This window comes from Schistocerca nitens, chromosome 2 (genome assembly GCF_023898315.1).
Source record: "Schistocerca nitens isolate TAMUIC-IGC-003100 chromosome 2, iqSchNite1.1, whole genome shotgun sequence".
In the NCBI taxonomy this organism is placed as follows: domain Eukaryota; kingdom Metazoa; phylum Arthropoda; class Insecta; order Orthoptera; family Acrididae; genus Schistocerca; species Schistocerca nitens.
This window is the reverse complement of record NC_064615.1, coordinates 1,030,033,961-1,030,106,049: the sequence shown is the minus strand read 5'-3', so window position 1 is coordinate 1,030,106,049 and position 72,089 is coordinate 1,030,033,961.

Here is a 72,089-nt window from a genome sequence, read left to right as displayed (position 1 = left end):
CTTCTAAACCACTGCTCCGGTGGCATAGGCTGTCATCGGATCAAAATCGACGTCGTATTTTCAGGAGTACATAACAAAACGCCTGTGGACTTTGGCTTGTGACCTGTTGTTCCGGTGTTGTAAATGTAAATGGAACTGTCAATAGTCATGTCATTCACTAAAATATTGCTGCTTCCTGCGCCATTTTCCTGATATCTGGACAGGAAGAACACCAGAAAACAGTAGCACTGTTCGGATGCTGCCGCGCACCGGTGGTGTTCGGGTATCCCGCACTGGTTCTGCAGCGGCCGGCATCGTTTATTCATTAGCGGCGCTGTCCGCGCGCTTACTTACCGCCGACAAACTGCCGCCATAACAGTAAATACCCGCTTCTCCCCAGGGACCGTTTCTTTTGTTCTCGTAACAAGTTCTCCGGAGTGTGCAATGGTTTCCCACTGTTTCCCTCCTACCACCCTCATTACAAGTATTTCCGCAGCTTTCTGTTGGTTCACAGCTACGTATCCCAGTGGGCTTGTAAAGTAGAAAACTAATCCTAGACTTCAGAAAAAATATGTACTAAGAAAGCTGTCATATCAGTGATATGTTCTCTTAGCTAATTAATGCCGGGAATCTGATGTTAAAGCAAAACAGATAGAAATGTCAATGACACCACATCTGTCATTCTGTTTCTTCAAAGCACTCAGAGGTATGAAAAGATACATTGCAGGACAGTTTGTTTATGATTGCCTTGTAGTGTACAGATGTTCACTGACAACCGTCATTTTCCGTGAAGAACAAAATATGGCTAGAAAACAGTAGAAGATACGAGGTTATGCAGAAAGACGTCTTAAGCTATCCAGGAGCCTGTACTTTTGTTCGTAACACTTCCAGCCAAATCACTGAATGTGGTACGTGGGAAACTTGTGTGAAGTACGTACTTACGTCATTTTACGTAGAAAAGTAAGCCACCACAACTGTACTGAAGAGAAACCCACACAAACGAGGAGAAAAGAAACGTCAAAAACAATAAAATTGTTTCCCAACGCAGATGAACACAGTTATGCAGTTGTTTCTACCTCTGAGCCACAAAAGGCAAAAATCTTAAACGCACTCGTGTTTAGAAGAAAGGTATTTACATCCACAAAAGTATTCGTGTGTTAGGGAATCGAGTGAAGTGTGAGAAAATACGAATCTTTAGGGTCCATACGTAACTGTTACGTGTCAAGAAAAGTGGCTATTATAATACGAGGGTTGGAACTTAAATAGTGGCAACTATTTATTCATAACCAATATAAAGGAATTACATGTTTGAACCCGTTACTGTCCTTCAAAGTGGTCACCAGGGTTGTGTAGAAACTGTTGTCAGCGATGTGGAAGGCGTAGTATAGCGTTAGCAGAGCCTGTTCTGTTGATGGTGCGAATGGTGCGGTCTACTGCCTGTCGAATCTCTGGAACAGTTCTGAAGCGAATGCCACTAAGTGATTCCTTCATCTTCGGGATGAAATCTAAGTCACCATAACCTGCGACCAGTTTTGCGAAAAAAGCGGCGACACTTTTGGCGCAACCCACACAACACTTTGCCGACAATGCACGGGCGCATACAGCGCAAGCTGTGGCTGCTCTGTTCGGTCAATGGGACTGGGAAGTACTGTACCATCTACCATACTCCCCAGACTTAAGTCCTTGTGACTTTCATTTGATTCTGAAGATGAAGGAACCACTTCGTAGCATTCGCTTCAGAACTGTTCCAGAGATTCGACAGGCAGTAGACCGCTCCATTCGGACCATCAACACAACAGGCTCTGCTAACAGTATACTACGCCTTCCGCATTGCTGGTAACGGGTTCAACACAACGATGGTGGCTACTTTTAAGGACAGTAACAGGTGCAAACGCGTAACTCTTTTGTATCGCTCGTGAATAAATAGTTGCCACTGTTTAAGTTCCAATCCTCGTACTAGGTTAGTGCATAAGTTCGTACCTTTTTTGTTTCATGTGTTGGTATTCCGGTTGTTACGGGTTTATTTACCGATTGTCATTTTTTATTTCTTGTTCACTGTTGCTGTTTGAGCTTACATATTGTCATTTTGTCATTTGGAGACAGTGTGTGGAGCTTTGGGCGCTAGAAACTGGAGTGCGAAGTGGCGAACGGAACATTTCTGACATAGTCTTCCGTTTGTGTTCAATAGAGGGGTCACAGCAGCGGAGGCAGCCAGAAATATGTTCGTATATATCGAGAACGCGACTGGACAGAGCACGGCAAAAACATTATTTGCTCGTTTTATCGAGGATCGTTTTGGCATTAGTGGCCCTCCACTCTCAGGAAGACCTTCGGGGTTTGATGAAGATCGTATAAATTCATTAATCCACTAATCAGCTGGTGACCATATGTGTATTTCTGCCCTTGAATAACATTACCGTCTCCACCTTGTATTGTTATTGGTGACTATAAATGGTGTCTTTATGTTAACATAAGGAAATTATGTTAATGGCTGAGCCCAAACAAAGCAGCAACTCCCTCTAAAGACCATCCACGCATCCACGAAAAATAATGTTATGCATCTGGCGGAACAGCGATGATGTGGGATACTATGAATTGCTTCCTCGAAAAGTCACCATCACTACTGACATTTACTGTTATCAACTGAGACGTCTTGTAGACACAGTCGAAGAACAACGACCAGGAAGACTGCTAGAAGTGCTGCTACGCCACGATAACACCCGCCCGCATTCTGCTAAACTGACAAAAAACACTATACAGGAGCACGGCAAAAAGAAAAAATTGGTTTGCTCGTTTTAACGAGGATCGTTGGGAAGTGAATCCGCATCCAACTTATTGACCTGATCTTGCGCACTCATATTTTCACCTTTCCGCTCTCTATCGGCAACCTTAAGAAACTTTAAATTCTGAAATGTAACTATCAATCTCGCCAAATGAAAATTTAGCAAACCGTGATTTCGCGTCATGACGCCGTACTCGCGCCTCTGCTTTCTTTCTCATTACGTCTCATCAGCGTCTTTCGTGACCTCAGTTCCAGTACTAATTCACGGAGGAAAATCAATTACGTCTTCCACCAAACTCTTACACTTATGGTGTAATAGGATCTCCTTCGGAGTGAATCCCGTAGATTCATGCGTCGAAGGATTGACAATCTCTTCAAACTCGTTTATATATTCCATCCACGTCCTGTGATTATGGTGAAAATATTTTCGGCAAAGTCGTCACAGCTCACGCATGTGTCGTTCAGATGGATTTCTGGCTGGGCAATAGGCCGAAATGTGTATCAATTCAACCCCATTGCTTTCCATACCTTCATTCCATAATTTGGAAGTAAACTGTGCACCATTATCGGACAAAATCGCTTTTGGTTTGCCGATATACACAAAGTAATCATTTGCAAGTTTGTGTTATAAACCACTTTAGCTGTTACCTTTCTTGTCGGATATAGCTTAATGAACTATGAAAAGGCTTCCAGCACTACGAATGTGTAGGCGAAATTACCCGATGTCTTTGGAAGGGACCATTTAGGTCCGTTCACACTAACTCTAACATCTCGTCAGTTCTTATGCTCTGCATAAGACCACGGTGGGTGAAGTTGGTCACATTCACCCTCTCACACTTATCGCAAATCCTTACCCTATCTCTTACTCTCTTTAACATGTTGTTAAAATTCACAACTACAGCCATTTACCCTGTACATTTTTTGGTCAGCAATGACCATAGTCTGACAATAGTCTACTACTTCGGTGGGCCAAACCCGCACAGCGTCGCTATCCCCATCTTCGCGTACATACTGGACACTGTTGTACATCTGTAATAAAACTGGAAATTTGTGGTAAGGGCTTATGGGACCAAACTGCTGAGGGCATCGGTCCCTAATGTTGCAAACTATTTAATCTAACTTAAACTAACTTACGCTAAGGTCGACACACACACACCCAAGCCCGAGTGAGGACTCGAACCTCCGACCGGGAGAGCCACGCGGAGTGTGACAGGACGTTGTAGACCGCGCGGCTCATCCTGTAATACTTGCCCAACTTTTCTCTGTCTTTATTCTTTTCGTCATACTTACTCTTCACTATTTCCAAGTATTCGTCCTTGCTATGATGACTTCATACTTTTTTACAAATGCTCTCTATCTTCTTTCGTCCTTCTATCACTTGGAAACTACAATTTCAGTACAATTTCGGGTTAGTTTCTGCGTAACAAGTCCTCATCCACTTCAAGGTCACTCCAGAAAAATACGTCCGATAGCCGTTCATGTGTGTGTTTTTCTTTTTTGTTTTGTAATTTTCTGTTCTTGGTCATTCATAATTTCTGTCTACCTATTCTGCGGTGGTTGAAGCCGTTTTGACCCCAACACCGTACCGTTTTTATCAATTTCTTCGATTAACGAACCTTGTATTACCAATAATTCGCTAACTGTCAAATAAGGTCAATTTTCTTTTAACTTGATTGGAGAAACGTGCTCCGATTCTGCTTTTAGTTCTTCACCCCAGCTCACGCAACCGATACCAGACTGTAGGACGTCAGGCTTAAGGTTGTATATGTTGTAATCTAATTAGTTTTCTATTAGTCACACCCGGTCATCATCGGAAACTCGTCTTGCACCTTTTCAGCAATTTCGCCTTCGTTTTCTTTAGAACCAGCGTCGTTGGGGTTCGCTACTTCAATTATTACAACATTTGGACAAGCCTGTCTCTTCATAAATTCTAATTTCATGTGATTGAGAAGCGTCAAATATTGTTCACTCTCCCCATTAGCTCACCTCCCACACAATCCTCTGTAATGTCCTATATCCTCTTCTTTAAGTCCGCCGGCGAGTCACATTATAGAATCCTGCGGTACCGTTGTTACTTTAACAGCGGCCGCGTCTGCCTTAATGACCGATACTCTATTTTCATCGTTATTACGGATAGTGATCGCTTTTTCGACTGCCGTTTCAAATCCAGTTATTGTTACCGCGGATGCGTCACTCGCTCTGTCTCATTGCACATTCTCCCATCGTCGATTTATGCAGTCGGATCTTTTATAGCGACATTGCCTGGGCTTTATCCATGGCCGCAAACGTCTTCCCACGCCCGGTGGGCCCCAAACCGGTGCGGCTAATGGTTTCCCTGATTATGTACGACAGGCCCGTTTCTATTCGTCTGTTGCAGATCCAGATTTTGCTGCTGCCTATTCTCATTAGCTGACGACAATGCTGAGCAGCTGCTGGTTGAGAACCACATTTCGACAGCCACGGATAATTCTGGGACTGGCAACAGAATCGCAGCTTCCTCCGCCTGCCCACTCCGACCGTGTTCTCAGTACTCGAGGGTTAACAAAGTAGATGAGCCTAGTCTGACGGGTGCGATCACAGCTGTACACTTGCTGTGAAAGCGCCCAACAAACACTTCCGCACTCTTTCATGACTCAAGCTGCTCTGCCTCCTCTCTGCTCGCAACGCGACGGAGACTCGCTATCCGCAAAGAAAGACATCAGCGCAGTTAATGTCATTTCGTCGTTGCTATCAATACAATGAAACAAATTTCCCTTCGTTACCACCCAGCAATTTACAATATTTACATTATAATTACAATCAGTTACGTAAGTTCACAAACAAATACAATATAATATCATTTACACATAAAATATAGTTTCCGTAATCAAGCTACCGGATGCAGAATTACAATTAGAGCACAAGTTATCAACGGATATTAAAAAGAGAAAAATTCTGGATGGTCCAAAAGATATTTTATCTGCACTTTGGTCTTACAACTTCCTTTTCGGATGAAAATGTGCTCCGAACATGAGATTTTTCGTCTCAAAACCACATGATTTCTTCAGTCGCTGAATCGAAAAGTCAGCCCAGCGCTGGCGACTGTCGCAAACAGTTCAGGATAATATATTATTAATGTCTAAGTACCTGTTGGGTACGTGTTTCTGTTGCGTTTATTAAACATACGAAAGAACGCTACTAACTTACGCATCAACCCAATAACAACATACAGCGGCAGCAATATATGCTTCTCATGCGTGAGATACTGGTGTTATATTCTATTGTTTCTAGCGGAGTAAGGTGCAATTACAGACATATTGGAAAGTTTCCAAAATGAAATTTTCATTCTGCAGCGGATTGTGCACTGATATGAAACTACCTGGCAGGTTGAAACTGTGCGCCGGACCAGGACTCGAACTCGGAACCTTTGCCTTTCACGGACAAGTGCTCTAACAGGAGATCTTCTGTGAAGTTTGGATGGTAGGAGACGAGGTACTGGCGGAAGCAGAGCTCTGAGGAGAGGTGGTGACTCGTGGCTGCGTAGCTCAGTTGGTAATGTATTTGTCCGCCAAAGGCAATGGTTCCGATTTCAAGTCTCGGTACGGCACACAGTTTTAATCTGCCGGGAAGTTTCATATTCGAAAGTGTTTTTTCATGATTAATGTGTAGCTTATGTCACAGAATCAGTGAGATTCACCTCCGTTTATTTTATTTCACAATTATTTCTGACAATTTACTGATGCTTGGAGTGATGAATAAATAACAATTTTTTAATGAAGTAGAAATATAATTAAAAACAAAAACTGATCTGATAGCTAGCGGCCGGCCGCGGTGGTCGTGCGGTTCTAGGCGCTCCAGTCCGGAGCCGCGCTGCTGCTACGGTCGCAGGTTCGAATCCTGCCTCGGGCATGGATGTGTGTGATGTCCTTAGGTTAGTTAGGTTTAAGTAGTTCTAAGTTCTAGGGGACTGATGACCACAGCAGTTGAGTCCCATAGTGCTCAGAGCCATTTTTGATAGCTAGCGTTCTCGTAGCTAGCGGCTCTATTATCGTTTCATCCGTGAGACAATAGCAACTTTAACATAAGTGAGTGACGCAGTTTATGTTACACTGTGAAGAGAGGGAGGAGAGAGAAGAGACAGTGACTTTTAATTTTTGCTTTGGTCATTATCGCTGAAAGAAAAAAAAAAAAAAAAAAGAAACTGGTCTCAGTTCCTTAGGTGCGACAGAGGTTTTCGGGAAATTTCTTTCGTTTATCTGACGAAGTTAAAACCCCCTTCCAAATGTTGCCATTCCCGAACCTCTCTGTCCCATTCTCAGTTCGCTGGTATATGTCCGAGATGAAGAAAAAGTGGTCAGGCATTGCCCTCTTTGGGGTGCACGAAACCTATTCATCACACACTTGTCAAAATCAAGTTTTTTCCAGTTTTTGCTCTGTACGTTAACCAAGTAATTGTTAAACCGAATGGTTAATGTGCGTACTACTGTAGTTAACTAATGAGTGAACTGGTATATCGAATAAATCACGTAGTAAGAACACAAGTCGGTATCTAGAACTTCACAACAACAAAAAATCCTTTCTCTGACGAAAAGTAACTGCCGTATTTATACACATATATTTATTTTTGTCACAGTCGCAGAATACCAGCCATTACCTGTTTCGGCCATACTAGGCCATCTTCAGAATTCTTATATCATAGGTCGGCTTAGGAGAAAAAATGTTCACAAAGCATATCTGTCCGCATCACATGCGTCAAAAGAGCGAGCTACCTTGTGTTTAGTTAATACTCGCACTACAGGTGAGGACACACTTCGTGCGAAGATTTCATATTGATGGTGATGAAGGTGATTATTCTTATTATTATTATTTTAGGACCCTAAACTACACCGCCGCCCTAACTTTCCGTTACCACTGCGGAGCATTGGCTTCAAACGTCTCCCCAGTTCGATTAAACTATGGATGTTTTCACTTGAGGGAATTACATTTGAATTTGAGATAGTTTGTACAGAATCGACTGCTAAGAGCATAACGTCGGCACAGTAATTTTTGGCAGGTGCAATTTGTCTGATATATGTATTACGGTATAGGACAGAAAATTATGTACTGCCTACTATGCAAGAACCTATGAAAGTATGGAAAAAAACACCTTTTCATTCTCTTCTGTGTACTACTCTCATTGCACAAATAAACGTAAGGTATATAACATGATACGAATGACTCTTGAATGGATACTTATCTTTACGTGGTTTTATTTGTTCGAAGTGATTAAATGCTGGGAAACAATATGACTGCATCACATGGTATTTTATAATTTGAAGATGTGCATTGTGTCGACGGCATTTTTGTCACTTGAGAAGGAAACTTGCCTAAACTGTGTAGAAGTATTCATCAGATTGTTCTCCTTACCTTTCTATTTTTAAAGATCGTGGAAATTCAAATTGGTGCCATACTAGCAGCTCTTCTTCGAAATAACAGTGAACTGCCTAAAACCTATACGAGTTCGTTCGTTTTACTAGAAGGTAATGATGTAAATTTTCAAATTTTTGCGTAATACTCCACAGCGTAAATTATCTACTGACATGCCATTAACTGCTGTAACTTAGGCGCATTATGAACTTTTCCCGTATTAATATTTTGGTTCATTAACTGTCAACTAAGCAAACATGGCTATAAATTTAGGGCCCAAGTCCCCAATTTCCCGCGGGATTTATGATGTGGAAACGTTATACGTCATTCCTAGCAAATTGCATATGGTTCTAGTGTGTCATTAATCTTTCGACGAAAAAAAACCCAAGAGGAGAATTTTTAATAAGCTTTATAGAATGAGGAGAATAACCCTTCGCGGTAATGAGATTCACAGCAAGGTCGTATCGTAAAATTTAGCGCAGCGCGGTGGATGGGGGTCGAAAGCAAACAACAGCTCCTCCACGCTACACAACATTTACAAAACTTATTCTAGCTCGTAACTCCGAATAACTGCCGAGGCTATGAGGCTACGCACGTTTAACATCCACCCTGCGGTAGTAAATGACGATCGAGAACAGGTAAAGATAAAATTGGTACCATTTTAGTAAATAGCCTGTCGACTTCAGAGCTCTCACTACACTGCTGCGTTTAAGTACACACGGTCTCATGCCAAACCATGTTCACAGTCCTCTATTTAACAGTGGAAATACCTAATGCCTGTTTATAAGTTACGTTGTCCCTAAAATCTGCTCACCAATTCCTACAGTGTACACGTGGTTTCATAGTTGTAAAATGTAATTAGTTTGCCGTAGAACTGTGCACAGTCACACAGATTTAAATATCTTCTGTTACGCAATTTAATACATCCTTAAATACTTGGGAAACCATTCCGAATGTTGTCACCGCATACTTTTGATACATTAATATCTCGTCAAGATATTTTCTCCTCTTGGAACGACATGTTTCATTGGATGAGAATGAAAAACTTCCCTCATTGTAGGGGATGTTTTCAATAGGTTTGAATTTCATTGTTGCAAGAGGGGGGATTGTCCAGGATACAGCACAGTATCAACTGGAGTCTTTGAATTAACATATATGCATACATGTTTATCTACGTGTGAATGAACTTACATGTGTTAAGTGGACAAGTATGATACCTGAATATGTTTCCATAGGTCTTGGCCACTGATATCATTAACATCAGTCTTATGTGCAACGGAAAACACACTAACAAGAAAACGAGACAGTGCATGGAACAATATAATATACACTGATGAGCCAAAACATTATGACCACTACTCACCGCGAGATTTTATGCTGTCTGGTGACGCCGAGAGCACGTGACGCAGTAAGGGAAGTGTATGAGCGGAGCAGAGATGAATGGGGAACCATTCTAGCAACGATAAGTGGCGCAAATGCGAAAATTTTCAATTTAAGCGTCTTCGACAAAAGGCCAGTTGTTGTAGCCCAGTGTCTGGGAGCGAGCATCTCGGAAACGGCGAAGAGGGTCGATTGTTCGCGTGCTACTGTAGTGAGCGTCTATGGAAAGTGTTGTAACGGCGACCGGAACGGTCGCGGGGTTGTAGTGACGGAAACGCGGCGGGACCCACGGAGCGGCACGCGAACAACAACACAACGGGTGAGGACGGACACGACCAACGAAGGACCTTACGACAAAAAACAAGAACAGCCAACAGAGTCACGAACCAAACAAGACAACCACGTCCACTCGTAAAGCAACACGAAAGTCAATACGCTCTCTAATGCGAGGCGATATTCCTGAGACGCACGCGAGGTTAGACTGGCAGGCTGAGCGACAAGCAGGCGCTTAAGTACTCGATCTGGGACGCCGCTATTGGCCGCTGCAACCACGTGTTCCACTGTGGCGCCCTCACTCTAAATGCGGGACAGGAGGCGCGCGCCGCCACAGCTTACGGCGCGATGGTACACTCTATGGGTCTTCGACGTCCATTACGTCTGGCGGGGATTCAAATTCCGTGGCTCGCGGTACCAGAGAAGGTGGTGAATAATGCTGAAATCAAGACCAGGCAACAAGAAGTTGGACGTGCATACCCCATCACAGAACTTAAGGATCTGAGGCTTGTCCGCTCTGTAAAGCAGGACAGGTGGCGATCTGTGGCAGATCTAACGACAGAGTACAGTGCAGGCGCAGGCACAAGTCTTTTGGAGCACACCGTTCAGCCCACAGTGTCGAACATGGTGTTCCGTACTGAGGAACCTTGCATGTTCCCATGTTGGCCCAGCAGGATCGTCAATTATGACTACAGTTGGCACGGTATCACCGCGATTGGATCACGGATCAATGGAATGGTGTCGCCCGGTCGGATGAATCCCAATTACTGCTAAACAGGTCGATGGTCGTGTCCAGATACGCCGTCATCCAGACGAAGGTCTGCTCGGAACAGAAAGTGCGACATGGACACAGGCTGGTGGGAGCAGTATTATGTCATTGGCGGCCATTCATCTGTTCATTCAAGTGTGTTCATTACATCTGAAACATAAACAAGCTGACAGGAAACTTGAAATATGGAGTTGCACTAGAATATTGTTCCCACCCCAGGTACTTGGGTGTCACTCTCGACTGTACACTGACCTAGAAGGATCACTGTCTGAAGTTGAAGCAGAAAGTATCTACATCATAAATCATAAGCATAGATCAAATACAGCGACTTCACATCCACTCTTTGGGCATCAACCTGCCAAACCAAGATTGAAGTCCAGGAAGAGTTTTCTAACAACTTCACAGCCCTTAGAAGGATCAGCTGCGGCTACCCTATTAACTAAGTGGAAGGAAAGATGCCGACACTTGTCAAACTGGTTGACACCACAAGAATCCCTGCCGCCTCGACACATGGAGAAATGGGTCATCTGAAAGTCCTTGAACAGACTACGGACCGAAGTCGCAAGATCGCTGGACAATCTCCTTAAATGGAACTTCCAACTGCCAACTGCCAACACAACACTGTGCGAGTGCAATGAACTGCAGACAACCCGGCATCTCTTCAAATGTAGCTCATGACCAACCAGCTGTAGCATGAAGGACTTAACGTCTGCAGCATCCAATGCTATCAAAGTTGCCCAATTCTGGGTGAATATTGTATAGTTTTATTTGTATGTATTGTATATGTGTTCATCTTAGTGTTCCTCTGACACGAATAAAGAAAGACCTGGCCTTGCATAGGACCTGCGGTGGTAGTCGGAAGCACCATGACTGCTGTGAACTACGTGGACATTATTAGGGACCACCTGCAAACCCTTATGATTGTGTCTTTCCCAATAGCAATGGCATCTTGCGACAAGACAATTGGTTCAAATGGCTCTGAGCACTATGGGACTTAACATCTGAGGTCATCAGTTCCCTAGAACTTAGAACTACTTAAACCTAACTAGCCTAAGGACATCAACACATCCATGCCCGAGGCAGGATTCGAACCTGCGACCGTAGCGGTCGTGCGGTTTCAGACTGAAGCGCCTAGAACCGCTCGGCCACACCGGCCGGCGCGACAAGACAACTGTCTCTGCCATAAGGCCAGAATCGTGCTGCAATGGTTTGATGAGCCTGGTAGTGAACTCTCGTTGATATCTTGGCTGTCAAATTTGGTTTATCTGAATCCGATGAAACCCAACTGGAACGCTGTCGACCGCCAACTCCGCTCCCACAAATCAACCGTCCGTAAATTAAGGGAAGCTTGTGACTTGTGCTTAAGCATATGAGCGCAAGAGCCTTTTGAATTCTGTCAACTACTGGTAGTATCTATGGCTCGGAGAATCGCTGTTGAATTGCTTTCAAGAGGTGGACCAAAATGCTTTTAAGTATGTGATCGTAATGTTTTCGCTTATCAGTGTACATCTCAGTAGTTAAGTTCATTTGCATTTCCACCATTCGTCTCGTACCGGTAACAGATTAGCTTGAGGAAAGGAGTTTGGATTCACGTGGATTATAAATGGAAGGTTGTGAGTCATCAGTCACAAAGATTGCACACTTATTGTCTCTAACAGCAGATGTAGTTTGTTTTATATGCGCAGTGGGTAAGGAGGCTGGTATGAAACAGTGGCAACGAAAACATTTCATTGAAATCTATGAAAGCTGTTATGCAGTCAGAGATATATCTTTTACGTACCAACCCTGTATCAGGCAGCTGGCCACAGAATTTCGTAACTGCGAGACCTTGTTCACTTTTTGTTCATTGCGGGAGATTCAACAAGCGTGAAACGAAACGGCAGCGTTTCGTCACGTTAGCAGGTTAGGGGGCCGAAGGCAGGACATTAGCGCTTTGCGCGAACTGGGTAGCTAACATCGAATGCCGGACGTTTGGCACGCCAGACATTTGCCACGCCGGACATTTGCCACACCTGCCCCTTCGCCAGATAGCGATCCCTCAGGTAAGGGACGCCCTTCCTCGTACTTCTTCTGTCCGCTTTCAAACCGCCGTCTCCGCATCTTGTTCGATACAACCAGTACGTAAGGGACCTTCTTGAATACCTTGGCCAAATACAGAGCTTGTTTTCCTAACTCGAAATATTTATAACTTTTGGGAAATGAAAGCAATACCGACGATTATATCAGTATGAAATTAGTTCTGCCAGGTATAAATATAGATTCCTCTGTCTGTACGGTAGCTTCCTTTCACAGTTACTATTTGCGATAGAAACAGTCCATCGCTATGGGAGCAACAAGAAAGGAACGATGCAAAGAGAATGCGAATGTACGCTAATCGTTTCTTTTTGATCACTGCATTTTTGCCTACTTTAATTACTACAACTGCATGCAGAAACGACAATAAGGAAAGAAGAAATGGGTATGTGAATATTTGAAAAGAAGAACGACATACTCCATATTAACTTACTCTCTAAAATGCGATATCCCTCGCGGCGAAACATTAGTTAATGATGTGTAGCGGGACAATGTTCAAAACATGACTGAAAATACGTTCACTAAATAGAAATAAGAACATCTATGACTGACATGTCATCTAAAGTCGATGTACAATTTTAAAATGTTAGAAATAAGGAAATGAAGTAATACAGAACGCTATGCTTGGAACTTACGTTGTTGTTCTACATTGTTTAGCTCTGGTATTTACGGGGTCACAGTGAAAGCATCCTATGTTTTGGAGGGAGAAGCCACACTTGTAATGATCTGCATTACAGCATGAACAAGAAGCACAACTTAAGAAAAATAATGTAATGTGTTTTCCAGCTCACAAGCGACATTGAAGCAGATAGTTCCTGTGACTTAGTATGGGCAGAGGTTATATTTGCCAACCGGAATAAATTAATAACTGGCTCTTTTTACCGAACCCCGGTCTCAGATGAAACAGTTGCTGAACAGTTCAAAGAAAACTTGAGTCTCATCACAAATAGGTGTCCTACTCATACAATTTTAGTTGGCAGTGACTTCAATCTACCTTCAGTATGTTGACAAAAATTCATTTTCAGACCCTATTGTAGATAGAAAACAACACCCGTAATTGTTCTAAATGCTTTTTTTAAAATTATTATGAACGATTAGTTCACGAGGCCATTCAAATTGTAAATGGATACGAAAACACACTTGACCTCTTAGGCCGGCCGAAGTGGCCGTGCGGTTAAAGGCGCTGCAGTCTGGAACCTCAAGGCCGCTACGGTCGCAGGTTCGAATCCTGCCTAGGGCATGGATGTTTGTGATGTCCTTAGGTTAGTTAGGTTTAACTAGTTCTAAGTTCTAGGGGACTAATGACCTCAGCAGTTGAGTCCCATAGCGCTCAGAGCCATTTGAACCATTTTTTTGACCTCTTAGCCACAAATAATCCTGAGCATCACGACGGATGGTTCAAATGGTTCAAATGGCTCTCAGCACTATGGGACTTAACATCTGAGGTCATTAGTCCCCTAGACTTAGAGCTACTTAAACCTAACTAACCTAAGGACATCACACACATCCATGCCCGAGGCAGGATTCGAACCTGCGACCGTAGCAGCAGCGCGGTTCCGGGCTGAAGCGCCTAGAACCGCATGGCCACATTGGCCGGCTCACGACGGATACAGGGATTAATGAACACACAGTCGTAGCGAGGCTCAATTGCGTAGCAAAGAAATTCACCAAAACTAAACGCGAAGTATATCTATTTATAAAACAACTAAAAATTCGGTTAACGTCTTTCTAAGAGACAGTCTCCGATCCTTCCAAACTATGTAAGTGAAGACCATATGTGGCTTAAGTTCAAAGAAATAGTATCAACAGCACTCGAGAGATTCATACCAAACAAATTAATAAGAGACGGTGCTGATCCCCCATGGTGCACAAAACACGACAGAAAGCTGCCGCAGGAGCACCGAAAAAGGCACGTATAATTTAGATGAACGCAAAATCTCCAAGATTGGCGAAGTTTTACTGAGGCTCGAAATTTGCTGCGGATTTCAATGCGAGATGCATTTAATAGTTACTCCAACGAAACTCTCTCTAGAAATATGGCGGAAAATCTAAAGAGATTCTGGTTCTATGTTAAGTAAACCAGCGGAAAGGCTCAGTAAGCGATGAGGAGGAGGAGGAGGAGGTGTGGGGGGGGGGGGGGGGAGAGGAGACAAGGTACCCAACCCTTCGGAGCAGGTAAAATCGTGGCAATTGTCCGGCGTGGCAAATGTTCGCACACCGCTAGCATCAGCAGGCGCTTAATAAGGCAATACGACTGAGAAGTACTACGTCACCTTGTTAAAAAAAATGGTTCAAATGCCTCTGAGCACTATGGAACTTAACATCTATGGTCATCAGTCCCCAAGAACTTAGAACTACTTAAACCTAACTAACCTAAGGACATCACACAACACCCAGTCATCACGAGGCAGAGAAAATCCCTGACCCCGCCGGGAATCGAACCCGGGAACGCGGGCACGTCACCTTGTTAAGTGAAGTAGAAGCCGCGTCGTCAACGCAAGCAGGCATATTGAATATTGTTACGGACCAGTCTCTTGGTTCAAAATGGTTCAAATGGCTCTGAGCACTATGGGACTCAACTGCTGTGGTCATAAGTCCCCTAGAACTTAGAACTACTTAAACCTAACTAACCTAAGGACAGCACACAACACCCAGCCATCACGAGGCAGAGAAAATCCCTGACCCCGCCGGGAATCGAACCCGGGAGCCCGGGCGTGGGAAGCGAGAACACTACCGCACGACCACGAGATGCGGGCTCTTGGTACAACAAATGTGTTAAGCAAATAGGGCGCGATACGAATCGCTGATATGTGTACCCTGCATGACAACCACTACTATTCCTATCACCTGTAATCCGATGGAGGCAACTTTGAACAGTTGTTGTGATGTGGATGCGAGGCAGCTCTGTATGGCGTTCCGGTACGATTTGTTATCGTTGCACGCACATCGTCCATTTCCGAACATACGTTTCCGGAACTTTTTTGCTTCCGTTTCCTATGAGGAAACCACCGTTAAAGTTTGTCGTTTGTATTAATGCTCACTCTGTATTATGTGACATGTTTGCAGGAAAACTGTTACACATAGAGAGACAACAACTGACACATTGAAATGGGTACATATTAAGGTATCAATGATCACATAGTATGCACTTAAACGCCTAACATCCTGTACGAACTGTCCACCACAAATGCACGATGTGACCAGTTGAACGTCACCATCCAACGATGGAGACTCGTGACGTGAGTCGGCAGGCCCTTTCAGGTAGAGCGTTCACGCTTTTAGGCTAAGAGAAAATTGAGACACGTATAGCATGTGTCACGTGACACGGTTTTATTGCGCGACGCCCATGATTCAAATCTGTCGTGCGGACCTGCGCATATTGAGACACGTTTGGCGAATGTGCCCTTCTGTCGGGGTGACACGCACATGCAAGACGCCGGTCACTGACCTACTGCTTGTCAGACAGACAACGTGTCATTCGCGAATGAATTAGTTACTGTTGTTAGACTTAAGTTCTGAATCAGATTCGGATATAACCGCTGAGGACGAAGTGTTGCTTTATTGATCATTGAATAAAAAATTAATATCAGATAAATACTGTATATTTTGTGTGCATCTTCATGTTTTCACGACGTACAGACTGTTCCATAAAATTTCGGGCGTGCAGCCTCATAAATTCAGTTTCTTCCTCTAATATTTCGGCCGAATACCGTCCAGCTATCTTCAGAGTGAGCCGAGGTGACTAACGCTCCAGAACTTGCTCCGTCCTTTTAACTCGAGGACCGAACCATTGCGTATGCGGCCAAAGGCACACAAGGCGCCAGAGAAGTTGATAGGGGGCAAAGAGGTGTAACATATGCATATCACCGTGTGCATCGACTACGCAGCCGTAGATTTAATTTCCATGCGTATGTCACACCTCTTTGCCGCTTGTCGACGTCTCTGGCGCCTTGTGTATCTTCGGCCGCATACGCAGTGGTTCGGTCCTCGAGTTAAAGGGACGGAGCAAGAGCTGGAGCGTTAGTCACCTAGGCTAACTCTGAAGATGGCTGGACGGTATTCAGCCCAAATATTAGAGGAAGAAACTGATTTTATGCGGCTGCACGCCAGAATTTTATGGAACTGTATATTTTGTCTCAAAGGAAAAGATGTGAATAATTTCAAACTACGATAAAGATGAGTGATGCTGATATTACAGATTACTTCAGAATGGCTGGAAAGCAGTTTTCTGAAGTACATGGAGCCATACAGCAGGCTAAGGATGAAATTCATAGGAGCCGATTGCAACTGTCGGTATTTTGAGATAGTTTATGAATATTGAGGTTCATTTCCTTTATTTAAGCAATTTCAAAATGTTGCACCCATGTATCTAGGTACTTCTCGAACCCCATCGCGAAACATATCATACAGGCCATTGCGTTCCCTCAGTGCCTCTATTAAGCTTTTTTTTGCCATCGTGAAAAGTAAACTATTAGTCCTCTGCACAGCACCATGGTCTGTGTACTTACAGTAGCTGAAAATAATGCACACCACAGGAATGTGTGTGCCTTGTGAGGGGAGGAATTGACGTTGTTCGAAAAACATTGTCATGAATGTAGGTCTGGTTTTGTCAGCAATACATTTCAACAAATTGAAATATATTAAGTCACCACACTTTTTCTTTCGGAATAACACCGACCACTCCATCATTTGTGTAGCCTCCTGCGGAATTAGTTTTCTAACGCTGATACTGTGTACGCAACCACTGAAATGCTTTCTTCTTCGCGACGAATCAATTAAACCATTATCATTCGTGCGAGTTTCTCGACTGTTTCTAACTTGCAGTGGAAATATCATGTCCGCAGGCAAGTGATATAATGTTACATCCACATAAAATAATTAAAGTTAAACTTACACGCTTCAGATCTTTAACGCTTTTTATCGGGAGCACGAAAGGGTCACACCTTTGGAAATTACCCCTTTTAGAATTTTTGTGATAGACCGTACTGATACGCCAGCGTAATAGGCAGCACGTTGATAATCTAGTTTTATTCCCTTCGTTACTTCTTGATCACATGGTTTTATAACACTCCTTACTCCCTTACTCACTACCCTCACGATGAATCGTCTGACCCTTGCTGCGATCTGAAAACATTGTGGAGGCAGAAGATGTAGACAACAGCTCGTCAGTCATTGAACTGTGCTTTGTTCTTGACAAAAGAAAAAAAAAAAAAAAACAGAAAGCTATATCGATGTAAATAGCTGAAAAATATAAAGCAGTAACGGGAAACGATCTAGTGCTTAAATGGCGGAAAACGAAACAATACTCAGTGACGAAGTTCAACAATAGTGCAATATTCTTCGGACAGCGAGCACCACGACTGCCCACATGTTCACTACCGAAGGGAGCATTTGGAAGGACAGCTTTCCCGCTCCCCGCCTCACTTCTCTCATAGTGGTTTTGTGGCGCGAGAAACAGTGCCACAGCCGCAACGCCACGCGACCTGGCGCAGTCGCATGTTGTGTCCCCATCGCGTCGCGTCCCAATTAGCGCTGTCCCATCACAACCCGTAAAGTTACAAACATACGCACTATCCTGCGACGCGCCTCGCCGCAAGCGCTATACACATCTCAATTTGCACCAAGTGAGGGTATAGGTCAGCGGGCGGAGCTTGGGCACCATAGCTGAATACGCTGTCAAAGGCGAACGTCAGTGGTCTGAGAGGAGTCTGAGTACCGGCATGACGATTGCTCTGAGCGATGTCTCAGGTACCAACGTCACTCTGTAAAAAGTGAGGGGCGGTCGGCTGTGCCAAGTGCCAAGGAGACCGCAAAGCTGCATTATAGAACAGCCCGTGTCGTGGCTCACTATGTTGTCCCCAGGTAGTGTGGTTGCACATACTCTTGTGGAATTGTACACGTATTTTCTTTCACATAATTTACTATGTTCCAACAAAATAAAAAATGGCGTGTGACGAGGGCCTCCCGTCGGGTAGACCATTCGCCTGGTGCAAGTCTTTCGATTTGACGCCACTTCGGCGACTTGCGCGTCGATGGGGATGAAATGATGATGATTAGGACAACACAACACCCAGTCCCTGAGCGGAGAAACTCTCCGACCCAGCCGGGAATCGAACCCAGGCCCTTTGGATTGACAGTCTGTCGCGCTGACCACTCAGCTACCGGGCCAACAAAATAATCACAAGACACAGAATCAATTGTACTACATAACGGCTGCGATTATTTTTGGTCTTAACATACACGAAAACCATCATTGAACTATGTGTCAAAACAAAATAAACATACAAAATTTTAACAAAAGACACCATTACCTATCCTAAAGAAGATTCCGTCTGGTAGTTGAGGCAGATAGGGAATGTAACAGCCACAGAAGAATTTACCATCTTATTCTCTCATTAACCCTAACATTACCATTCTATTTCTTCCATCTACATGCGATCGCTATTCTCCAGTCTGACTATTCATTTTCTAGATAATACCAAAACAAATGATCTAGCAACACTGTCGTTCCCTCAAACCACGACACATCTATGTAAGAATACCCCTCTTGACCATATGATACCCGTAAAAGGAACTCTTTAATACGGGTGGTATCCCAAAAATTAATACATGTGTTCACTGTTCAACGGCACAATCAAAAACTGGAGAAAAAGGAAACTACTAAGCAGCCTACACAAAGTCTCAGGTCCATGCTGCTCTCTGGCTCCAAAGAGGTTCGCCTAACTAACTCCTCATTCATTTTTTTTTCTTTTGTCATTGAAAGTAAACAACAAACATGTGAAATATCAGTCGTACTGACGCTCCCTTCTGGAACTGTACAGTGGTCTGCATCAGTAGCGCTACTGTGATGCTGACTGCTCCCCGAAGTACTCAGATAATCGATAAAAATGTTATGCAACGTTTTTTAATTGATGCTGTTAATAAAAAGAGGGTGGCCATAGTACTAAGTCTTGTTGTGTACTGACATTTCCGTAATTCGGTATAAAAAAATTAAATGTCGTGTGATTAGGGCCTCCCGTCGAGTAGACCGTTCGCCGGGTGCAAGTCTTGCCATGTGACGCCACTTCGGCGACTTGCGCGTCGATGGGGGCGAATTTTGATGATTAGGAGAACACAACACCCAGTCGCTGAGCAGAGAAAATCTCCGACCCAGCCGGGAATGGGACTCGGGCCCTAAAGACTGACATTCTGTCGCGATGACCACTCAGCCACCGGGGGCGGACAATTCGGTATTGATATACTGCATGAACAGAGTTTACTAAATGTAAAATCAAAAAATGGCTCTGATTACCATGGGACTTAACTTCTAAGGTCATCAGTCCCCTAGAACTTAGAACTACTTAAACCTAACTAACCTAACGACATCACCCACATCCATGCCCGAGCCAGGATTCGAACCTGCGACCGCAGCGGTCGCGCGGTTCCAGACTACTGTAAAATGAAAGACTTGTTCCAGATTACCCCAATCATATAATAAAGGTAATCCTCAGTATAGACAGATTAATAATGGACACTGCACAGGAATTAGCTGAGCACGTGGCAGAGAACACCCAACTGAAATATGGCAGCCGGCCGTAGTGGCCGTGCGGTTCTAGGCGCTACAGTCTGGAACCGAGAGACCGCTACGGTCGCAGGTTCGAATCCTGCCTCTGGCATGGATGTGTGTGATGTCCTTAGGTTAGTTACGTCTAATTAGTTCTAAGTTCTAGGCGACTGATGACCTCAGAAGATAATGAAACGTCCCCTTAGAATAATTTATACAGGACTGTGCTTAAACTGACACACAATATTTTGTTAGCGCAACGCAATCTGGCTTTCAATAATCCCTACAAAAGAATGGGCCCTGACTAACATTAAACTATACCTTTCACAAATCACTTACCTCACAAAAATCTTCGCTACTAAGCTACTGCAATACAGCGAGCGCCACTACTGCCAGCTAAATAAAAGATTCAAAGTACTGAAGGCACTAACTACTGATAGGCATAGTTAGCAAATGAAAGATTTTGATAGAGAACAAACAATGTATTTACCTCAATAGTCATAATATATATATAGCAGTTCATGACAAATTTCAAAACTCCGCCATCTCTCTCCCCACATCCACCACTGCTGGCGGCTCACCTCCAACTGCGCAACGCTACGCGCTGTTCCAGCACCCCCTATAAAAGAAAGCCTGTCTACGTAGTGCGTGACGTCACAAGATGGCTACACACATAGTCCCTTCTTCAACAGTTTCACGGAACAGTGCTTGTGAATAGTCGTTCGGTGAGTTTCGCGTCAGTTTACTATTATAGTGAATGGTGTTCCTGCGTTAGTGTACGTGATTTGGTTGTTTAGTTTCTGTGCACTAAACTGGTGATCTGTTTTTCTTGCCTGTGAAAATTTCGTTGCCTGCAAAATGCCGTATCGTTGTTGTGTACTATTGCTTATTACCAGTGCCTCTCTATAGGGGGTGTTATAATTCGAACACTATTTGCCCAATTTTCGTGTTTCTTTTTTTAATTCACAGGTATATCATCCAATCAGGTTTTAAAATGGATTTTGCTACGTAAGGAATAAACAGCGGCAATAACAGTGTCCGTAAAATGTTAGCTGCCAGTGTGCTACTTTGCAAAGTGCCGTCCACATTATTAGACCTGCGTCAAAGTGATGCAATATTTAACTTAAGAAACAGATTAAAAACCCTAAAAGAAAGTCCGCGAGAGCATACGAGAATCTTTCGCGGGTGGCTTTCAATCAAAATTTTTGTCATTAAAAATCATCTTACACAGGAACTGCAAAACGGAAGAATGGTGAATGGTGGTCAGCCATAAAAGATAAATGTATACCGTTGCTGACGTTTAGATTGGCCTTTTCGAGATTTACAATTTATACTACAGCACTTACAGTTTAGGAATGGTATTGGAAAAGAGCACACTGGTGGCAAACACTTGCACTTTGTGTAGCTGACGATCTTTGAACGGCTAACCAGATTGCCATCAAACAAGTCGTGACAATCCCCATTAAAGCAACTTTAAAATAAACTACAATGAAATGGGTCCATTCATTTGGGAGTTTTGATGCCTCAGATGATGAAAGTTATTACAGCCACTTCTTACGTCGGGGCTAAAAGGTATGCAGAAATAAGTTACAGACAAAAGAACTGAGTCATTTGAGAAAGGAAATCTTGTAATTCATGAGAGAGGTATATCAGATTTCTTTACGAATTTTCCTCGTGCGCTTCCCGTAACAGTCTATTGCTGTGGCCAAACGGACTGCGAGCACCGGCAGCAGACTACGTGCGTGACGTCACTGAGCGGGCGCGCAGGCTTTCCTCTATAGGGGGTGCTGGCTGTTCACATTCAGCTGCCGCTGCCCAACACTACAATGGCAGACAACAATGCAAACTAGCCGCAGACTGCACACGGCACAGCCAGTGATTTTCGTATAGTGCGCTACGTAACGTTGCCAATAAGAAAACATAAACAGCCTACTTACAATAAGTCGCATAGTGCTCAGAGCCATTTGAACCATTTTTTTGAAACATGGCAATAAGTTTCATTAAACAGTGGTAGGTCTGGTAATGTTATCTGACAAGGAATGAGGTCAGTGGTAATCAGTTTCCGAAGATACTGATTTAGCACACATGGCTGGAGGTGAATAATAGTGATCGCGCGATCACACCAGAAACAGAAATGACATTAAACGTGCAATACGCCTTTCTGCCTGGTGATGGATGACCCTGCGTGCATTTGCTGACGTACGGCAAAATCTGTAACCTCACTCCGGCCTAGCAAGCCAAACAGATCCTCTAACTCTTCTTCGCTCTTACTAGTCCGCAGCTCGTTGTCTAGGGGCTAGCGTTGCTCCCTCGGTATCACGGGGTCCCGTGTTCGACTTCCGATCGGGTTGGGGATTTTCTGTGGCGGGAACTGGGAGTTTGTGTTGTCCTCATAATTTCATCATCATCATTCGTGATTGCGGCTAGATTGGAGGGTATAAAAACTGGGACATTGTACGGGCGCTGACGACCTCGTAGCTGAGCGCCCCACAAAGCAAACATCACTCTTACTAAGGACAGGAGTGTCATTGGCGAATCGTATCACCGACATCCTTTCATCTTAAATTTTAATCCCACACTCAAATATTTCTTTTATTTCCGTCAATGCCTCTCCAATACAAACAATGAAAGAAATGATCATACAATGTAAACTTTCACGGCCGGTATTGTCTTTACTTAAAACTTCCGGGCTGATAGGCCGTGGTCGAAGTATAAAACTGTCTCCTACGTTTCGTCTCCGACTGCGGGAGACATCTTCGGAGGTAAAGCGGCGAACTGCGAAGAGGACTCGAGGAGGCGCTGATTATATAGGCAGTACAGAGGGCGCCACTGTCGATCACGTGGCGTCGGCTATGAGATTGTCTCTGGTAATGCCAACATTCTCGATTGAAAGTAATCGATCGTCGCGCTTGCGGTGCAACGCTGACATCCAAATTTTATCCAGTTTAACACCTTCGTCTTTCCTGTTAAAATTATTACGATGTTTATCAATCTCGATAGCCTCTCTATACAAGCGTGCATAATAATACGAGGTTTTTCATATGACGCTCGTCTCGTTGAATTTTATTTCATGACACCTTCCTGGTAAACATGTTCCGCTACGGCCGATTTATCCGTGTGACCTAGGCGGCAATTCCTCTTATGTTCGACAAGACGGGTGTTCACACTTCTCTTTGTAGTACCGATGTAAACCTGTCCACAACTACAAGGAATTTTATATACCCCCGGTGTAGCCAAAGGGCGCCGTGCATCTTTTGCTGACCTTAAAAATTCTTTTATTTTCCTAGTAGGTCTGAAAATAGTTTCCACCCCATACTTGCCTAAAACTTTCCCAATGCGATCTGTGACCTTGCTAATGAACGGAAGAAAAACTTTGCCCATGGACGACTGTTGTTCGTCGTTACTCCTGATTCTCTGCCTAGAGCGAAGTGCTCGATCTATATCCTTGCTAGAAAAGCCATTCTTCACGAAAACTGACCGTAGGTGTTCAATCCCATCTTTTAAATAAACAGGTTCACAAAGTTTGTGCGCCCTGTCTACCAAAGTTTTCATTACACCTTTTTTTTGTCTAGGGTGGTGGTTTGAATCTTTGTGTAGATAACGATCAGTATGTGTGGGCTTTCTATACACCTTATGGCCCAACGTTCTGTCCGGTCGTTTAATCACAGACACATCCAGGAAGTTCAATTGCCCATTCCTTTCTGTCTCCATAGTGAACTGGATTTTCGGATTAATGCTGTTTAAATGTGTCAGGAAGGCATCCAAAAAGGTGTAATGAAAACTTTGGTAGACAGGGCGCACAAACTTTGTGAACCTGTTTATTTAAAAGATGAGATTGAACACCTACGGTCAGTTTTCGTGAAGAATGGCTTTTCTAGCAAGGATATAGATCGAGCACTTCGCTCTAGGCAGAGAATCAGGAGTAACGACGAACAACAGTCGTCCATGGGCAAAGTTTTTCTTCCGTTCATTAGCAAGGTCACAGATCGCATTGGGAAAGTTTTAGGCAAGTATGGGGTGGAAACTATTTTCAGACCTACTAGGAAAATAAAAGAATTTTTAAGGTCAGCAAAAGATGCACGGCGCCCTTTGGCTACACCGGGGGTATATAAAATTCCTTGTAGTTGTGGACAGGTTTACATCGGTACTACAAAGAGAAGTGTGAACACCCGTCTTGTCGAACATAAGAGGAATTGCCGCCTAGGTCACACGGATAAATCGGCCGTAGCGGAACATGTTTACCAGGAAGGTGATCATGAAATAAAATTCAACGAGACGAGCGTCATATGAAAAACCTCGTATTATTATGCACGCTTGTATAGAGAGGCTATCGAGATTGATAAACATCGTAATAATTTTAACAGGAAAGACGAAGGTGTTAAACTGGATAAAATTTGGATGTCAGCGTTGCACCGCAAGCGTGACGATCGATTACTTTCAATCGAGAATGTTGGCATTACCAGAGACAATCTCATAGCCGACGCCACGTGATCGACAGTGGCGCCCTCTGTACTGCCTATATAATCAGCGCCTCCTCGAGTCCTCTTCGCAGTTCGCCGCTTTACCTCCGAAGATGTCTCCCGCAGTCGGAGACGAAACGTTAGGAGACAGTTTTATACTTCGACCACGGCCTATCAGCCCGGAAGTTTTAAGTAAAGAATGAAAGAAATGGCCGAAACACTACATTCCTGTCTTACACCTTTCTAATCCGAGCACTTCGTTCTTCGTCTTCCTCTATTAATTGTTCCCTCTTGGTTCTTGCACATATTGTATGTTACCCGCCTTTCCCTGTAGCTTAAAGGTAGTTTTCTCGAAATTTCGAACATCTTACACCATTTCACACTGTCGAACGCTTTGCCTCTTCACCAAATCCTATGAACGAGTCTTTATTTTTCTTCAGTCTTGCTTCCATTATCAACCGCAACGAGAGTACTGCCTGTCTGGTACAACTGATCGTCATATAACAGATTCTCAGTTTTCCTTCCCAGTCGCCTGATATAATTCATCACAAAAACTTGGCTCCATGAGCGGTTAAGTTGATTCTGCGATAATTCCCGCACTTGTCAGCTATCTTCGTTGCAGTGTTGATCGACGTGAACAGTCGTTTTGTTGCGACTCTCCCAGTGATTTGGGAAATTCCTCTGGAATGTTATCTATTCCTTCTACCTTATTTGATTATGAGCCACCCAAAGTCCTTTTAAATTCTGACTCTAATGCTGGATCCCCAATCTCTTCCCTCGAGACTCCTGTTTCTTCTTGTATCACATTAACAGACGTGTCCTCCCCCTCATACAGATGTTGAATGTACTCTTTCCACCTATCCGCCACTCTTTGCTAGCCTTTAACAGAGGGATTGCCGTCACGCTCTTAATGTTAGATTCCTTCCTTTTAAGTTCACCGGGGATTGTTTTGACTTTCTCACACTGAAGATGAATCGGTGAATATAGTGAATATGCTGTTATTTCCGTTTGGCTACCGTGCGCGATAGTGCTGTTCTAGTATTCTAGAAGGAAGTCGGCTAGAATATGGCGTGGCCGTCGTCCGGCTGGCTATAGCTGCTCTCCCCGTGGAACTCTGTTACCGCCTCGTTACACATCCGCCAGTGGGCAGCCCATTACTGGGCCATTAGTCAAAGGCCGGCCACACACGGTCCAGAATTGTCGGCAGGCCTTTTTCACGTGTCCACCTTCCATCCGGCGGCGGGAGCGCGTGAAATTAGTTTACCGTGGCTGAGAGCGGACGCGCGTGTGCGATGATTTAATAGCGCACATCGTGATTGAGCGAAAGGGATTAGTGGCGGTACCGCGGACCAGACGTGCGAGAGGGCCACTAAAAGCATTCCGCGGTGCTCTGCCGGACCCTGTTCCGCGTCAAGAGCGGTCGACGGCTCTGCGGCTCGCAGCCTGGGGTTACTCACGTGATGCCAAAGAGCGGAGAGCTGTCTGGTTTCACGACTGCCCCTGCCGCAAAGGAGCGTAATGCAATGGTCACAGGATATTTAGCGCTGTTCACACAACTGGTGAAACTACGTAAGTACTGTCGAAAGTTTACCTATTCATTTGTAAGTTCCACTGTTCTGTAGACAACGGCGGACAGGCTGTTGACTCCTACAACTTCTTAGATGTTGTTGCTCACTGATTGATGCCTCCCACCACGAATTCCTCTCCAGAGACAAACTCTTCAACTGAGAGTAGCTCCGGCACTCAACACCCTACTTTACGAGGGTCGTTCAATAAGTAATGAAACTTTTTTCTGAAAGCAGGTTGGAGCTATTTCGGATTAAAGTACGTCTTTCTGTCTACAAAACCCTATTTTCAACATAATCTCCCTTCAATAAGACGCCATTACACCACATTATTTGGAGGTCCTGCATGCTCGCATGGCACTACTCAGCTGCTCTATGTCGGACCCATCGTCTTGCTGAATCAATAAATTCCCCATCATCGACGTAGTTCTTCCGGCGGAGTACATCCTTCTTTAGACCAAAAGGTCGAAGTCGAAAGGTACGATATCTGAGCTGTGGAATGGATAAGGAAACAACAGTCCGGTAAAGTTTTTTGAGCTCCTTTCGGGTGTACAGACTTGCCAGAGACCATGCTTTGACGGGAAGAATGAGAGGTTCGTTGCATTTTTGTGGCGACGAACGCGCTGAAGTCATTTCTTGAATTTCCCGAAGGTAGCACAGTACACTTCAGAGTCTATCGTAACAGCATGAGGGAGGACATCAATCAGAATAACCCCTTCAGAGTCACAGAAGAACGTCATCATGACTTTATCGGCTTATGGTGCGGCTTCGAATTTTTATTCGGTGGAGAGGTGGTGAATCGCCACTCCATCGATTACCGTTTACCGGTTCGAAGTGATGAACCCATGTCTCATCCCCCATTCGACGAAAAATTTTCACGATCAGCCTCGTAAAGCACAAGCAGTTCTGCACAGATGGCCTCTTGTTGTCTTTATGGTCTTCTCTTGAACGGTGAAGAACCCATTGGGCTCGTACCTTTGAGTACCCAACTGGATGGACAAGTGTGTCAGCACTACCAACAGAGACGTCCAAATGAGCAGCAAGATGTTTGATTTTGATCCGTCGACCACCTCTAGTGAGGATAGATGCCAATATACGTCTTCACCTAAGATTTTCCCATATACAGCTCCATGTAGTAACATGGAAGCAATTTGGTCATATGAAAAGATTTTCGAGAGGCCTACACCATTTACAAGATTTGCTGACTTACATAAATTATTTAATGAAGCAGCGAATTTGGAGGTATAGACCACATCGACAGGCTACAACGTCAGTACAGAAACGTTTTAAAAAGTTCTCATAGACATTAAAGTTGTTTGATACAGTGTTGGCATCAGTAGTAGGGCAACAGGGACATCGCACACAGTGCAGGTAGCCTACATCAGGAGCAAGCATACATTCAAAGGAAAACATGTTCTCTTTTGATTGATAGGTTCTTAACCTATTGCTCTCTCAATAGGATTGTAGCCCCGTGGGAATAATCTGTCCTTCCAAGAAACCACACTTCCCCCTACTCCTCCCTATTGCTCCCCCACACTCTCTGAGAACTACCCTCGCTGATGAAATACACTTTCAGGCCTGAGTTATTCGAATAGACCCTCCTACTCAATCAACTTGAGTGACTCATTAATTAAATCGATCAATTTATTGATCCCTCTCCCTCTTGGAAATCCAGCAGCCCTCGACCCTCCCACCCCACATGTAAATTGGGGGCCAAAATCGATTGGTGTGTATGGACTATTGTTTAATCATTGTAGACAATGTATGGCATATCGTTTATTTAGACGATTTATGGGATACAAGGTGGTGTATGGAATTAGTTTATTTATTTATTCAAGGAATGTAGTTGGAAAAATGATTCCAGTGTATGGAATATTGTTTATTTAAATAATTTATGGGATCCAAGATGGTGTATGGAATAGAGATTCTTCAGAATTTGTCAGGAAATCTATTGCAGTGTGTCGAATATTTAAACAATTGCGTGGTTTTACATTACTATCACGTAAGAAAACATGTAATTACACTGTCAAAGACTGCTTAAACACATCTGAAAACTCTCTCATGGTCGCCACCCGCAGAGACTGCCTGGAGTCGGGGCGCGACGGAGGGACTTGAAACCGCCAGCGGCCTCGCTACACAACTGTCAGCTGTCGGCTGCTCCTCAGCTCTGTCCGTGAAGTACCACGCTAGTCGCTAGTCCCCAGAACAAAAGCACCCATCCCGTCAGCGCTCTCTGCCATCTCAAATGGTCTGCATGCGTTAACCAACCTGTAGGATACCAGTGTACGTGAGACTCCTTCCTTACCAAGTGAAGGCCTGACTGGGAATTGATCCAGAAATACTGCTGTAGTCAAAAAATAATTAATTTCTGGTCACATGATCGTGATTAGATGATATAAGATATACGCAGTAACTATTTCACACACACAATTTGACTATTGGCAGGCTGAAAATTACTGAACTACACAGGCTGTTTCCACCAATCACAACCTTGCGGTGTCAGCTAATAAATACCTCACAAACAATTTCTGTAAGGATTTTTTAACAACATCTTACTGTATGCCTATTGAGGTAATAGTGATATATACAATCTGGCTGCTGTCTTTAATGCTTTCCTGGAAAAGAGAAACATCTGCCTCTGAACTGACTTGCAACTGTGTTAAAGGATGACACAAAGTGAATGGAGTGACCGGTTCCGGTGGGGCTATATGTGGTATGATTTAATGGTAGACTGATGATGCGTTCTAGAGAGAGAGAGGAGATGTTGCTGCAGGTCATTTATCGCGTGTTTAACCATTTTTTTCTGTTGTTTGCTCAGGGTGTATCTGTTATGTGGTATAAACTTCATTCGACTCATATACAATTGTGTGTGGTGTGTGACCTAGAGCCCTATCTCCCTGCGATCGTTAACAGCAAACCTCTCCATACCACAGTCATCAGAGGATTTCCACCTCCCATGTGATGAAACATTGCCATTAATGGAAAACGTGTTTTGGTCCCCTAGTCTAGACAAACGAAGATTTACATGACGTACTCCATTCCCCTACTGCATCTTGTGCATAAATCAAATATTCAGTTTCATATAGCTGCAAAATGACTGTTAATAAACTTATCACGTTCGTCCTATCCAAAACGCATGCACGTGGATCATCGAGGCGAGGGCAGTTCTTAGGATTTTTTAGTAGACTGGAGTATAAGATGCGCAAATATTTTCTTCGAAAATCGAACAGCAAATGGATATGTCAGCAATGTGACCATATACAGGGCTATTACAAATGATTGAAGCGATTTCATAAATTCACTGTAGCTCCATTCATTGACGTATGGTCACGACACACTACAGATACGTAGAAAAACTCATAAAGTTTTGTTCGGCTGAAGCCGCACTTCAGGTTTCTGCCGCCAAAGCGCTCGAGAGCGCAGTGAGACAAATTGGCGACAGGAGCCGAGAAAGCGTATGTCGTGCTTGAAATGCACTCACATCAGTCAGTCATAACAGTGCAACGACACTTCAGGACGAAGTTCAACAAAGATCCACCAACTGCTAACTCCATTCGGCGATTGTATCCGCAGTTTAAAGCTTCTGGATGCCTCAGTAAGGGGAAATCAACGGGTCGGCCTGCAGTGAGCGAAGAAACGGTTGAACACGTGTATCTGGACATGCTGGAAAATTGGCTCATGCCACAACTGGGGACCGACAGCGCCGACTTCATCTTTCAACAGGATGGTGCTCCACCGCACTTCCATCATGATGTTCCGCATTTCTTAAACAGGAGATTGGAAAACCGATGGATCGGTCGTGGTGGAGATCATGATCAGCAATTCATGTCATGGCCTCCACGCTCTCCCGACTTAACCCCATGCGATTTATTTTTGTGGGGTTATGTGAAAGATTCAGTGTTTAACCCTCCTCTACCAAAAAACGTGCCAGAACTGCGAGCTCGCATCAACGATGGTTTCGAACTCATTGATGGGGACATGCTGCGCCGAGTGTGGGAGGAACTTGAATATCGGCTTGATGTCTGCCGAATCAGTAAAGGGGCACGTATCGAACATTTGTGAATGCCTAAAAAAACTTTTTGAGTTTTTGTATGTGTGTGCAAAGCATTGTGAAAATATCTCAAATATTAAAGTTATTGTAGAGCTGTGAAATCGCTTCAATCATTTGTAATAACCCTGTACATATAGAAAACTGTGGAAAATATGAAAAATGAAATCGGTCAAATTGAGGAAAAGACAACGAAATAAGTAAAATGGCGAAAACGCAGTAAAATTACTGAGAATACATAAAATTAGAGAAAAAGACCATGAAATGAGAGTTCTGATCAAAATCAATGAAACTGCATGCTCTGCAGAAGCAACGTACACTGATGCTCCATATACACACCTTAACATTGGAAAGAGCAGGCATCCTAGAGACATGGCTCAAGGCAAAACAGCAATATTATCCAGTGCATGAGCAACGCAATCAAATATCGGACAATGACTCTTGGGAGCAAGAGGAAGGTTACCGGGGACAGTGGTGCACTGCGATAAGACTGATACATCTCCTCTGACTACTGATCACGGTGTTCATTTCCTCAGACAATGTCAGTGTTTCTTCCTGTGCATTTTTAGCTGCCAATGATCGTTTTCTGGGACTGTTGTAAACATATAACTTCAGAACCGTAGTCAGGCTTGACCTTCGTAAACAGCATGCGTCATACATCTGTGGAAACCTATTTGGTGTTTGTGTTACAAGGAATCGATGTTTCCTTTAGTCTCAAGTGTAGTAGATTTATTACTTTACAGTTTGTCACGATAGTTTATCATAGAGAAACGCGCAGGGAGAATGAACGTCATGCGCTGGAAACATATTTCTTTCGCTGGAAATTCGACAGCGTTGCATTCCACACGACTAATAGAAACCACTTCGATTTATCATCATAGCTTGTTTTAATGTAGAATTACGTATCCTTAGGAGTGCTTGTGTCGGAGTGCTTGTGTCTGGTTTCTACAATCATTTCTCTCCTGCCAGTACCTTCTTGGTACTGCCCCCAGACACTAGAACAATATAATTGATGTTGTTGTTGTTGTGGTCTTCACTCCTGAGACTGGTTTGATGCAGCTCTCCACGCTACTGTATCCTGTGCAAGCTTCTTCATCTCCCAGTACCTACTGCAACCTACATCCTTCTGAATCTGCTTAGTGTATTCATCTTTTGGTCTCCCTCTACGATTTTTACCCACCATGCTGCCCTCCAATACTAAATTTGTGATCATTTGATGCCTCAGAACATGTCCTACCAACCGATCCCTTCTTCTAGTCAAGTTGTGCCACAAACTCCTCCCCAATCCTATTCAGTACCTCCTCATTAGTTATGTGATCTACCCATCTAATCTTCAGCATTCTTCTGTAGCACCACATTTCGAAATCTTCTATTCTCTTCTTGTCCAAACTAGCTATCGTCCATGTTTCACTTCCGTACATGGCTACACTCCATACATATACTTTCAGAAACGACTTCCTCACACTTCAATCTATACCCGTTGTTAACAAATTTCTCTTCCTCAGAAACGCTTTCCTTGCCATTGCCAGTCTACATTTTATATCTTCTCTACTTCGACCATCATCAGTTATTTTGTTCCCCAAATAGCAAAACTCCTTTACTGTCTTAAGTGTCTCATTTCCTAATCTAATTCCCTCAGCATCGCCCGATTTAATTCGACTACATTCCATTATCCTCGTTTTGCTTTTGTTGATGTTCATCTTATATCCTCCTTTTAAGACACTGTCCATTCCGTTCAACTGCTCTTCCAAGTCCTTTGTTGTCTCTGACAGAATTACAATGTCATCGGCGAACCTCAAAGCTTTTATTTCTTCTCCTTGGATTTTATTACCTACTCCGAATTTTTCTTTTGTCTCCTTTACTGCTTGCTCAATATACAGTTTGAATAGCATCGGGGAGATGCTACAACCCTGTCTCACTCCCTTCCCAACCGCTGCTTCAGTTTCATGTCCCTCGACTCTTATAACTGCCTTCTGGTTTCTGTACAAATTGTAAATAGCCTTTCGCTCCCTGTATTTTACTCCTGCCACCTTCAGAATTTGAAAGAGAGTATTCCAGTTAACGTTGTCAAAAGCTTTCTGTAAGTCTACAAATGCTAGTAACGTAGGTTTGCCTTTTCTTAATCTAGCTTCTAAAATAAGTCGTAGGGTCAGTATTGCCTCACGTGTCCCCATATTTGTACGGAATCCAAACTGATCTTCCCCGAGGTCGGCTTCTACCAGTTTTTCCATTCGTCTGTAAAGAATTCGCGTTAGTACTTTGCAGCCGTGACTTATTAAACATAGTTCAGTAATTTTCTGTCAACGCCTGCTTTCTTTGGGGTTGGAATTATTATATTCTTCTTGAAGTCTGAGGGTATTTCGCCTGTCTCATACATTTTGCTCACTAGATGGTGGAGTTTTGTCAGGACTGGCTCTCCCAAGGCTGTCAGTAGTTCTAATGGAATGTTGTCTACTCCCGGGGCCTTGTTTCGACTCAGGTCTTTCAGTGCTCTGTCAAACTCTTCACGCAGTATCTTATCTCCCATTTCATCTTCATCTACATCCTCTTCCATTTCCATAATATTGTCCTCAAGTACATCGCCCTTGTATAGACCCTCTATATACTCTTTCCACCTTTCTGCTTTCCCTTCTTTGCTTAGAACTGGGTTTCCATCTGAGCTCTTGATATTCATACAAGTCGTTCTCTTTTCTCCAAAGGTCTCTTTAATTCTCCTGTAGGCAGTATCTATCTTACCTCTAGTGAGAGAAACCTCTATATCCTTACATTTGTTCTGTAGCCATGCCTGCTTAGCCATTTTGCACTTCCTGTCGATCTCATTTTTGAGACGTTTGTATTCCTTTTTGCCTGCTTCATTTACTGCATTTTTATATTTTCTCCTTTCGTCAATTAAATTCAATATTTCTTCTGTCACCCAAGGATTTCTATTTGCCCTCGTCTTTTTACCTACTTGATCCTCTGCTGTCTTCACTACTTCATCCCTCAAAGCTACTTTATCCAGGTCCCATCTCCTTAAATTCCCACCTTTTTACCGTTTCAGCAGTTTTAATCTACAGTTCATAACCAATAGATTGTGGTCAGAGTCCACATCTGCCCCTGGAAATGTCCTACAATTTAAAACCTGGTTCCTAAATCTCTGTCTTACCATTATATAATCTATCTGATACCTTTTAGTATCCCCAGGGTTCTTCCATGTATACAACCTTCTTTGATGATTCTTGAACCAAGTGTTAGCTATGATTAAGTTATGCTCTGCGCAAAATTCTACCAGGCGGCTTCCTCTTTCATTTCTTACGCCCAATCCATATTCACCTACTACGTTTCATTCTCTCCCTTTTCCTACTACCGAATTCCAGTCACCCATGACTATTAAATTTTCGTCTCCCTTCACTACCTGAATAATTTATTTTATTTCATCATACATTTCTTTAATTTCTTCGTCATCTGCAGAGCTAGTTGGCATATAGACTTGTACTACTGTCGTAGGCGTGGGCTTCGTGTCTATCTTGGCCACAACAATGCGTTCGCTGTGCTGTTTGTAGTAGCTTACCCGCATTCCTATTGTTTTATTCATTATTAAACCTACTCCTGCATTACCCCTATTTGATTTTGTATTTATAACCCTCTATTCACCTGACCAAAAGTCTTCTTCCTCCTGCCACCGAACTTCACTTATAATTGATAGTGCAGTTGATTTATGTATAAGCTTCAAGCTCTGTCCGACTGGAGCTTCATCATACACCTAACTACACATTTCTTCTTAACCGTCTGTAATATCTGCTGTACACCGAATAGGTGTGTTAACCTCCTCAACATGCACGCATCTGGAGAGAACTTGTGCATTTGAATAATGTCATGACTCGCTCTGTTCCCTCATGAGACATGAAATGTAGCGCGTATGGTGGCCTCCTACTTCTGATCAGCTGCAAATTAAATCAGTGACAGTATTGCAGGGATGGTTTGTCTAAGACAAAGCAGGGAGATCTTTCAATCTCGAACTTTACCCTAAGAATGCGAGAATGCTCTGAGACTCTCGCCCGCATAGGGAAAGATGGACAATCGTAATCGTAAATAAAGCAATATGAAAGAAGTGCTAGAAATCTGTAGATAACCTAACTGCATCTCTGTAGGACGCTCTCTGGTATACTTTGGTGTATGTATATGTGTTCGACATTTAACAATGAGTGGACGCACTAGACAGTCACCTATCTACATTCGAAATCTAGTTTATGGTACTCGCAAAATTGAGGATTGGTTTAGCGATGATACAGAAACTGGGACGCTTAATGCCCTGCCACTGGTTGGTGTCGAAATTAGGGAACAACTGGTGAAATTGCTGATATTGATTGCATTATTAACTGCGATTCTTATTACAATACGTTGTCCCAAGTCAGTGGTGTCTTTTCCATCCCATCAATCCACTGGTACACTGCTGATTAGCACTTAATGACTGGCTGACATCACTTGTTTGAGATGGAGAGGGAGCAACGCCTTCCGTGGTTGGCCTATACGAAACAGTGATTGCGAACATACTGCAATGAGGAATCAAACGAAAAGGACCACTCAGACATCTGCTACCCCATCATTGTGGAAGATAAGTTTAAATGGAGAGGCCATCACTCACCTTCAGGCAGCTGTTTGGAATCACCCCACAATGCCGTCAAATGGTTCAAATGACTCCAAGCACTGTGGGACTTAACATCTGAGGTCTTCAGTCCCCTAGACTTAGAACTACTTGAACCTAACTAACATAAGGAAATCAGACACATCCATGCCCGAGGCAAGATTCGAATCTGCAAATGTAGCAGGCGCGCAGTTCCAGACTGAAGCGCCTAGAACCGCTCGGCCACAACGGCCGGCACAATGCCGTCAATTCTTCCACTTTCCATATGTTGTGATGTCCTCTCGTCAATACGAAACACAGCCTCTGATTTTTATTTCAATGATCCTGTGTGTTGTGAGAGCAGCAGCAGTATAATTTACACCATGCTTTCAGTCAGAGCCAATGGATCAAGATGTGTAAATGTAGGTTTGGCACTTGACACAGGCCTCGAAGTCATGGTAGAAAATCAAAATGTATGGCTTTGCACACAGCTTTGCACTCCTTCAGTGTGTTACAACAAAAAATCAAATACATCAGGTAACACAAGGACCCTTTCTTGCAACGGATAGTCTGTGGGATATGGTCCTCCAACAGTACAGGCACCAAACTTTACACCAGTCTGTAGAAGTGACGTCGATCACTGATCGCCTGCTCCAGTGAATCAATACATGTATATTTAATGGGGTCATTGCAACGTGACCTTCTGCTATCAGTGGTACTCATAAAACTCGACCTGGTAGGAAGTTTACCGTCGTTTATCGTGTCTTACAGCTTCTGCCAACTACCTTCTTTAGTAATGGCTTAAGAAATACGTGTGGTCCACCGAAATTACAGTCACCTGCGTGTTACTACTGGTGTATTAACAATTTCTAGTTGGTGGGTTTAACCAACCGGTAAAAATTTGAAGGCAACGGATAACACAATCTTTTTTTTAGAACCACTACAGAAGGCACCTATGCAGGGCTTAATAGGCAACATAGAGCTCTTATCTATTTTCATTTGTCCACCAGCAAGCGACTGAGGTAGTGACTAACTTTCACCTATTCTTTATGATGAAGGGACGAAATAATCATTGATATAGATTAATTGATATTTATTTAATACCTATGACATTTCAACAACCAGCCGTGTATCTGTTGGAATGTACATCATCACAACAGGTCTCTGTAGTTAACATGATTTAGTTTCGCCACGTAGTTATGGAAAGAGAGACAGTGGAGACCTGGCTTCAGTGGAATTTTATGCAGGCACACAATTATACTCAGACCCACGGCTTCTGTTGATATTACGTTTAATTACTACAGATCACGCCGTACAGTTTCAGCGAAGACACAACAAGCAAACTTGGTCAGGGCGGAAGAGTATCTACCTAAATATTTCAATTGTCATTAAAACGTATGCTGAAGAGGGGGTAGGAAGTGGGGGTAGCAAGTGTGGCTCCTCTCCAGGTTGCCTTCGGCCTCCCTTGGCTCCTTCTCCCTGTCCGAGACGAGCAAACACTGCAGCCATCGTCGTTCTTGCATCCATCGGACGCATCCATACCTTGCCAGCGCTCGAGAATCAGTCCTGTCTGTCACTGGTTCCATCCGATCCAACTCCATTCCTAGACAATCACTCGTCAGTCGATCCAGGCGGGTCGATCTCATGCTCCGCTGTAACCCGTCCATTTCGACAGCCTCAATTTTCTACCTCCTTTCTCTCTTTCAGTGTCCAGCAGTCTGAGCCATATATAAGAATGCTTTCAACCACACCATGTAGCCTTACTTTCTTTGTTCGTCAGGATACGTGCCGAAACCAGAAGTTACTATTTAATGATGCAATGGCCACCCTCGCTTAACTTACGCTGTGGGATATGCATCGTACAATAACATAATTTTGTAGGTACATCCAGCTCCTTATGTGGTACCGTATGCGAAATGTGTTGCTAATACACGTAGTCACAAACAAGTAACAAATTTAAACGCCTGGCGTGATGCAGTAGTTTTCAGTCATCTCAGTATTTATGACGTACAGTTCCTGAACTATGTGACAAACAATAATATAATTTTGCAGGTACATTCAGTGGTATATGTGAATAATATTTGCAAAATTTATTACGAACACAGATAGTGGTAAAGAAGTGCTAAATAAGAACGTCATAGCTGATTTGGCAGTTTTAATGCCTGAACACCGAAAATGTAGTTAGGGATAAACTTTTTCACTTTCATCATTTTGTGGCTGTTTTAAGCCAGAAAAAGATTCGTAAAGGTTTATAATTATGTGTAAGATCTGTTACAAGCCAGTAAGTGCCCTCATTCTCAAAAACTTGATTACAAAGTCTGGGTATTCGCGTTCCGGAAGTCGCACTTCTTTGTCACCCTCATCGGCATCCGTCTGACAGGTAAGTCGTTGTTACTGTCACAGCGATTCTTTCCAGACAGTAAGTGATATCTGTACCAAATTTGGTCGAAATAGGTCCAATGGGTTTGGTGGTGTTGCGGAACGTACATACTAACAAGACAAGCCATGTGAAAGCGATACGCACGTATACCGTTTTGCCTTGGAGTCATTCTAGAATGCCTCCTCTTCCCAATGTTAAGGTGTGTATATGGAGCATCAGTCTACGCTGCTTCTGCAGAGCATGCAGTTTTATTGATTTTGCTCAGAACTCTCATTTCATGGTATTCTTCTCTAATTTTATATATTCTGAGTCAGATTCTGTAATTTTACTGCGTTTTCGCCACTTTACATATTTCGTCAAATTTCGCTCTATTATTACGTATTTAACATCATCTTTTCGTGATTTTACTATGTTTCCTCAGTTTTCCATATGTATGTGGTCATTTGCTGAGATACCCATGTGCTGTCTGATTTTCTACGAAAATATTTGCTCATTTTGTACTCCAACCTACTAAAAAATCCTAAGACCTGCTCTCACCCTGATGATCCACATGTATGCATTTTGGATAGGACGAACATGATAACTATATTAACAGTCACTTCGTATCTATATGAAACTGAAGACTCGATTTATGCAGAAGATGCGGCAGGGGAATGGGGTACGTCACATAAATCTTCGATTGTCTAGAAGAGGGTACCAAAACAAGTTTTCCATCGACGGAAATGTTCCATCATATGTGAGTTGGAAATCCTATGATGACTGTGGTATGGAGAGATTTGCTGTTAACGATTGCATGGAGAAAGGGCTGTAAGTCACACACAACACACAATTGTATATGAGTTGAATGGAAGTTATACCACATATCTGATACACCCTGAGAAAACAACAGAGAAAAATTTTTAAATGTGCGATAAATGACCTGAAGGAACATCTCCTCCCTCTAGAATGTATCAGACTACTATTAAATCCGCGCCCGGGTTCCCGGGTTCGATTCCCGGCGGGGTCAGGGATTTTCTCTGCCTCGTGATGACTGGGTGTTGTGTGATGTCCTTAAGTTAGTTAGGTTTAAGTAGTTCTAAGTTCTAGGGGACTGATGACCATAGATGTTAAGTCCCATAGTGCTCAGAGCCATTTCAACCATTTGAAGCATAGATCATACCTCATACAGCCCCATCTAAACATTTGTGGGACAGAATCGAAAGGTGAGTTCGTGCACTGAAGACCCTGCACGAGCAATGCTTTCGTAGTTATAGACGGCTGTAGAGGTAGCATTGTTCAGTACATCTGCAACGGACTTCCAACGACTATTTGAGTCCATGCCAAGTCAAACTGCTGCATTATGCTGGGCAAAAGGAGGTCCGACACGATATTAGAGCAAATCCCATGACTTTCACCAACTCAGTGTATACATACATACAACCATTTTTGTAAAATTAATGGATTCCAAACGCGCGCCCACTCTGTCTCATCCAATGCCTGTCACAGCCGTTACAGTTAATTTGGTACACACCTAAATTCGAAATTTTTTGCGTTTCTGATCAGTATTTAAATACAAATCATTCACGGAAAACAGCTGTGATTTAAAAATTCATCAGCTTTATTAGCTAGCGGTAAGGAAGGTAGTTAAACGAAAATTTTCGAAAAAGAATCTACACATTAAAAATAATTTGCTGTCCATGGTACCTTTGCGAAGAAGTGATAAAATAGCTGTTGATGTATTGGGAATTTAAAAGTAGCACCTGTACAGGAAGAGATGGATGTTGCGTGTTCTAGAGAGATAAAGTAAGCCACGTCTGGAGCGGCTGGCCTCCGGATGACGTAACGGATCTGCGCGGCGGTTTCTGGAAGTCGTAGAAATTCTGACGCTCGGCTCAGCCGGCCGGCTGGCTGCCCAAGACAATGAGGCGCTGGCCGCAGCCGCTGCTGCTTCAATTACGACCGCCCCCGCATAATGCGCCATCAGTCAGAGTCGGCCGGCCTGTTTGATGTGGTAATGGCTGCCGAGGCGAAAAGGCGGCCCGGCCTCCCGCCGGTGTTGTAGCCATTCCGTTAATGGGCACCGCAGATCCTCGCCAGAGCTCAAGTCCCACCGCGAGGGCGCGCTGGACGCGGTGGCGAAAATAGCTGCCATTTAGAGGGGCCGCCTGCGAGCAGGTGCGGGGGTCGTGTCCGCTACAGTCATTATTCCTGAGTGTCTCGGAACCACCGCTAGAGAGGCGCACTTGGTACGGCAGGCATTGAACTGTACTCCCAACGTGTAAGTCGATCTTCTTTTTCTTGTGTCATCAGTCTTCTAACTGGTTTGTTGCGGATCGCCTCGAATTCCTCTGCTGCGCCAACCTCTTCATCTCAGAGTAACACTTGCAACCTACTTCCTCAATTATTTGCTGGCTGTATTCCAATCTCTGTCTTCCTCTACAGTTTTGCCCTCTACAGCCACCTCTGTTGCCATGGAAGTCATTCCTTGATGCCTTAACAGATGTCCCATAATCCTGTCCCATCTCCTAGACAGTGTTTTCCACATATTCCTTTCCTCTCCGATTCTACGCACAAACTCTTCGTTCCTTACCTTATCAGTCCACCTAATTTTCAACATTCGTCTATAGCACGACATCTCAAATGGTTCAATTGTGTTCCATTCTGGTGTTCCCACAGTCCATGTTTAACTACCATACAGTGCTGTGCTCCAAACATAGATTCTCAGAAATTACTTCCTCAAATTAAAGCCTGTGCTAGGTACTAGTAGAGTTCTCTTGACCAGGAATACCATTTAACTCCATCTACTAAGTGACCATCAATCGTGATGTTAAATTTCTAGCTGTTCTTCTTTCTGCTACTTCTCATTACTTTCATCTTTCTTCGATTTATTCCCAATCCATCCTCTGTACTCAACAGGCTGTCATTTCCGTTCAGCAGATCATGTAACTCTTCTTCACTTTCACTCAGCATAGCAATGTCATCAGCGAATCACATCCTTTCACCTTGCATTTAATTCCACTCCTAAACCTTTCTTTTATTACAATTATTACTTTTTCGATGTACAGATTGAACAGTAGGGGGCAAAAGACTACATCCTTGTCTTATACTCTTTTTAATCCGAGCACTTCCTTCCTGGTCGTCCACTCTTGGCTCTTGAACATATTGTATATTTATTACCCGCCTCTCCCTATAGCCTACCCCTATTTTTCGCAGTATTTCGATCATCTTCCACCATTTGACATAGTTGAACGCTTTTTCCAGGTCAACAAATCCTATGCAGGATTCTTAGTTTTTCTTTAATCTTGCTCTCTTTATAAACCGCAACCTCAGAATTCCCTCTCTGGTACCTTTACCTTTCCTGAAGCCAAACTAATCGTCATCTAACACATCCTCAGTTTCCTTTTTCATTCTTCTGTGTATTATTCTTGTCAGCAACTGGAATGAATGAGCTGTTAAGCTGATGGTGCGATGATTCTCTCATGTGTCAGGTCGGCATAGAGATGGGAAAAACCTACCGCTTAAAATCTATAGCGGTATTTTAGTTCGTGAACAATCGCTATTTTACATTATTGTTTGGTTTCGATTATCTCAGGTGTTTATTTTTTTACTAATAACCCAGAAAAAATCGAAATACCAATTAGTCATAGCAGCAGTGCTAAAATTTTTCGTTTTTAAATGAACCTTTTTTAAAAAGGAACAAATTTTTATTCGTAAAATATTCATTGGACTGAAATACCAGGTTATTATAGAAAATGAAGAAACTGATCAGTGTTATTTTAAAATAATGCCGACGGAAACGAGCAGCAAACGTGTGCCGTAAGAACTGTTCTCCTGTTGTAAACTGATAAACTGAACAGCTGGAAAATTTTGATTCTGTCAGTTTCAAGATACATAGGACCAAATTATTAAATTAAACAGGCAAAAAAAGAAAACTTAATACGTTCACGGTTCGCTGCTTTTCTCTAAAAGTGATATGTGGTTAAATGCTGCAAAAAATCACAAGCAATCTCTTGTTGAATCTAATATTTCAAAACTCTGCTCAAAAATCATGTTGTTATCTGGGATCGTACCACTGATTGTGCATTTCTAGTAGTCATTGCTAAAGGGTGAAACCTGAGGTTGAAGGACACTTGCCTTCGTTGATTGGCTACTCCATAGAGTGCTGTGTGCACAACAACCATACGATAAATAAAATTAGAAGGATGGTCAGCATTGGCCGTAATTTTGATGATTTATTAATAGCAAAATCGATTTTCAATCACATAATGATCATCTTCAGTGCTTTAGTGTACAAATTAAAGCTCGTAAGCACTGGTGTCTATTTATTACCAATAACAGAAGCTATGAAACCATCGTTTCAGGTATGATGCGTCTCGAGCTCCCGCTCGATAAGTTAATGAGAGGGCATGCAGCCAGCAGATATTTCATCACCAACGGTCAGTCATTCTCTCCGGTTCAAAACAATGGCAGAATGGCGGCACGACTGATTGTCCTGAGACTCTAGGCTTGATTATTTATGCCCTTATAGCTACACTTCTGACGTAGTCCTACTGCAGGAGTGGGTGTGGTGGGCGGGGGTGAGGAGGGGGCGGGGAAAGACTAGTGGGACTGGGTTTTCAATATTACTCGTCCTGCCAGCTTTCCAGAGCTCGCTCCGCTCCTAGCACGGGTTGCTAGGGCCGGCTAAATTTTCATTGTGTGGGTTCCTCGGTAGCATGAAAATGCCATAAGTTACAAAATATTTCCATGGTCATACTGCGTTGCGGGTCAGCTGTTCTATGTGTTTCTGCTGTGACCGGTGTCGCAGCCACGTCTGGGCGGGTCTTCTGACGTAATGCCGATAGTACTGCCTAATGGTATACATAATTAGCACCTCACCTCCACTGGCTTCCCTTGCTTGCCGCGGCAGGAAAATGTTTAAAAATTTACTATTCGCGTCGCGAAATTTTTCTGGCCGCAGCAGATGGAAATAAACGTTTTTGTTATATTCGAGCATAAGTCAGTAACGGTTTTCCATAAGTTAAATAAACACAATGGATACACATAACAAAGACTTCAGTCATCAACAGTATATTCTCGTTAATTTCTCGCAAGCGCCGGCCAATGCTGGGATAACTTTTCGGTTCCAGAACTCTAGAAATCATTTAGTTCTGAGGCGAAGAACTCTTCGAGACAATTTCGGACCACATTTTCATCCCGAAAGGAAGTTCCTTGCAGGCTTTTCGATAGAGAACGGAAAAAGTGAAATTCTGAGAACGTAAGATAGGTCAATAAGGTGGGTGTGGAATGACTTCCCCACCCACCACCTGTACAGTGTTTCTTGTCAGTCTAGCAGAACGCAGGCGGGCGTTATCGTGGAGTAGCATCACCTCACGTAGTTTTTCTGGTCGTTGTTCTTCGACTGCATCTGCAAGTCGTCTCAGTTGTTGACAATATATGTCAGCAGTGATGATTACAAAATGGTTCAAATGGCTCTGACCACTATGGGACTTCACATCTGAGCTCATCAGTCCCCTAGAACTTAGAACTACTTAAACCTAACTAACCAAAGGACATCACACGCATCCATGCCCGAGGCAGGATTCGAACCTGCGACCGTAGCAGTCCTGCTGCTCCGGACTGTAGCACCTAGAACCGCTCGGCCACCACGACCGGCAGTGAAGGTTACACCTACGGGAAGCAGTCCTCCGGGAACCACTTCGTAGTATACCATACCGTCGTTGTACCACCAGTTGTATTTTTTTTGTGTGTGTATGCGTTCATGTCTTTGTACTGTTACTTGTAGCTTTTTTTGGGATCAACTACTACTTTTTCCTTATGTTAGCATAAAGGCACAATTTCTCGTCACGATAAAGAATGTTGTTCACAAGCCAACCGATGACGAACAAGCAGAGATTCACATATGGCAACCCACATACTTTTCTTATTTAGGCTTATAGCATGCGGTACCAATACTCCCGGTTTTTTTAATCATCCACATTGCATAAGAATTTCGCACGATAGTGGAACGACCACAGTTCATGACAATTTCCACTTTCCGAGCACACTGACTTGAATCATTGTGAAATAATGCGTTTAACGATTTTCAAGAAACCTCGAAGGACTTCCTGAACGCAAGTAGTCACTAATGTAAAAGCGATCCTCACTAAACCGAAAAAAACCATTTTCTTGCTGTTCTCTGTCCAATGTCATTATACCGATAGCGCAAATGTTCCTGGCTGCCTCTGCTGCTTCCATGCCTCTACTCAAACATAAATATATATCGTAAATGTTCCGAGTTCCCCACTTGGACCTCCATTTTCTGGCGTTCACAGCTCCATTCACTATCTCCAAATGACGAAATGACAATATATATTCTCACCTGAAGGAGACAACCAAGTCTACTGCATATAATGGTCTTATACATTGAAGAGCGAAAGAAACCATTACACCTGCCTTATATCGTGCAAGGCCCCTACGAGCACGCAGGAGTACCGCAACAGAACGTGCTTGAGGGAATAAATACCATGAATCCTGCAGGGCTGTCCATAAATCCGTTAGAGTGTGAGGTGGCGGAGACCTCTTCTTAACAGCACGTTGCAGGGCATCCCAAATTTGCCCAATGATGTTCATGTCTGGGGAGATTGGTGGTCAGCGGAGGTGTCTAAATTCGGAAGATTGTTCCTGGAGCCACTCTGTAGCAATTCTGTACGTGTGGTGTATTGCATTGTCCTGCTGAAATTGCCCCAAGTCCTCCGGAATGCACAATGGGCATGAATTTACTTATCTATTTATTTATTTACACGTCAAGTTCCGTAGGACCAATTTGAAGAGCAAATCTCCCACTTGTCAGTACATGAAATTACAACATAAAAGTGATAACAGATAAAAATAAAATGTTTATGAACCCGAAAAAAGTCAATCCGTAAGTTTAATTAAACGCAATCAACAATACAACAGGAATCAGCTCAATTTTTCAAGGAACTCTTCGACCGAATAGAAGGAGTGAGCCATGAGGTAACTCTTCAGTTTCGATTTGAAAGCGCGTGAATTACTGCTAAGATTTTTGAATTCGAGTGGTAGGTTACTGAAAATAGACAGTTATTGAAAATAGATAAAGCAGTTTACTGCACATCTTTCTGCACAAGAGTTAAGGAAGTCCGATCCAAATGCAGGTTTGATTTCTGCCGAGTATTAACTGAGTGAAAGTTGCTTATTTTTGGGAATAAGCTAATATTGTTAGCTAGAAATGACAGTGAGGAATGTATATATTGAGATACCAATGTCAAATGCCGTTCTCGTGATCAGCGTTCGACAAGAAGTTCTTGAACTTACATCACTTATTACCCGAACCCCCGGCTTGTAAGCCAAAAATATCCTTTTAGAATGGGAAGAGTTACCCCAAAATATAATACCATACCACATAAGCGAATGAAGATAAACAAAGTAGACTAATTTTCGTGACCTACGATCCCTCACTTCAGATACCGCTCGAGTAGTAAAAATGGCAGCATCAAGTCTTTCAACAAGATGCTGAACGTGGGCTTTCCACGACAGTATACTGTCTATCTCTACACCCAGAAATTTGAACGGTTCAGTGTCACTAATCATATGTCCATTCTGTGAAATTAAAACGTCAGGTTTTGTTGAATTATGTATTATAAACTGTAAAAACTGAGTCTTACTGTGATTTAGCGTTAGTTTATTTTCTACAAGCCATGAACTTGGTCATGAACTGCACTACTTAAAACCGAACCAATGTTTCACACAACATCCTTTATTACCAAGCTAGTGTCGCCAGTAAATAGAAATATTTTAGAGTTACCTATAATACTACAGGGCATAGCTTTTATATGAATAAGGAACAGGAGTGGCCGCAACACTGATCCTTCGGACACCCCCCACTTGACCACACCCCAACTCAGACCCCACATCACAGCCATACTCAGCATTTTGAATAATGACCTTTTGCTGTTTGTTGCTAAAGTAAAAGGTGAACCAATTGTGAGCGACTCCCCCGTATTCGTAATGGTTCAACTTCTGGGGCAATATTTTGTGATCAACACAGTCAACGCCTTAGTTAAATCAAATAATATGAATAATATGCCTAGAGTCCGAAACCTTTTCTTCAGCCCATCCAGTGCCTCACATAGAAAAGAGAATATAGTGTTTTCAGTTTTAAACAACTTCCAAAGACGAATTGTACATTTGATGGTAAATTATGTGTTGTAAAACTGTCAATTTTCATTACATACACAGCCTTTTCGACTGATCCCGGCGGAGGTTCAAGTCCTCCCTCGGGCATGGGTGTGTGTGTTTGTCCTTAGAATAATTTAGGTTAAGTAGTGTGTAAGCTTATGGACTGATGACCTTAGCAGTTAAGTCCCACAAGATTTCACACACATTCGAACAACAGCTTTTTCAGTAACTTTAGTGAACACTGATGCCATGGAAATAGGTCTATAATTGTCTACAGTAGCCCTTTCTCACTTTTTATAAAGTGGCTTAATCATTCAGGAAACTGAACATTCCTAAAGGAAAAATTACAAATATGGCTGAATACGGGACTAACATGTGCAGCACAGTACTTTAATATTCTGCAAGGCACTCCACCATGTCCATGAGAGTCCTTAGTCTACAGTGATTTAATTATTGACTCAATCTCCCCTTGTCTGTATCACAGAGAAGTATTTCAGATATCAATCTCAGAAAGACATTTGTCATGGAAGTTATATAATTCCCTGTAGAATCTTTATTTGATTCACCAGCAATGATCAGAAAAGGTTGTTAAATACTGTACATATGTCTGATTTATCACTAACAGAAATATTTTTACTACGAAATGACTTTATATCGTCGACCTTGTGCTGCTGACCAGACACTTCTCTCACAACTGACCATATGGTTTCAATTTTAACCTATGAATTAGCTATTCTATTTGCGTACCATATACTCTTTGCCTTCCTAATAACACTTTTAAGCAACTTACAATACTGTTTGTAATGGGCTACTGTAGCTTCATTGTGACTACTTCTAACATTTTGATACAACTCCTGCTTTGTTCTATTTGATATCCTTATCCCACTAGTCAGCCACCTGGCCTGCCTATTACTGCTAGTACCCTGTTTAGAACATTCCAATGGCAAGCAACTCTCAAAGAGGATCAGAAGTGTGTTAAGGAAAGCATTATATTTATCATCTATACTATCGGCACTATAAACACCCTGCCACTCTTGTTACTTGACACGGTTTAAAAAACTCTCTGTTGCTGTTGGATTAAATTTCAAATATAGTTTGTAATTATATGTGACATTTGTTTGAGTAGTAAAGCGTTTTAGTAGTAAAATATGTGCATCATGGTCTGAAAGGCCATTAGCTTTTACTAACAGAATGTCCATCTAGTAATGAAGAACGAATAAAATTATTGCCTATGGCCGTGCTACTGTTCCTCTATACCCTACCAAAATCCTTTCTCTTGCACCATCAGATACAAAATTTATATTTATGTCACCACATATAACTAATTTCTGGTACTTCCTACAAAGCCAGTCAAGAACTCTCTCTAGCTTGAGCAGAAATGCTCTGAAGTCAGAGTTAGAGGACTTATAAACAACAACAATTAGAAGTTTAATTTCACTAAATTCAACTGCCCCTACACGGCATTCAAATATCTGTTCAGTGAAGTGCCGTGATACATCAGTGGACTCAAATGGAATACTGTTTTTTACGTACATATCCATTCCTTGAAAAGCACTCAGCTAATCTGTATCCTGGTAAAGGAAGCCTCTAAATTGCCAATTATTGAAGTGGTGCTCCGATATACCAATAACTTCAGAGCCAACATCTATAAGAAGTTCACTAACTTTATCTCTAGTACCTCTTATACACTCCTGGAAATGGAAAAAAGAACACATTGACACCGGTGTGTCAGACCCACCATACTTGCTCCGGACACTGCGAGAGGGCTGTACAAGCAATGATCACACGCACGGCACAGCGGACACACCAGGAACCGCGGTGTTGGCCGTCGAATGGCGCTAGCTGCGCAGCATTTGTGCACCGCCGCCGTCAGTGTCAGCCAGTTTGCCGTGGCATACGGAGCTCCATCGCAGTCTTTAAGACTGGTAGCATGCCGCGACAGCGTGGACGTGAACCGTATGTGCAGTTGACGGACTTTGAGCGAGGGCGTATAGTGGGCATGCGGGAGGCCGGGTGGACGTACCGCCGAATTGCTCAACACGTGGGGCGTGAGGTCTCCACAGTACATCGATGTTGTCGCCAGTGGTCGGCGGAAGGTGCACGTGCCCGTCGACCTGGGACCGGACCGCAGCGACGCACGGATGCACGCCAAGACCGTAGGATCCTACGCAGTGCCGTAGGGGACCGCACCGCCACTTCCCAGCAAATTAGGGACACTGTTGCTCCTGGGGTATCGGTGAGGACCATTCGCAACCGTCTCCATGAAGCTGGGCTACGGTCCCGCACACCGTTAGGCCGTCTTCCGCTCACGCCCCAACATCGTGCAGCCCGCCTCCAGTGGTGTCGCGACAGGCGTGAATGGAGGGACGAATGGAGACGTGTCGTCTTCAGCGATGAGAGTCGCTTCTGCCTTGGTGCCAATGATGGTCGTATGCGTGTTTGGCGCCGTGCAGGTGAGCGCCACAATCAGGACTGCATACGACCGAGACACACAGGGCCAACACCCGGCATCATGGTGTGGGGAGCGATCTCCTACACTGGCCGTACACCACTGGTGATCGTCGAGGGGACACTGAATAGTGCACGGTACATCCAAACCGTCATCGAACCCATCGTTCTACCATTCCTAGACCGGCAAGGGAACTTGCTGTTCCAACAGGACAATGCACGTCCGCATGTATCCCGTGCCACCCAACGTGCTCTAGAAGGTGTAAGTCAACTACCCTGGCCAGCAAGATCTCCGGATCTGTCCCCCATCGAGCATGTTTGGGACTGGATGAAGCGTCGTCTCACGCGGTCTGCACGTCCAGCACGAACGCTGGTCCAACTGAGGCGCCAGGTGGAAATGGCATGGCAAGCCGTTCCACAGGACTACATCCAGCATCTCTACGATCGTCTCCATGGGAGAATAGCAGCCTGCATTGCTGCGAAAGGTGGATATACACTGTACTAGTGCCGACATTGTGCATGCTCTGTTGCCTGTGTCTATGTGCCTGTGGTTCTGTCAGTGTGATCATGTGATGTATCTGACCCCAGGAATGTGTCAATAAAGTTTCCCCTTCCTGGGACAATGAATTCACGGTGTTCTTATTTCAATTTCCAGGAGTGTATTTTGATGAAGTGTGCTACTTCCTTCTCTACTTGAAACATTACGTCCTCTGAAGGTGAGCACTTAGTTAGAGGGACTTCCTTAAACAGGTATACTTATAAGCTGACTTCAACCTAAAAAAGGTGTACCTATAACGCCAACTACTACAGATTTTTCCATGAGTGATCCCACCACCGCCCACTACACTTTCACCTATAAGCTTTGCCAGACTCTCCTTCCCATACCCATTGGGGTGCAGGCCAGGCCTAGTGATATCCGATCTAATGATAGACCCAGCTGGCACCACTGAAAAATGATCCATGCCCCTTGCCATCAGCGCCCTCTCCAGCTCCATATTAACGCGCCTAACAGCCGCATGAAGATGAGGCCCATCATGACGCAGAAACAGTTGTACGATATGCACATTAGTGCCACCAGTTTGAGTAGCTATTTTTACCAGGTCACCACCTACATCATATTCCTCATCCCTATCAAGACTGTTGACGGGTCCACCCAACTATCACTACCTGATCCTCCTTCGTAAAATTCCTACATAACTCCCCTATGCTGTCAGTCACCTGAGGCACTACTGCACTTGGCTTCACAATGCTGGTGACCTGGTAATCACTCCACAACACTTGCTGCAACCGCTGGCCCACACCTCTATCGTGCGAACTACCTAGCAGCAGAACCTTTTTCTTTCCGTTAGACTTTGCAACTGACCTAGGCCTCCTAACTGCTGAGGACTGCTGCATGTTCCCTACACCAACAGCTACACGAATGGATGCAGGTCATCAGAAAGGATGCTTACGTGCATGTCACCTATCAGAGTCGTATCTAGACGTATCAGGCGCCCCGTATCACTCCAACTGCACACGTCCCACACCACTACACAGCCTCCACCAGCTTCAACAGCCCCCTGCCGATATGAACGTTCCATGGATTCATGAGGTTGTCTCCATACCCGTACAGGTACTTCCACACGACACAATTTGAAACGAGATACGTACGACCAGGCAACATGTTTCCAGTCATCAACAATCCAATGTCAGTGTTGAAGGGCGCATACGGGGTACGAGGCGTAAAGCTGTGTCGTGCACTCATCAAGGGTACACGAGTGGGCATTCGGCTCCAAAAGCCCATATCAATGATGTTTTGTTGAATGGTTACCACGCTAACACTTGTTGATTGCCCATCACTGAAATCTGCAGCAATTTGCGGAAGGATTGCAGTTTTGTCACGCTGAACGATTCTCTTCAGTCGTCGTTGGTCCCGTTCTTGCAGGATCCTCTTCCGGCCGCAGCGATGTCAGAGATTTGACGTTTTACCGGATTCCTGATATCCACGGTACACTCGTAAAATGATCTTACGGGAAAGTCCCCACTTCATCGCTACTTCGGAGATGCAGTGTCCCTTCGCTCCTTCGCCGACTGTAACACCACGTTCAAACTCACTTAAATCTTTATAACTTGCCATTGTAGCTGCAGTAACCGATCTAACAACTGTGCCAGACACTTGTTGTCCTATATAGGCGTTGCCTGTTTACATTTCTGTCTTTGAATACGGATGCCTATACCAGTTTATTTGGTGCTTCAGGGCATAACGAAATATTTATTCGATAATGGCTGTTGAATTTTTTTTTTTTTTACAGTTAAAACAGAGCGCTCTTCAGTACTCTCAAAATGAAAAAATTCCATCAAATTGCCCCGTACGCTGATGAGCCAAATCGTTATGACCACTGCCCAACGCAAGCTTAATGCTTCCCGGTGGAGTTGAGGGCACGTGAAGCGTAAGAGGACGAGAGACGAATAGGTAGTCCTATAGCAAAGAGAACAGCCGAAAAATGAGAAAATACACTGATATAAGCGGTTCTGGCAAATGGCATCATGTTGTGGCGCTGCCGCTTGAGACGACAATCTCTGAAACGGTGAATCTGTTACCCTGTTGGCGAACTACTGTCGCGAGTACCTTTTGAAAGTTATTGCAGGATGACGGAATAACGCGTAGACCGTGTGGTTCTGAGCGTCCACGGCAGATCATAAAACATAGAAGTCGGAGGATGCTCCACTGTCTAATCCGGCACACGCAGCGATCTATGGCAGGTCTGACGTCCGAGTACAACGCTGGTGCAGCCACAAGTGTCCCGGTTGGTTGAAATGGCTCTTAGCACTATGGGACTTAGCTTCTGAGGTCATCAGTCCCCTAGAACTGAGAACCACTTAAACCTAACTAACCTAAGGACATCACACACATCCATGCCCGAGGCAGGATTCGAGCCTGCGACCGCAGCGGTTGCGCGGTTCCAATCTGTAGCGCCTAGAACCGCTCGGTCACACCGGCCGGCCAAGTGTTCCGGAGTACACCGTTCAAAGACCATTGTTGAACATGCAGCTCCACATCACAAGACCCCTACCTGTTCCTGTGTTGACCCAACGACATCGCCAGTTATGATTGCTGTGGGCAGAGCATCACTGAGTTTTCACTGTGCTTCCACAGAATCGTGTCGCCTGTCAAATGAATCGCATTTCTTGTGACACTAGGTCGATGGCTGTGTCCTTACCAGCCACCATCTAGGAGAATGGCTGTATGAAACATGCACCGAACCAAAGATTCAGGCTGTAGAGGGCAGAATTATTGCAATAGAAGGCATCATGACTTCAGTGAACTACGTGAATATTGTTGCGGACCACCTGCTTCGCTTCATGCTTGAAGTTTCCCCCTGCTTCGATGAAATCTTCCAGCAGGATATCTGTGCGCGTTGCAAAGTCAGAATCGTGCTACAGTGGTTTGAGTGGCATTATAGTGAACTAACACTGATGCCTTGGCCAGCAGATGTGCCTGATGTGTTCCCATTGGAAAACACACTGTAATGTTGTTGCTTTGATTTTCTATGAAAGCGGTTGTGATAGACAATAAAAGCGGTTTAACACTGTGAGCTGTCTGGGGAAGTTAACCTTGCATTACTGCGCAACTGTTTCACCAGGTATCTAGTCTAGCTTACTAAATTCCCAGCCAGACTAACATTAATTATAATCTTTTAAGAGTCATACGACAAACGGTAATATATATATATATAAAAAAGAGAATTTAAATAAAAAGAAATAAATCAGTTTGTATTTGGAAATTTATTTTAACATTGATCATTGAAATTTCAGCATATTAAACTTGATTAGTGGTGCCTTATTTAGGATTGTGAAAATGTGAGTTTGTAATGTTACGGAACACATCAAATATGGAACCAAGATTGGGAGACTGCATACAACACTGCATTCATAAAATAACACACGAAGAACGTTGAAACATATGCAAGAGGAAATTAACCACAACCAACCGATTCAATTTTCACCCAAAGAAGTTACGTTCGTAGCGCAATCCTGTCCGTCATGAGATTACCACACACTGGTATACTAAATTCATACTAACCCTCTGTGAAATCTTCCCGAAAAGAATAGCTGAGGGCTACTCTGATGATTACACCACATGCTTCACGTGGTCAACTTGGTTTACACAAAGAGTGTAACTCCACAATAATTTTGATAATTAAAATAAATTAGATCGAAAAGCAATTTACAAAAGAAAAACCACGAACTGGTTACTATCGTCTTACTATTAACCTGATGGTTCAAACAATTGTATAAGCACGTGGTACCGTCTTACTATTAACGTGATGGGTCAAACAATTGTATAAGCACGTGGTATTGGTCTCACAAAGTACACCCCACGTGGGTTGAACATAAAGAAAAGTTGCTATATTGAAAAATATTTTCAAGACGAGACTTTATAATCTCACGCACATTCGCATTGAAGAATGATGATGCTAGTTAGAGTTACTGATCAACACGTGGTTCCACTTTACTCACAAAGTAGTGACAAAGCAACTACCGGAATATATTCTGAACTTCACACTCGAATTACACTGCGTTGCAATTTAAGATAACATTAGATATTTTAGAGCTAAACCTGAAATAAAGGTGATTAAATTTTCAGTTAGGCTGAACTTAAGAAATCCATTGTCCTACGGACTTAGCAGACACGCGCTTAGCCGGAGATCTTACCACTTCAGACGCTCGCCACGGACAGACTGCCGTGGTCCCTTCCTGAGGGGTGGCTCACAAATACAAACGGAAGTGATCAGAGAGGCAGCTTCCTATACCAACATGACAAGGGACGGACAGGACCATACTAAGGATACAAACCTCTTTGCTTTTAGAAAGCGTAGCTACCTGTTCCGACGATGGTCCTACTGTTCATCCAGCGTGCAACTAGAAACACATTTGCTCATTCATCCTCTCACACAGAAGGGAAGGGGGATGACAGTATCTTATCATATACAGTATATAAAAGAAAACGGATGTAGGTTCCGTATGAGACTGTGTGACATGAATTACGTATAAACTGTGTTTTAAAGTGTAGTAGTGTGACAAATCGTTCTTGTTTATGTGTAAAAGTAACACGTTTCACTGCTCAGTCTCCTCCCAGATAGTCAGAAACATCACAATAAATTTAGAAGAGGAATTTATGCCGTAAATGACAACAGATTTAAGAAATTAACATGAAAGGAATCCAACAGAGACCTTCCAACACATCCTTTCCCCAGCTGCTTGCCCGTAAATCACCATCCCGTAATTCGCACGCAATTGCTTGACTCGTGCGTAGACGTATGGTGCAACATACTGAGAGTTGGGACTTAGGGAAGGTAGGAAAGGTGTTGACGGGGCCTAATCAGTTACCGTCGGTTGCACAGAAAACACAAACACTTAATTTAAAAAAAAAATCAAAACTCTCAACAATCATTTTTAAGAAAGATTTTACTACACTGGCGGCTGAAAGCCATATTGCAAGTTATTGTCGGCTGAAGGCCACAAGCAATGTTACATGCACTCAAAGGCTGACGCCCTGATTAAGAAGGTTCAAAATTATTTGTCGGCTAAAGGCCAGAAGCAACTTCAAAAATACACAATGGCTGAAGGCCTGAATTACAAGTCACGAAGTCAGTTACACATTAACAAATACTAAGATATTTTCTTCTTAACAGTCAAACGGTAATACGCTATAGTAACGGCTGAAGGCCTTATTAAGAAAAAAACTGCAGATCATTGGTCGGCTGAAGGCCACAAACAATGTTATACACAATCAACGTCTGAAAAATTATTCGTGGGCTGAAGGCCATAATCAATTTCAGAATAAACAAGGGCAGAAGGCCTGAATTACAGGTAAGGAAGGCAGTCGCATTTTAAAATATTAAAACCTTTCTAAAAGAATCTTAACGAACTGTAACAGGCTATAATGATGGCTGCAGGCCTTATTAAGAGAAAATGGAAAATAATTTGTCGTCTGAAGGCCACAAGCAGTGTTATAAACAATTAACGGCTGATGGCCGGAATTACAAGTGGGGAAGGCAATAATATATTAAAACATTAGAGTAAATTTTAAACAATTATGACAAGTTGTCCAAAAAAGATGGAGTGATCCACAGACAGTGCTCCCTGGATCGACCTGAGGAAGGTGACTACAGCTGTGTAAGCGGTGACACAGGCAGCCAAGAGTTGTACCCACGTAACAGGATAGCAACTCACATTAGGGGTAGCTTAAGCGCCGATCGCCAGACTAAACAATCTGCCTAACGTCCGATCACCGGTACAACGATGGACTATTTTTAGGCAAGGGCGAAGAGACGGACAGCACCACATCTTTAGAAACACACCCAAGGTCTAAGGAAACATTGGAACCAAGGTAGACATCCCAGAAACATATGCACAGTACAATTCAAGAGGCTGTCGAACTACACAACAGCGTCAACATAACAAGGAAATGTACACTGCCGGAAAAGGACGCTAATCCCCAGGGAAGGTAACAGGGCCGTTAGCAACCACAAGGCAGAAAATACCACTGGTTGGACTTGACTGATAAGGATAATACTAAATCCAAACTAACATCAAGGAGCAAAGGCGGTTAATAGCTCCCGCCAACCTGACACACTCTACTTGTTGCGGGTGGTCTCACCGACCCTGGGAGTAGCAGGACGCAAACAACAGGGGGGATCTAAACAGTGAACGTTTCAGTACTGGATACGGTTCACTCAACTTCAGACGTCCTGGGTTCGGTCGTCGGCTACAGCCCTCAAACCGACAGTGCCTGCACGCCACCAGCGATCACGGCCTGTTGATCTCCTTGCTGCTCCGTTCAAAAGCCCCAACTGAACTGATGGGTCGCAACTCTCACCAGATCCAGTACGCAGACAGTACTAAAATAACCACTCATTCAAAACCGTAAGATGCACACGCATCAGCCCGCCGGGGTGGACGAGTGGTTCTAGGCGCTACAGTGTGGAACCGCGCCACCGCTACAGTCGCAGGTTCGAATCCTGCCTCGGGCATGGGTGTGTGTGATGTCCTTAGGTTAGTTAGGTTTAAGGAGTTCAAAGTTCTAGGGGACTGATGACCTCAGAAGTTAAGTCCCATAGTGCTCAGAGCCATTTTTGCACACGGATCCGGGAAAACAATTCCTCCACCAACTCACAATACTAAAACCAGTCACTGTGAAACAACAGGGACGAATTATAAGTCGGCACGAACACAGAGAAGTCAGAAGCGGTCGAAGACCAAATGCACGTCGTCCCCACTCAAGTCAGGCACGGGAAAGATCCCAGCATAAATCGTCGACTGACAACTTATTGCCATGAGGTCACCTCGACTGGCAGACACACATACACAGGTGAAAGTTGCACTGCTCGAATATCACGGTCCATTCAACAAAAACGGGCTGAATCCGGTCCTTGACAGGGTCGTGCAATCACACAATTTAATTCGATTGTTAATCTTCTTACATCCTCATTTCAAGACACTGTCCATTCCTTTCAACTGCTCTTCCAATTCCTTTGCTGTCTCTCACAGAACTAAAATGTCATCGGCAAACCTCAAAGTTTTTATTTCTTCTCCCTCAACTTTTATACGTACTCCAAATTTTTTTGGTTCCTTTACTTCTTGTTCAATATATGTATTGGATAACATCGGAGATGTTAATGTTTGACCTTTTGAAGAACATTATGTTTTATATTTTAATGTATGACTTGAGCAACTCCGCTCTTAAATCACGGTACATCTTTGACGATATGTTCTGCATGTAAGCACTATTTGTTTTACACTCGTTTACATTAATGTAACTTTTATTAGATAAGAATTTAATCTGACATATTCATTTTAGGTAATTACCTTACCTTCTGATGAAGTCATCCTTAAAGGTGACGAAACCTGGTCAAGGTATATAGAAAACGTATGCAACTGGTTGGCTGATTTTTACATATTTTTCAAAAAATATCACGCCAATATTTAAATAAAGATTTGTTATAAATATTCAGTTACACTCAGTTCATTTATAACGAATATAAATAAGTGTTTGGTCATAAATAAATAGGTCAGTATTCTTGCGCAAGTGCACTCACATTAAATGAAAATAGATCGTCGCTATATATGGTTTAAAATTTATTTATACTTGCTTGACAGAAACGTCTCTTGGCACTCTTTTAAGAAGGTGGTGTTGGCTAACAGAAAAGACTGACCACATCTTAAATTATCAAGATTTTTATTATGAGTTGTAATTAATGTTTAAATAAAGTTACTAGCAAAGTAGTAAACTGTTCGCTAAATAAATATACAAGCTTGGCGAAATGTAAGGTATTCAGTCTGTATTCATTTTCTGTGTAGTTGTTGGGGATATGATGTTCTCACAAATATTTGCATATAGTGCAATACTGTTATCTGAAACATCATACGTTGAAATCGCATGAATTGTTTAAAAGTTGTTAATACAGGGGTTCATTGTGAAAATGTTTATTCACTGTGAAATAATAACTTCTGCACTTTTAATGACCTAAAAATATCGTTGTCAGTGAATTCACCACATTTTTATGAGATTAAAAATGCATTCAGATTTGCGCTAATATGTGATTGTACATGATCATAGATTGTCAGATCACTGTCTTTCATCTCATCTGACACTCCATAATTGTTTGTGAATCTCTTGCACAAAGGCCACAACAACTATCCAGATACCCAGCTTTTGGGTTTACCCATTTCCAGTGATACTGCTTGTGTCTGCACCTGGATGGCATGTGTCAGATGCTGCGGCTTGCCCAGTAATGGCGCTTTGGCTAAGCGCAGCCACGCTGTGCCTTCAGTCACAGCCCCCCCCCCCCCCCCCCCCACAAGCAGATTCAACTTACCTAGCCCACCAACTCACACCTCTACATTGATCGCCACTAACCGGACAAGGTACATGTGAAAACACGGGCTCAACGATGAAACAGTTTTGCCTATATAATTAATGATTGTGGTAAGAACGCGTCGGTCTTCATGCAGCCGCGTGTGCAACAGCAATTGACCGCTCACACACAAAATGCCACTTTATTATAGGAGGAGAAAGCGTATCCACCCTACAGTGTAAAAAGCCATCGATAATATTGTTATTAATGCCGAGAATTATGTAGGCGTACAAATGATTTTGCATGGTCCTTCAGTGTTCTGTGGTGGTGTTCTGAATTTTACGCTTCGGTAAGGATAAAGTATAAGGACGACTTTCTGTAATGGCCAGAATACACATGAGCGCTGCGACACCTGCAACAATACGACGCCTTGGATTCACTCTCATCGCTCATTCTCTATACAGTCCCAGCTTGACTGCATAACATGTTCATATCTTTCCATAACTTAAGGAACACTTTCGAGGTCTTCATTTAAATAGTGATGAAGCGATGCGATGCAAGCACAAATGAGGTTGCGGCTCCGTCACTGAAGCCAAACATTCTACCGTGACGGTAGTGATAAATTGATCTCTGGTTGGAAGAAATGTATTTGTTGCCAGGGTGACTATGTTGAGAAATGCACTGAGGTCACAAAAGACGTGGGATACCTCCTAATACCGTGACGGACCTCCTTTTGTCCAGTGCAGTGCACCAGTTCGCCGTGGCATCGACTGGAAGTCTCTTCCACAATTACTGAGCGAACCATAATTGCGAAAGTGTTGCCCATGCAGGGTTTGTGCACTGACCGATGTCCTTATTACGTCCCACAAATGTTCGATGGATTCATGTCGGGTGGTATGGGTGGCCAAATCGTTCGCTCAAACTGTCCAGAATGTTCTTCAAATCAATCGTCACCAATTGCGGTCTGGTGACATGGTGATACCGTTATTCGGGAACATGACGTCTGTGAATGACATAAAATGATCTCCAAGTAGCTGAACATTCAGGGGACCCAATCAATTACCTGTACCCACAGCCCATACCAACAGCTTGCGTAGTGCGTTGTTGACAACTTGGATTCATGGCTTTGTGGGTTCTGCGCCACACTCGAACGCTACCATCAGCTCTTACCAACTGAAATCGGAACTCGTCCGATCAGGTCACGGTTTTCCTGTCGGCCACGGTCCAACCGTTATGCTCACAAGTCCAGGAGAGGTTCTGCAGGTGACGTCGTGCTGTTAGCAAGACACTCGCGTCGGGCGTTCACTGTCATAGCGTTTTAACGCCAAATTTTGCCTCACTGTCCTAACGCATACACTCAATGCCGCACATTGATTTCTGCGGTCATTTCATGCAGTGTTGCTTGTCTGTTAGCAATGACAACTCTACGCAAACGCTGCTGCTCTCGGTTGTTAACTGAAGGCCATCGGCCAATGCGTTGTCTGTGGTGAGAGGTAATGCCTAAAATGTTCTATTCTCGGCATACTCTTGACATTGTGGATCTTGGAATACTGGATTCCCTAACCATTTCCGAAACGGAATGTCCCATGCGTCTAGCTCCAAATACCATTCCGTGTTCAAAGTCTGCTATGTGCGGCCATAATTACGTCGGAAACCTTTCTACACGAGACATCTGAGTACAAATGAAAATTCCGCCATGGCACTGCCGTTTTATACTCTGTGTTCCCGGTAATAGCGGCATTTGTATATGCGGATGTCGGTATCGCATGACTTTTGCCACCTCAGTGTAAATATGTAGACATGAAGAATAAAGATATATGACGTTAATGACATTTGTTTTATTTACACAGCTTGTAGAGTCTTCACGTAAAAATTCGGAGACATTTCTTGTCAGTACGCCCACGTAGGAGAACGTCCACAGCTGAAAAATTCTGCGGCAGAAGCGTTACTAATATATACCTACCTCCTATGCTGTTTCTCGTTAATTCAACCGCGGTATGGAGTCCTCTGACAAGGACAGTGTTCGCAGGTGCACACTGGAGGGAGTTTCATAGACAAAACCGCATACCTGCGCTGCGGTCCGCGCGCCTCTGCCCGCACTGATGGCGGGCGAAGTTGGCCTCGCTGCCGGGTGTCCACACTGTCGTTCATAATTAACGGGCAGCGAGCTGCCGTGTAACTGGAATCCAGCCTGTTAGCGGGGGCTGCGCGGCGAGCGAGTCCAGTGTTCGAGTCCCGGGCCGGGGCTTAAACTGCATTAGGGCCGCAGCGACCGCGGACCGCGACCGCCGCGCGCGGCTCAGCCCGCCGCGACGCCGCAGTAATGGTCGCCCCTGCACAATGACGGCGGCCGCCGCAGCTTCGTTGCTGACGTTGCCGGTTTAGCCTCGGACACTGATCTCTCTCCCCTACGCGGCGCATAACCGTGCAGCGCAATTTGCGTTTCTGGTCGCCGATGTGGATAACCATGACTTTCAGAACTCATCAGAATCGCATATGACGCCGTAGCGGAAGACACTGCACATTCGGTGTAGGAGACAAAATTTCATTGTAATGCTGAGGCAAGGGAGACATTAAAAGCAGAGAGGCAAAAACGAACTAACCTTACAAAATTCCTCTTCACCGACGAGCCAAAACATTTTGATCACCTGTTTAATAGCGTGTTGATCCATTATGCAAACACAATACAGCAGCGATTAATTCCTCTTCACCGACGAGCCAAAACATTTTGATCACCTGTTTAATAGCGTGTTGATCCATTATGCAAACACAATACAGCAGCGATTCAACTCGGTATCGATTCCTCAAATTCTTCTTTCAGAAGTATTGAGCCGTGTGCGGCTCGCGTTGATACCGTTCATAGCTTGGCATCTTGTAATAGCGATAGTGGCGTCTCGTTTTCTTAGTGTGTTGACTGGCGCCACTACGTTGCTCGCCTTGTCTGTCTGTGGTCAGTCTTTTCTGTTAGCCAACACCACCTTCTTAAAAGAGTGCCAAGAGACGTTTCTGTCAAGCAAGTATAAATAAATTTTAAACCATATATAGCGACGATCTATTTTCATTTAATGTGAGTGCACTTGCGCAAGAATACTGACCTATTTATTTATGACCAAACACTTATTTATATTCGTTATAAATGAACTGATTGTAACTGAATATTTATAACAAATCTTTATTTAAATATTGGCGTGATATTTTTTGAAAAATATGTAAAAGTCAGCCAACCAGTTGCATACGTTTTCTATATACCTTGACCAGGTTTCGTCACCTTTAAGGATGACTTCATCAGAAGGTAAGGTAATTACCTAAAATGAATATGTCAGATTAAATTCTTATCTAATAAAAGTTACATTAATGTAAACGAGTGTAAAACAAATAGTGCTTACATGCAGAACATATCGTCAAAGATGTACCGTGATTTAAGAGCTGAGTTGCTCAAGTCATACATTAAAATATAAAACATAGTGTTCTTCAAAAGGTCAAACATTAAGATCTCCGATGTTATCCAATACATATATTGAACAAGAAGTAAAGGAAACAAAAAAATTGGGAGTAGGTATAAAAGTTGAGGGAGAAGAAATAAAAACTTTGAGGTTTGCCGATGACATTTTAGTTCTGTGAGAGACAGCAAAGGAATTGGAAGAGCAGTTGAAAGGAATGGACAGTGTCTTGAAAGGAGGATGTAAGAAGATTAACAATCGAATTAAATTGTGTGATGGAGAGGCAATTAGTTAGGAAATGAGGCACTCAAAAAGGTAGTGGGTGTGTTCTGCAATTTGGGCAGCAAAATAACTTTTGATGGCCGAAGTAGTGAGAATATAATATGAAGACTGTCAATGGCAAGAAAAGCATTCCTGAAAAAGAGAAATTATTTAACATTGAACATAGATTTAAGTGTTAGGAAGTGTGTTCTGAGGTATTTGTCTGTTGTGCAGCCATGTATGGAAATGAAACATGGAGGATAAACAGTTTAGATAAATAGAGAGTAGAAACGGTGGTGCTACAGAAGAATGCTGAAGATTACATGGGTCGATCACGTAACAAATTAGGAGGTACTGAACAGAATTGGGGTGACAAGGAAGTTGTGGCAGAGTTTGACCAAAAGAAGGGATCAGTTGATAGGACACATTCTGAGATATCCAGGGATCATCAGTTTAGTATTTGAGGGAAGTGTGGGTGGTGAAAAACGTAAACGGAGTCCAAGAGATGAATAGAGCTAGGAGATTCAGAAAGACGTATGTTGCAGTATTTACTCGGAGAGGAAGAGGCTCGCAGAAGATGAGTACCATCGAGAGCTGCTTCAAACCATTGTTGGGTTGAAGACCCGAACAACAACACCAACATGTGATACTTGACATACGACCAGAATATCTTTGGATTTTCTGCTAGGTTTCGAGACAAAGTTTCATTGTGAAAACTGTTATAAGCATCCGCGCTAAATTTAAAGCTTCTGTAAAAGATCGCCAGTCTTGGGGATTTTGAATCTGTTTACATTTGGCATGTTTGTTTTGGTGTTTCTGCAACAGTGTTCTGACCCTTTTTGTGTACCAAGGAGGATCAGCTCCGTGCATATCGCTATCCCATGACTTTTGTCTCGTAAGAGTATGTTTTAGCTGCCGTATTAAATAGATGTGTTTTAGTAACCTTTTCCCTCTCCTTGGGCAATTTAAAAGTTTATTTCTCGATAGATCATTTTTTTTTTATTTTTTTTTTCTTCGTAAATGCAAGTCCAAGTTGGCACTTGTTCCATCAAAACGGATACAGGGATTAGTGAACACAGGGTTGTCGTAGCGACACTGAATATTGTAACCCGCAAATCCTCCAAAAATAAACGAAAAATGTACCTATTCGAAATGCAGATAAAAATTCACTTGACGTCTTCCTGAGAGGCAGTCTCAACTGCTTCTAAATTAATAATGTAAGTGCTGACAAGATGTGGATGGAATTCAAAGAAATAGTATCGGCAGTAATTGAGAAATTTACACCAAATAAATTAACAAACGACGGAGCTGATCCTCCTTGGTATACAAAACGGGTCAGAATACTGTTGCAGAAACACCAAAACAAACATGCCAAATTTAAACAGACGCAAAATCCCCAAGACTGGCGATCTTTTACAGAAACTCGAAATTTAGTGCGGATGCTTAAAACAGTTTCCACCTTGAAACTTTGTCTCGAAACATGGCAGAAAATCCAAAGAGATTCTGGTCCTATGAGAATTATGTTAGCGGCAAGAAACTATGTCTTCTCTGCACGATTGCAATGGAGATACTATAGAAGACAGTGCTGCCAAAGCAGAGTTACTAAACACAGCCTTCCGAAATGCCTTCACAAAAGAAGACTATTCCACAATTCGAATCAAGAATAGCTGCCAACATGAGTAACGTAGAAGTAAATATTCTCGGAGTAGTGAAGCAATTTAAATCACTTAATATAAGCAATTGTTCTCGTCCAATTAGGTTCATTACAGAGTATGCTGATGCATTAACTCCTTACTTAACAATCATATAATATCTTTCGCTCGATGAGAGATCCGTAGCCAAAGATTGGAAAGTTGCACAGGTCACACCAATATTCCGGAAAGGTAGTAAGAGTAATTCACTAAATTAATGGCCCGTATCATTAACGTCGATATGCAGCAGGTTTTTGGAACATACTGGTTGATCAAAAAGTCAGTATAAATTTGAAAACTTAATAAACCACGGAATAATGTAGATAGAGAGGACAAAATTGACATGCATGCTTGCAATGACATGGGGTTTTATTACAACCAAAAAAAAGTTCACAAAATGACGCGTCGTTTGGTGATGATCGTGTGCTCAGCCGCCACTTTCGTCATGCTTGGCCTCCCAGGTCCCCAGACCTCAGTCCGTGCGATCATTGGCTTTGGGGTTACCTGAAGTCGCAAGTGTATCGTGATCGATCGACATCTGTAGGGATGCTGAAAGACAACATCCGACGCCAATGCCTCTCCATAACTCCGGACGTGCTTTACAGTGCTGTTCACAACATTATTCCTCGACTACAGCTATTGTTGAGGAATGATGGTGGACATATTGAGCATTTCCTGTAAAGAACATCATCTTTGCTTTGTCTTACTTTGTTATGCTAATTATTGCTATTCTGATCAGATGAAGCACCGTTTGTCGGATAGTTTTTGAACTGTTGTATTTTTTTGGTTCTTTAAACCCCATGTCATTCCAAGCATGTATGTCAATTTGTACCTCTCTATCTACGTTATTCCGTGATTTATTCAGTTTTCAAATTTATACCGACTTTTTGATTACCCGGTATACTGTGTTCGAACACTATAAATTACCTCAAAGAAAACGGTCTATTGACACACAGTCAGCAGGGGTTAAGAAAACATCGTTCTGGTGATACACAACTAACTCTTTATTCGCATGAAGTGTTGAGTGCTATTGACAAGGGATTTGAGATCGATTATGTATTTCTGGATTTCCGGAAGGCTTTTGACACTGTACCACTCAAGCGGCTTGAAGTGAAATTGCTTGCTTTGGAATATCGTCTCAGTTATGTGACTAGATTTGTGATTTCCTGTCAGAGAGGTCACAGTTTGTAGTAATTGACGGAAAGTCATCGAGTAACCCAGAAGTGGGTTCTGGGGTTCCCAAAGGTAGTGTTATAGGCCGTTTGCTATTCCTTAGCTATATAAACGGTTTGGGAGACAATCTAAGCAGCCCTCTGAAGTTGTTTGCAGATGTCGCTGTCGTTTATCGACTAATAAAGTCATCAGATGATCAAAACAAATTGCAAAAACATTTATAAAAGACATCTGAATGGTGCGAAAAGTGACAGTTGACCCTAAATAACGAAAAGTTTGAGGACATCCACATGAGTACTAAAATGAATTCGTTAAACTTCGGTTACCCGATATATCAGTCAAATTTAAAGGCCGTAAATTCAACTAAATATCAAGGAATTACAGTTACAAACAACTTGAACTGGAAGGTACCCATAGAAAATGTTGTGGGGCAGGCTAACCGAAGACTGCGTTTTACTGGCAGGACACTTTGAAAATGTAACAGATCTACTAAGGAGACTGCAGTAGGCAGTACAGTTGAAGAGGATTGGACATCTCTAAAAAGGGCCATCACAGAAGTTGGGAAGGAAAACATAGGTACAAAGAAAGTAGCTGCGAAGAAACCATGGGTAACAGAAGAAATACTTCAGTTGATTGATGAAAGGAGGAAGTACAAACATGTTCCGGGAAAATCAGGAATACAGAAATACAAGTCGCTCAGGAATGAAATAAATAGGAAGTGCAGGGACGCTAAGACGAAATGGCTGCAGGAAAAATGTGAAGACATCGAAAAAGATATGATTGTCGGGAGGACAGACTCAGCATACAGGAAAGTCAAAACAACCTTTGGTGACATTAAAAGCAATGGTGGTAACATTAAGAGTGCAACGGGAATTCCACTGTTAAATGCAGAGGAGAGAGCAGATAGGTGGAAAGAATACATTGAAAGCCTCTGTGAGGGTGAAGATTTGTCTGATGTGATAGAAGAAGAAACAGGAGTCGATTTAGAAGAGATAGGGGTCCAGTATTAGAATCGGAATTTAAAAGAGCTTTGGAGGACTTACGGTCAAATAAGGCAGAAGGGATAGATAACATTCCATCAGAATTTCTAAAATCATTGGGGGAAGTGGCAACAAAACGACTATTCACGTTGGTGTGTAGAATATATGAGCCTGGCGACATACCATCTGACTTTCGGAAAAGCATCATCCACACAATTCCGAAGTCGGCAAGAGCTGACAAGTGCGAGAATTATCGCACAATCAGCTTAACAGCTCATGCATCCAAGTTGCTTACAAGAATAATATACAGAAGAATGGAAAAGAAGATTGAGAATGCGCTAGCTGACGATCAGTTTGGCTTTAGGAAAAGTAAAGGAACGAGAGAGGCAATTCTGACGTTACGGCTAATAATGGAAGCAAGGCTAAAGAAAAATCAAGACACTTTCATAGGATTTGTCGACCTGGAAAAAGCGTTCGACAATATAAAATGGTTCAAGCTGTTCGAGATTTTGAAAAAAGTAGGGGTAAGCTATAGGGAGAGACGGGTCATATACAATATGTACAACAACCAAGAGGGAATAATAAGAGTGGACGATCAAGAACGAAGTGCTCGTATTAAGAAGGGTGTAAGACAAGGCTGTAGCCTTTCGCCCCTACTCTTCAATCTGTACATCGAGGAAGCAATGATGGAAATAAAAGAAAGGTTCAGGAGTGGAATTAAAATACAAGGTGAAAGGATATCAATGATACGATTCGCTGATGACATTGCTATCCTGAGTGAAAGTGAAGAAGAATTAAATGATCTGCTGAACGGAATGAACAGTCTAATGAGTACACAGTATGGTTTGAGAGTAAATCGGAGAAAGACGAAGGTAATGAGAAGTAGTAGAATTGAGAACAGCGAGAAACTTAACATCAGGATTGATGGTCACGAAGTCAATGAAGTTAAGGAATTCTGCTACCTAGGCAGTAAAATAACCAATGACGGACGGAGCAAGGAGGACATCAAAATCATATTCGCTATGGCAAAAAAGGCATTTCTGGCCAAGAGAAGTCTACTAATATCAAATACCGGCCTTAATTTGAGGAAGAAATTTCTGAGGATGTACGTCTGGAGTACAGCATTGTATGGTAGTGAAACATGGATTGTGGGAAAACCGGAACAGAAAAGAATCGAAGCTTTTGAGATGTGGTGCTATAGACGAATGTTGAAAATTAGGTGGACTGATAAGGTAAGGAATGAGGAGGTTCTGCGCAGAATCGGAGAGGAAAGGAATATGTGGAAAACTCTGATAAGGAGAAGGGACAGGATGATAGGACATCTGCTAAGACATGAGGGAATGACTTCCATGGTACCAGAGGGAGTTGTAGAGTGAAAAAACTGTAGAGGAAAACAGAGATTGGAATACGTCAAGCAAATAATTGAGGACGTAGGTTGCAAGTGCTACTCTGAGATGAAGAAGTTAGCACAGGAAAGGAATTCGTGGCGGGCCGCATGAAACCAGTCAGTAGACAAAAAAAAAAAAAAAAAGGAGACTGCATACAATACGCTTGTCTGTCCTCTTTTAGAATACTGCTGCGAGGTGTGGGGTCCTTACCAGATAGGACTCACGGAGTACATCGAAAAAGTTCAAAGAAGAGTACGTTTTGTATTATAGCGAAATATGGGAGAGAGTGTCACTGAAATGATATAGGATTTGGGCTGGACATCATTAAAAGAAAAGCGGTTTTCGTTGCGACATTATCTTCTCACGAAATTCCAATCACCAACTTTCTCCTCTGAATGCGAAAATATTTAGTTAAAAAAATGTTAAATATGTGTAAAATTATGGGACTTAACTGCTTAGGTTATCAGTTCCTAAGCTTACACACTACTTAACCTAAATTATCCTAAGGACAAACACAAACCCACCCATGCCCGAGGGAGGACTCGAACCTCCGCCGGGACCAGCCGCACAGTCCAGGACTGCAGCGCCCCAGACCGCTCGGCTAATCCCGCGCGGCGAAAATATTTCAAAAACTGGCTCTGAGCACTATGGGACTACTGATGTCATCAGTCCTCTAGAACTCAGAACTACTTAAACCTAACTAACCTAAGGACGTCACACACATCCATGCCGGAGGTAGGATTCGAACCTGCGACCGTAGCGGTCGCGCGGTTCCAGACTGTAGCGCCTAGAACCGGCGAAAATATTTAGTTGACACCGACCTACAAAGGGTATCACCAAGATAAAATAAGGGAAATCGGAACTCGTACGGAAGGATATAGATGTTCGTTCTTTCCACACGCTAATCGAGATTGGTATAATAGAGAATTGCGTAGGTGGTTCGATAAACCCTCTGATAGGCTCTTAAATATGATATACAGTGTATCCATGTAGAAGTACGAGTAGATTACGTATAAAAGTGTTAGTGAAGTACTTCTTAATGTTTGCTCTGGTATTCACAACAGAGTTGTTGTGTACATAGTTCCGCGTAGTCAGCGCGTACACAACTTTCCCAATAGAGCGCGCCCCGCTAAGCACAACAGCGCAGGCGCAGTGCTCGTCCGTCTCCGCACTACGAGATGGCGCTGGTTTAGAGACGGACCAAATTCTGCTTCCGCCGATCCGCGTATTAATATGTAACGCAGCCAATGAGATTACTGCTAACGTAGAACCTTTTCTCCTCGCGGATCACACTCGCGCAGTGATACCTGAACGCGCGAGGTATTATAACGAGTGTACAGTCTGTATTAGTCTATAGTCAAGTTTCAGTCTGCGCCTAATAATGTTATCGTATTCCTGTACATAGCCATGAAGAGAAATGTGTAGACACATTATCAAGTATCAGAGATATGTGAGAATAAGATTAACGTACCAAAACCAAAGGAACTTCAGATTGTCAATTGTAAATAGCATCCAGAACCAAGTTAAGTTATTTTTATGCTTGTTATTATTTTAATAAATGTGTGTGAAAATTAATCAGGTTCTGTTTAAAGTTGGTCACCGTCAATCTGCTACTCTAAGCGTGCAAGTGGCATTTCTATCGTCTGACCTAACGGCAGAAGATAAACACGCCACGATAAGACCACGAGACATATGGCTGACACTCGCCTACTTCTTTAGAGCGACAAGTCAAATAATCTGATGGTGTGTGTACCGAAGGTACGCACACCACAAGAGTGGTAGATGAAACAGTTCTAGTGCTAAATAAAAAGGCCTTTGAGTTCTTCCTCGATTATCTGTGTATCATCGCCTTTAATTCTCTCTCCGCAACACGGCAGCAGCCGTCCGGAGCGCCCAGTGACACAGAGCCGTCAAAGGCTCTCTGAGTTGTCAGAGGAGGCGAGGTCCGGCAGCGGCGCTGTGATTACTCGCAGTCCGGCAGAAGCGGCCAGAAAGAGCGGTAATGGCGGCGCCTGCAGGCGGCCGGCGGCCACTGCAGTCCAGCGGTTCCCGGACAGACGGACGCCGCGCCGGCTGAATGCCCACAGCGCGCCGCCGGAACAATCAACTCATCAGCCGGCCCGCCGCGCTTGTCCGCTCGTTACGCCAAACTTCGACAGCCTCCGCCGGCGCCACTGCGTGGACCGCATCCCGGCCTCAAGGGGACGTGCTGCGCCGCGCCACTGTACAAACGCCCACTGCCTGTGTTTACTTCCCTCCCGTTCCTATGGCGGAGTATATTTTTCTAACCTCGGTACCGCTCACCAGGACGTTCTGAGTTGGTTCAGAAAGAAGAAACCAAGATTCGTGTTTCCTGTCCTGTCGACAATGGGTTAATTACAGACGGGGGTTCGTATAAGTGCAATCAACGTGCGAAGCAAGTAATTGTTTTCTAAACAGTGTACAGCGCCATAATGCGCCAGTAGACTAAACTGTTCGCATCCTATAACCGCATGTCCCGCCAGACATATGCGGCCTCGTTGAGCTATATTTATCTTCAACAGGCGTACAGCCAAGGAAAATTCTTCGAGCAGACAGGCGGCACGGCAATGGTGTCTTCCCTAACCCCGTTACCAACCGACACATTCATGAAGGCCTTTGTAGCAATGGCAGTTTGTTCCGATAATTTACGTGGAAAGCTCTCACATGTTTTTTGCTATTGTACATAATTCACCTTACAGTGAAATGAACATCCTTAGCTGCTTACAGGCGTTGACATACGTCAAGGGGGCAGATGAAAATGTGTGCCCCGACCGGGACTCGAACCCGGGATCTCCTGTTTACATGGCAGACTCTCCATCCATCTGAGACACTGAGGACACAGAGGATAGCACGACTGCAGGGATTTATCTCTGGCACGCCTCCCGCGAAACTCACATTCTCAACGTATTGTCCCGCACTACTTTCGTAGTGCCCCCGCTCATTATACTCATTACTCGCGGCGCGTTGCCGATTCCCGTAAGAGTTCGGGCACTGTTTGTGCATTCGCACAGAAGAAGAAGATGGTCAAGTGGCCGGTGAGCCTTAAGATGGTATCTGTTCTTTCGGACATGTCCGAAAGAGCAGCTACCATCTTAGTATATATATAATTCACTTTTACAGTACTGGGACAAAGATGAATGAGAGCACTGCATGAGCAGCGAAAAAGATCCTTAACACTGTGTTTGGTTTTGTCTGTGGTTGGCATGCGACGCTGAAAGCTGTGCAGCCCTGCGGCATTCTTATTTTTTAAAAAAATGTTCAAATGTGTGTGAAATCTTATGGGACTTAACTGCAGTCCCTAAGCTTAAACACTACTTAACTTAAAATATCCTAAGAACAAACACACTCACCCATGCCCGAGGGAAGATTCGAACCTCCGCCGGGACCAGCCACACAGTCCATGACTGCAGCGCCCTAGACCGCTCGGCTAATCCCACGCGGCCATTCTTATTTGAGGCCTTGTACTGAGCAGTTGACTTTTCGGAGAATGAGATCTGCTTTTCCGTGAATCTGGGAGAAGCTATCTGGAATACTTTATTATGGAGGTGAAAACTCATTTATAATACTTTCTCGAGCTGTATATTGAGAGAGATTTTGGAAGAACTTCAAAGGTGACGAAACCAGTCTCAAAAACCAAATCTTTGCTTTTCGGAACAATTAATTGAAGGAAATCTTTGTTCCCCTTACAACTACCAACTATTACGATTAGTTTTTGTTTGGTCTCTTTGTTTTCACTGTGTCATAGATAATTTAATTGGTTGAAATGTTTGCAGCTCATTGTAACGAGTGAAATTTGAAACTGTTTGTCTCACATTGTGCAGTCTTTTTTCTTTTTTTTTTTTTCAATAATCTGAGTTTGACATCTCAAGAACGATTTTCTTTAAACTGAAACCCCCCTCCATGATTCAAAGTAATATTTTTGTACATTTTGTCCAATGTGCATTGCAACTTACACCGCAAGAAGTCACAGATTATTTCTCACAAGCAAGAAGGAAACAATTAATAGCGAGTAGCATATTTTCCTTCAGCTGCTGCATCTGCTGGTTTGATTAGCTTTCGAGAGTGCCAGTACTCCAGACACCAAAACAATATACTGAGCGAGATGTAGAACACTTTTATTTCAGGGCAGATTTCCCCTTGCAATCTTGAGTAGTGTTTGCAGGGATTTCCAGGTGTCGTGCCAGCAAGCAGATTAATTTTCAGTGAAAGGTGTTGGTAATTTCAAACTGTTATTTTCTTCTGAGAAGTACAGTAACTTTTTTGTGAAATTTCAAAGTCAAATGTAACAGAACACAACGCAACGTAACGTAGTTTTCACTGAGCACACAAGTAGTTTATTTAGGCACTTAATTAGATTCATCTTCTTTATTTCAGATTTTGCATTTCAAGAAGATTAGGGTTTTATTTCACGACGCTGTTCACATGCGGAACACAGGGCCAGTGGCGGATACATATGGTGGGCGTGCGTCCTCCCCCCCCCCCCCCCCCCCTGGCGGGACTTTCTCATTGCCGCCTACGCCGCCCCCGCCAGTCTGCTCGCATGCTATTCGTTCGTTTCTTTCGTCATTCGACTTTACTCAGTCGTGTTATCAAGCAGTTGTACTTCCATATGTAGCACACGCGTCCGTGTCGTCGTTTTTTATACGTTTCTGTCTGGCACAGAGATAGATAACACATACTTACAAGAAAAGTCGAGGCCATTCTAGCGATTTCGATATGATTTTCTGTCTGGCACTTGTTAGTGAACAGTCGGGAATATTCTACTGTTCTATTGTACAGAGAAGATGGCATTGTCTTGTATCTGTGTATAATCAGTTTAAATAAAACTTTCTTAAACTTTTCATGTGACTTTATTATTTTTCATTACGGTAAAAGCAAAGGTTGCTCAAGACATCTTTAGCGTCCCCTCCTTGAGGTTTTCCTGTATCCACCATCGCTCAATGACAACCAACAGTTAGTTTTGCTCAACAATTGCGTACGATACCTAAAGTACACGTCACACAGGGGAACGTTTATGAAATCAGTGTATTCAGTTTCCTCCAACAGTTTTATTATAGACAGGTTACTACGCCTAAGATGCTTGTTCAGATACATGGCCTCTTAGTAAAACGATGCCTTACAGGTTTCACGATTATCTTGTAAATAGGCTGTTTAGGTTTTTTTATTGGTAACGCCACCTCTGTATGAAAATCACTGGCAGTGCTGTGTGCAGTCTGTGGCTGCTTTGCATTGTTGTAATACTCGCCATTGTAGTGTTAGGCAGCTGGCTGTGAACAGCGCGTAGCGTTGCGCAGTTGGAGGTGAGCCGCCAGCAGTGGTGGATGTGGGGAGAGAGATGGCGGAGTTTTGAAATTTGTCATGAACTACTATATATATTATGACTATTGAGGTAAATACATTGGTTGTTCTCTATCAAAATCTTTCATTTGCTAACTATGCCTATCAGTAGTTAGTGCCTTCCGTAGTTTGAATCTTTTATTTAGCTGGCAGTAGTGGCGCTCGTTTCATTGCAGTAGCTCGAGTAACCAAGATTTTTGTGAGGTAAGTGATTTGTGAAACGTATAGGTTAATGTTAGTCAGGGCCATTCTTTTGTAGGGATTTTTTGAATGTCAGATTGCGTTGCGCTAACAAAATATTGTGTGTCAGTTTAAGGACAGTCAGGTATAATTTTTCAAAAGGGGAAGTTTCATATGTCGACCCATAGCCTAGGATACCTCACTGGAATCTTCTGATTTTTTTCTTGTAGTTTGTGTAATTAGTGTAGCTTTTGTCTATTGCTAGCGTGTAATTGTAGAGAAAATCTCCTTTGTAGTTGCAGTCTTTCATTGTTGTACAGTAAAACAGTTGTGGCATGCATGTAGATTTGCACCAAGTATTTCGCAGCTGCAATTAACTAGATATTATTTTCAGTGTTATGTTAATGTGTTCTCTTATTTTTGCTCTTCAAATTGTGTTTTTCTGTGTTGTCGTGTGAAATACTGTGACAATAATGGCGTGTGAAAAACGTAATACTAGGCTCCAAAGTAAACTGAGAAATGACAGTGAAAACGAAAGCAGTGTGTTAGCGCCACCGAGTAATGAATTAACTGATGTTCAAAGTAGTAATTCTGTAAATGTGCATAGGGAAATGGAGCGGGCGGCAAACAATGGCGTGGACAGTGAAACAATTAGTGAAGAGGGAAGCATTATCGATCGATCGGTCGGCAACAGCTCGCCTCAGGAATCGGGAATGACAGAACACAATATTGCAAATACTGTAGGCTCAGGTTTTGGGTTCTCACCGTTTTCTCAAATGAGTCAAGACACATTTTCCGCTTGTCAAAATGTGAATGTTGCCGGTGCAAATTCACTGCCGAAAAGCACTGAGGAACATGTTTCAGACACCAGTGCATTGTTATTACAATTAATGCAACAAATGGGACAAAAGCTTGAAAAATTAGACACAATGG